Genomic DNA, 54,745 nt, shown 5'->3' on the forward strand with positions numbered 1-54,745 from the left:
GGCAGCATTGGTTGAACGTCAAAATAAAAGAGTGTGTTAGCTTACACATATAACTCTGACACCCTAAAAGAGAAGAGTAGATGTCAATCCTCTTGGGACACCTGGTAGTCCCTATACAGGTTTTATCAAGGAAAGAGAACTCAGAAGAGGAAGTGGAGATGGGATGTCATTCACTTGACCAGCCAGTAGGTGGCATTGGTATGACCGGTAAGTTTTCTGCCCTGTGATCAGCAATTTTCTAATTGATTAGTGACTATTCTTTTCTTTCAGAGAACGAGGGTTGTGGGAATAATCTAACCTCCTGTAATGGTGAATCCACCTTTCTCCTTTGGTACAGCAAAAACTAGATTGAATGGATTTATTAAAAAAATCAACAAAACACTGGAAAGATATAAAGAGAATTGAGAAAAAGAATGCAAGATCTTAAAAAAGAACTTGAGTGTGTGTGTGCAACAGTGGCACAAAATTAAAGCTTTGAACATTTTTTAGCCTGAGCAACAGACACTCACCTATCTAGGAAGAGCTATTGAAGCCATAAGGTAAATACTGTTAAGGCCAGTTACAGCTCCAGCTTGGACTGGACACAATCTCTAAGTGGGAGAATGATGATTATTACAGTCCATTGGAATACACTGATGTCAAAACCACAGAAGGAAATACAAAATTACACATACAGAAATGGTTCAGAGACGTTACTGATGGGAACTCCCATGATATCTGGTTGTGGTTAGCAAAAAATGATTATACAGTACATAGATTTTTTAAATGGTTTATCTTACTGTATCACTCTCAAAAGGTTCAAACCAATTAATTGTTGCTGGCCATGTATTCTTTCCAGATCAAGGTGGTGGAAGATATAATGAGATACATGACAATGAAAGTTTATTACCTGACTTTTCCAACATAACATTCAGCTTTTTATAGCAATTAAAATGCAATGTTCTTAATTATATCATGATATTGCATACTGTACCAACATGAAGATACATGTACATTGTTCTTGATGAAAATCTTCTCTTTTTTCCCTTTTTTTAGATAAAAATGGTGCAGCTCAAGTACAAATTTACTCAGGAAGAATTCTCACTGTGGAATTGAGAAATCTAAATGTTTAAGTTAAATAAGAAACAAAACCGAGAAACAATAATAAATGAAACAGATGACTTGTCTGGTTTTAATTAAACACAGGGGTACATTACATAATGCAGTATACAGACAGGCTCCCCTCCCCAACATGAAAGAAAAATTTTTAAACACAAGTATATTCTAGTAATAGGGAGGGTAGGAGGATCTTTAAAATGCAGTTCAGATGTTTATGTTGTATACAGTAACTAATCAACCTATCTCTAAATTAAGTGTGTATGCAACGAAGGGGAACATTGACCTTTATTTAAGTAGAAAGAATTCAACATCCTAGTTACCATTGGGTAGCAATATTGTATAGGTCCTATATGAGCTGACAGAACAACAGAGGGAAGAGCTGGCAAAACATAACAATAACTTATAAGAAATCAACCAAAACCAGCAATCCAAGAAGTTCAACTTAAATATATCTGACTCTCCAAAAGAACTCAGTTCTGTACCAAAAAATACAGTCTCCAAACAATAAAAATAAAACAGACTTTCAAAACAACAATTCTGAAGAAAGATGGCAGGATCAATATAATCTCATAGAGTTATCATTTTATATAATAATATCAAAATAATATTAAATCTACTACGTGACACTCAGAAAAGAAGAAAGTCCTGAGTTTTCAAACTTGGTACCTAGTTTTAAAGTATACCAGTTCATTTCTCTAATGTTTCAGAACATAAATGTGTATTTTCTTATAGGCTGTACTCTGTGAGTTGCAGTGTTAGTGTGTAGTATGCTTTTTTCATTTTAAGATTTTGAAGGAAATATCTTCATAATGATTTACCAAGTTTTGAAAACTAGGCCTTTGCTGTGGTAGCTTGATGGAATACAAAGTGAGTATGTATCAGTTTTTTGTTCTTTCATTGAACTCTCTGATGGACTCTAACAAAATAAGCTTGCATCTTAATGCTCTAGGATTCCCCATCTGCCTATATGCAGATGAAAAGCAAAGAAAGAAAAAAAACTTAACTCTGTGACTGTGAAACTTGAGATGCTTAGCTTCACTTGAAAGCAAGTGCCTGTTCTTCATAATTGTCTGTCAAAGAATTAGTTCTAATGACTCTTGTGCTTTGTATCTGATAAAATAAGCCCATAATGCACAAAATCTTTGGTTTCTTTGATCGTTTGCTCTTTTAACATCATGATATTATAACTTTGAAAAACATCATGCCTTGGGTTTAATATGCATACTTTCCAATTCTCTGAGTCTGGGGGAAGTAATAGATGAAGTGGTCATTTTCTCCTGCTGCAGGAAAGCATCTCCAGTTGAAGACTTAAGTTTTTTTTTAAAATATCACATAAAATAAATAATTTACGAAAGAAAGGAATAGAAAAAAAAATGTAATCTTAGTGGAGCATTCATTTTGTTAGAGTAGTTTCAAACTTTTTTGTTTGTTTAACTAAATCCTATCCCTTCTTTCATCCAGCCACTTCTCAAGCTTGCTGCTCTTTTGTCTGACCCAAGCGCTTCCAGAAAAAGCTTGCGTGTCTGGGTGTTCGTTGGATCATTAAGCTTGAGCATGCATTTAAAGTCTTTTGATATGAGTTAGTATTCCATAAATAACTGCCCCCAAAGATCACACACACAAAAATTCCACAATTAAGCAGCGGCCTGTCCTTCAAAGTTGTTAGGTGGAATGGATTATGTTCACAATCTGTTCAGGTTCCATCTTTCTTTCATTTTCCTTTGGTCCAGATGCAGAATAAAATATTTGGCACAGAAAATGTTCAGTGTTTCCTCCTGTGCCAAATGCAATGATATAAGGGTTACGCAGTCTTGTTAACTTAATATATATATATTAATATATAGCACAACAAGCAATTTCTGCAGTCAAAGCAGTCAGGTTAGGCTATTTCTTGTCTTCAAATAGTGCCTTTTTTGCTGTCCATTTGCAAACTTTTCAGGTCCATCTTTTCTTCAGTGCAGTGATACCCTTTTTCCATCTCCCAGCTGCTACACCACGATGGGGAGAAAGTGTGTTGCAGTGTTTTTCCTTCGTGTTTTCTTTCCTCGCAGCGGTGTGCCGTTCGCACTAAGCCCCACAAACATTTGCTTCTTCTTGTGCTTCCACTCCGAAGAAGCATATGTGTTGTAACCGTTCTCCTCGATTCGCTCCTTCAGTTTGCAGTCAACGCCAAATTCACTCTAAAAGACAGACAGTGGAGAAATCAGACGTGAAAAATTTTGTTGTCATCTTTCTTTTGACAAAGATGCTCGAATAAACAATGGAAAGGTGAAGCTGATAATAACTCCTTGCAATTCCATGCAATTACTACATTTACAGGTACAGTAAGAAAACGTGGGCAGTGGCTCAAGGACACAACTGTTCAGTTGTCAGTCAGTCAGTTGTCAGCGTGAAAATATACTGTATTACTTGCTGAAGTCACAAGCTGTTTCCATACTTCACTAGTTCTGTGTGCCCATGAATGCTGTGCTGATATGACACATTATTCAAAAGACTTTGACATGGAAGACAGGCCTATGCTGAAGAACCACACATGGCTTAACAAGTAGCCTTTGGTAAAATCCAAGTGAAACATTTACTGTATTATTACCTCGACAAGATAAAGAACATACTGTGTTCGTCCAGTATTTATTTGCCTTTAAGACCTTAAGTTCTTGGTCATTAGCTCCATTGCATATTATTTCAACAGTGAGAATTAACATTTGCTCATTACTAATTAAAATTAATTGCAAAGGCTTAAGTAGTACTGTACATACTGTACTGTTAGATGGTAAAATAGCAAGATAGTAGCTATAATATATATAGCTATAGTAAGACCAGTCAATTTAACTTTTTTAGCAATAAACAGTCCAACTCAAAAAGTTCAAAAACAGCTCCAGTAGCATACTCAGTAACAGGATGTTTTAAAATTATGTCAGTCACTGTGTAAGATGTAGATTACATAAAAATGTACTACCACTTAACAGTATACCATCATCATATAGACCATCCAGTGTATATGATGGGTGTTAGAATAGTTTAATAAAATTAGGTGGAGTTTAACAGGAGAAATACTTTGAGTTTATGACTTTAATATTGAACTTTAACATTGATTTCGTCTATAAGGTCATAGAAATTAATATCATTACAGTCCCATTTTTGTGCTACAACAATTTTTCTCTATTAATTTACAGTAGCTACTTCTTAAATGAAAATCTATATGAATCTTAGAAAAGTAAGAACAAAGACATATTTAAAGACGTCCTGTTTTGATTTTATTTTTTCAGTTCGAAAAAAACTTCCAAACAAAAAAATATCTGACACATGTTTTTGAGATTATTTGAGCGAAAAGTGCCAATACTTTTCCCAAGAGCTTTTAGAACAAGACAGCAATATGTATAGTATTCCCTAATGCTGAAAGAGAGGAGAACCAACATGAGCTGGATATGGGAATGGTTCTTTTCTTCTTTGCCTACCGAAGGCATTCTTTTTAGTGCACACTAGCTGAAGACAGCGGCCTGTCGTTTGAAGCTCGTTTTGAGATGGTGGATTATCCAAGTGCAATGGGGTGGAACTGTTCGATATAACCTCACAGAGTTGTTTTATAAGGGCAGGAAAAAAATTGAAAAGGGGCTCATTCGCCAACCTGAAATGAGCCTACAGTTTCAGATCAGTGATCTACAGATTGGAACCAGAGCTGGCTTCAATCAAAGAACATTAACAGAACAAGAATAAGCAATATGCTGGCAAGCTAATTATATAGTAATAGTAATATTAATAATAATAATAGTTTAAAAGGGAAAATAGTGATCCAGATCAAAAGACTTTTAACTTTATAAAGAATATGCTAAAGAATAAGGACTGTGTTGCGAATTGCATTAGACATATTACAGGACATGTAGAGTGTTATATTGATGCACAATGACACACATTGCATTGCATACTTACAGCTCCATACACTTTTCCTTTCTTGCTTATTGCTAAGTAATAGTTGCTGTGCAATCCCCTGATTGCAACGATTCCAACTTCCACAGATTTTATCTCCAGTATATCTGAAAACAAAAGAAGCAAATATCCGATTAGTTACTACTGTTATGTTTTGAAGTAATTACCTTTTTAGGAGGGGATACACATATTTACCCTTCATAATAGGGCTCTTGGAAGTAAAAATACTCTAAGGAGATTTTTTTCAGGAAAACATCTAGAATTTAGGTGGGTATCTGTTTAGTAAATGTGTTTGTTCTTTCTTACTTCATGCACTCATAGAAAAATAACTGTGGTGAAACTCTGTCCAACAGATTGTTATAGAGAAAGACAGTGGTTTCTTGTTTCATGCCGTCTTGTAAAGCCTAAGAACACTAGATTATAGACTATCTCTGTGACAGAACGCAAGGTAATGTGATATCTGATTTTTTTCCTTTTTCTTTCACGTGTCTAAGATTTCCTTTCTTCGGGATGTCATATTTTCCCTTTGTCCAAAGCTTTAATTATTTAATCAAAGGCCTTATGTGCTACAATTGCATTATACTATGACATACTGAAAAATAAGCAATATTCAGCAGTATGCAAGTGATCAGATGATGACAAGTCGTACTGTTTGATATTTAAACCAAGAGCTCTGAGCTCTTTGTGATTTCTGACAAGGCGATCCCTGTACGCCTTGGGCAGTGAATTCCTAGATCTTCAAAAAGACAGCATTTGGTGAAAGTCATTGTAAGTGAACCATGGGAAATGACACAAACTCTGTAACAGTGGCTGTGATCACTTAATGTAGACTTCCTTGTTCTCTAGGGATTTTTGGATAAGCACAAAGTGAAACGCAATGTATTCTTGATTCAGTCCAAACGGCATCTCATTTGCTGACAGGTTCAGCTCTGCTGAATACCAATACTTTAATCCCCCTTGACTGCCAGCAGTATTAAGGTGTGCCAGGCCATTTGCTCCTCTTTGAATCAGAAAAAATCCATATGCAGCCCCCCTTTCCTGTGGTGAGTGTGGCAGAACTGTCAGCTTGCTGTTCGTAATGTGGGAAAACCACCACTGTGAGACCATCTCTTTCTCAGCTGCTGCAAGCCTGTGTGAAAGCTACTGGCGATCTTTTGGTTTGAAAGGATTGTTTGGTTTTTGGCACAGCAGAGGAACTGGCAGTGATATTTGCCCTCCTTATTATCTGAATGTATCTTGAACCAATTATGGCTTCAAGCAGCAGCTCACTGCTTTCACTTAATTACAATAACCCAATATCAAGGGTTGGTGTTAGGGAATTAGGAGATTAAGTAGGCCAAACAGAAGAGAAGGAAGTGGTGTGCTTGTATTCTCACTCAATGTGCTTGTTTATCTGCGGCCATTAAAGATATTGCCTTACAAACAACATGGTGGCCCGTGACTGCCCTCTGGGTTTATTGAATGCCATAGTGTTTATTCACTCCTTCACTGACGCATTTGGTCTCTGCTTTCTCACGCCTGGGCTGTACAGTTGCCACATCCTGCTGGCCAGTGTAATTTTATAGTCCTTAAGAAAGAGTGTTTGCTGGGGGATGGGGGCTGAGCGGATCTGGCACAATTCTTTGATCAGAGATTTCATTACTAAAGGTGTCTGCCTTTAACATGGTCACAGTTTCCTTGACTGATCGTCTTCATCTTCAGGGCTAAAGGCTCCAGGCTTTTCCTGGATAATATTCACAGCAATGTGTTTTACTGGGCTAAATAAAGTGTGAGTGTGTGTTTGGCATCAGGGGTGGGGGTGTGTAGTAGGGGGAGCTGGGAGAGAGTGGCAGCTGCTTCCTGCAAGAACATGTGGGTTACATTACTCTGCACACAAACTCTTGGCCTTCAACTTAGGCTTCTGGTAGGGTCAAAGCCTCTAGGTCCTATTCTCTAATTAAGACTGACTTCAAAATCACTGGAGTTTCACTAATCCATTTGGGAAACTGAGATCTGTTAGCTGTTGCACCTTTCACCTTGCCACACATCTTGTAAATAGAGCAATTTCATCTACAGTCCTGTGGGCCAAACAATCTATGGGAGACAATAAGCATATGTGTGTATATACAGAAAGAGTACATATGCATGCATATAACACACAGTTAAACAAACCATGAACCTAAGACTTTAAAGTGGAAATGTTAAGTTTAAATATGGGGCATTGACAAAGCAATTTTCCTCGTCAATGAAATTTCATGGGCAGTTTGAGAGCCAAAATTCTAACTTAGCTTTTTTGTTCTTATTTGGAACACTTGTAAAGCAGTGACACATACAATAAAGTAATATGCTTAAGTACAACATGACAGAGGATTAGCACCGGCTTTTTTCCAGGAACTGAGAGGGTTCCTTCCTAAGATATCAAGTTCCTTGTATCACTGGAGATGTAAGTCAATAACTCCCCCCCTCCCATGCCTGGGGTTCAAGAACAGGAGTAAATAAAAGCAGGAGAGTTGAAACGAGATGACTGAAAGATGGTGGGAGATTACAGAGTCCTTAATGATCAAAGATGCCAGGACTTGGGACAACAAAAGGATTGCATGAAAAGCACACAGAGGACCACCTGATTGGGATGAATGTGAGAACAGAACTCTTTCTCTAGAAAATATCAGAGACGAGCTGTTGTTGCTGAAGCCTGTGATTTGAAAATAAGATACGGTGCAGGGTCGCTAAAAGCACCTGTTCCACAAATTTGCTTTTGAAAGCTTTGATGTGGTATTTAAACCAACAGCAGTTCTTTCTCTCTCTCTCATATTCACTACTTCAGTACCGTTTCCCCGTCTGCTCCGGGAGTTGAAAGGCATTAATTGTAACAAAAGGCTTAAATTGCAACAAACTTCCATCTAACTGTGAAGTCGAACAAACATAATTCTGACACTTCATGGGCTGGGGCCACACATCTGAGAAGAGGATCTGTTGAGTAATGTCTGTTAGTTTTATTTTACAATACACACAAAAGGGGATATTTCTTTTGGCATGACATTTAACACTTTAATTTTGGTCTGCATGGCTGACTTTTAACTCTGCTAAGCCCGTTTAAAAGTTCTTCCTTTCAAAGAAAGAAAACAAAATGAATTCCTCAGGCCCACTTGACTCATTTTCACTGTAGATGTTAAAAATATGTGTGAATGCATGAGCTGTAGAGCCATCTCTTTCTTGTAATAGCAGCATGGTCACATTTCCTTCAACCTCAAACTGCTGATTGTCTTAAAGGAAGCAAGAGACATATATTCAACAGCAAACATCTTGCTCATGTTTTACCTGTGTTATTTGGTGGTAAAGCACCAAGATGTGCCTATAAGACATTGTAAACCTTATGCACTTATCTACAGTAGATACCTTAATGTACTGTAAATACAACTTAAATATAACCTAACGTAGAGTCCCATGCTCAGATCCTTTGAGAGTGCTCCTCAAGAATAAGTTATTCATACCAGAAAATCTGTTCTTGGATATAAAGCAAAATGAAAGAAAATGATTTTTTTTAAACTTCCAAACTCATTACTAGAATGATGCAGGTTCAAATCCCAGATGAGACTTCGCTGTTGTACCCTTGAGCAAGGTACTTCATATGAACTTCTCCAGTAAAATATCCATCCGTAGACTGTAAATTATTGCAAATACTGTACCAGTATCTTTGGATAAAAGCCTCAGCCAAATAAAAAATATCACCCTTAGACTTCACTGTTATTAAAATTCATATTGATAATTCAGCTCAAGAAGAATTTATGACTCCAGGGTCTCGTAAAATGTTGATGCAGCAACAGAAAACCCATCATATCTATTGACTGGCATTATTTAACACTGAATCCCCAGCCTGAACGTGATTAGGTCTCTTGGATGAGTTATTTAATGAAATGTGTGCTGGTGGTCTTTGTAGAGTTAATCTTGAAACAGTCTGCACTCCTCAATCCAAATTAACACTGCAAAACAGCTCTGTTGGTGGCCTTTCCATGGGTTGAAAATTAAGGTTATTTTCTTGGCAGGATGACAAAGCCCACATAAGCATATGTTTTGAGAATTAGAGACTAAGGTGACAAATCTGTTGATGCACACAACCTGCATCGTGGCTAAACCTGACTTTTACAAGCACGAGACAGTGGCAGGTTAATCATTTCCCTGATTCTTTAAGATGCTTAAAATGGTAAACAAGCAATATCTATCCTGAACTCTTAAGTGATACATTAATTTTTTTAAAGTCAGCAATACCAAGTACAGTATGTTTGACTTTGCCTTTGTTTAGTTTTTCCTGTTCCATATCATGAAAACCCGAGAGAATGAGAGTTCTTATTTAATGAGTTTTTTAACAAATTCTTAAGTAGATAGTTTAAAAGAGTTTTTATTATTGTTAATGAGAGTTTATAGATACATATTATTTTGTGAGGTGCTCTCCTTATGTGTCACACTTGATCAGTAAGTATTGTCCATTCCACTCACCATCATCAGTCCTTATTTTGAAGCATATTTATACTTAGTGTCAATAGGCCTGTCTGGTTTCAAATCATCCTGTCAAAAAGTGCTTGCTTCTCCTCCATAGTATGTAATTGGCCTGGGAACTGACATGAGACGCTCTTCTGGTTAAAAGGTATGGTCTTTTGATTGACATGCCTTTTCAATTACTTTACAGACTCAATAGTCATAAAATGAACAGATTACCTATTAAAAACTGTCATTTCTGTTGACCTGGCATTGGTTTTTTAATGACAGTGACTGGCACCTTTGATCTGGTCTCTGCTGGCCTCTTGCTGGAAGGCTTTTTGGTTTAAATGTTCAGTAGAAGCTCCACTCTGTTCTCTTCAGGAGCTATACTCATTATGTAGCATTCAAGGTCACTTTTAATTAACTCTTCAGCACCAACAAGTGAGTGATGTCTGTTAAAAGAATTTCTTACACTCGCATTGATTTTCTTTAAAGACCATGTTGTGACAATCTTTTACAATGACACAATATGATACATCTGTGCTGCTTACTTACATGTATAAAAATTCTAATGGGATTCACAAAACAACATGAACTTTGAGAGAAAACCTGGCAGATTTGTATAATGCATTGCAGGAATCCTAAAATGATTTTGTGTGAGTGACCCCAACATAGGACAGCTAATAACATTACTGTATATTCAATAATAATGAAAAAAAAAGACTCTATGCACTCTTTCTCCTGTACATAATTATTGAAAATAATTTTAAACATAACATTATTACATGTCCATAGGATATATCTAATCCTAAATGTGTCTAAACAGTATTTCCAGGATATGCTACTTAGATGACTGAAAATACAACAGCCTGCATCTTGTTGGAAAAAAGCATAACAGGCATGAAGGATGTGGAGGAGTGCTTCCCAGTCTTGTGGGCATCAAAAGAGTAGATTGGCCTCCAATCCCAAGTTTCAAACCCCCGTCTTGGTGACAGCTGTTTGTTTGCTCGATGCCCTCTGGCCAACAAAAAGTTGCCATCAATCGAGACGTTTGAAAATTGCTGTTCACAGGAGGATTAAAGTTTTGACTTAATCCATGACTAAATCTAGGAGATACTGGTTGGCTAACGAAGAAAGAAGCCATAAGGCACACAAAAAAGTTTTTTGCCTTTTTCCTGCACCATGATTAATCTATGCAGAGATCTGATTTTCTTTGTTTCGAGAAAAGCAATGTGTTGTTTTCAACACTATGGATTTTGAATGATCAGAAGTGTAATGACAAGATAAACTACGTTAGGACCCACAACACTGCCCAAAACAGACAGGTAAGTTCCCAGAGTTTTGCAATTTTCTAAGGCTTGATTGTGCATGTCCAAAAGTTAGTGGATGTTCTGCAGGATTCAACTGCTTCCTCTAAACAGACTTTTCTCATAAAGGCACTGATCATTGAAGACTAGCAGAGACTCAAACAAAATGACCTGAAGAAAATTCAGTGAATTAAGAACAATGTTTCATACACTTTTGCACCTCAAAATATCAAGAAATATTTTCCAGATCTATTGTGTTGAACTATGGAAAATAGTAGTCTTTTTTCCCAAACCCTGCTACCAATACTGAACTATTCGGCAGGCTTTTCTGATTTCTGAAATACATAGTTTCATTTACAGGTAACAATATACGTACTATGTTTCTGTGGGTCATGTCCACAGTTAATTTATCATTATAATATTGTGCCTAAACTAAATACTATTATACTGTACATCATATACTGTAATCTAGCTTTTAGAATTTAACATACTGTATTCACTACTTAGTAATTTTTAAGTATTGACATAGATGTGTTAAATAACATATTGACACTCTCTCTATCTATACAGTATATACATGAACAGTACGTTGCTGGAGCACATTTGAAGCTTTTGTTCTCAGGCCTGGCAAAAATTAAGAGCCACATGTTTCACTAAGGAGGCGTTTTGTTTCTGCTGAGTAATCGTGCTGTAACAAGGTGTAATACGGCTGGGGAATTAATAACGGACTTCAGAGACTTGCATTTTCTTATAGTAGTTAAAATAATTTCCTTTTTTAAAATTTCATCAAAGTCTGGTTGGTTTTAAGTTTCTGTACTTTTTTTTTCTGCTGGACAGAAACACAGCGCTAACCTCCCTTTTTATTTGGTAGTCATGTTTTCCATCATGCGTGTACAGTACACATTTAACTTTTTTTCCCTCAGATCATAAGATCTGATTCAGAATTGCTTATTTGAGAAGAAGGGGCTCCAATTTCTGGCACTATATATTCCCAAAATGAGCAATGAGGAATTAAAAAAAGAATCAAATTATTTTGTATTCACTTGGCTGTTGACTCTGAAACCTCTGTAGAACAGGCTTCACTGCCTCTGTTCTTACATCATTTAGGAATGATTTATGATATTTGGGAGTCCAAGTATGTTTTTCTTACTTAAATTCGTTTCTTAGATTCTGTTCTTGAAATGCTACTACAAAAATTCTTTTTCAGCCTTTCTGGAAAACCTTACAGTTTTACTGACATGTCAAAAATCTCCTTTTCTTACATAAGGGATGATTCAAGCTCTCAAAAAAAGAAGTGGCATTTGCTGTATAACAGGCAAATAACAACAGACCTTTTTGAGACTAAAAGGGCTTTCTAGTAAATCTTTGAGTATTTTAAACGCACCCATACAGAAGCCTTTTAATGCTTAAAAACCTTTTTTTACAGTTTGGGATAAGTTAAATGTATAACTCCTTGTTTTGAAGTATAAGCCACTTAGGATATATAGGCCTTCCATATATTAACAAGTAATAGGTTTATTCCATGCTGAAAAAAAGAAGAAAGAGAACACAACGTTTCGGCCGTGGAGCCTTCTTCAGGTGTGACCTGAAGAAGGCTCCACGGCCGAAACGTTGTGTTCTCTTTCTTCTTTTTTTCAGCATGGAATAAACCTATTACTTGTTCCTTTGCAGCCTACGCATGCTGACGCAGCTACCCACCTGAACTACTTCCATATATTAACCTATCATGGCTTTCAAGAGGATAACTGGACAAGCAAGAGTAAGATTTATCCTGTCATAAAATATCCTAACTTGAAAAGCAAAAATAAAGCAACAAATATTGCAACATATGTTAGTTTAAATAAAATGATTTATATTTAGCTTAAATTGATGTGGTGCAGCTTAACATCCACAGTGTCACACACAAAAAATAATTTTGATTAACCATTTCCAAGATTATGATATTGTAGTGCTCTCGGGTTCAAGTGGGTACGCGCCCTCGCCACTGCCACCTCAGGTTGACCCCCCACCGCTAGGGATTCAAACCCGGGCCTCCAGCATCACTCAACAGGGACCCAGCCACTTGAGCTAAAGGGAAACCTCCCCTCAGCCCGACAGCTGAGGTCCCTGCTATCCACAGGGAAGGGCGGTGACGTCACTGCGCTGGTAAGACAGCTTGCACAACCTGTAATGTCGGCCGTATGCGTTACAATATATTATGAAGTCTGGCATTGTTTTAAATGCCATGCAACAAAGGAAATACCTGTTAGAAGTGTCCACTCACTGCCATCCCTTTCTGGTTGTTTCTGATCTTTGATTAAATGTCAACCATGTTTTGTGTAACATTTTTCCTGACACCCCTTCCCCAACCTGATCTTCATGTAAACACCAAAATCCAAAAATCAAATAGTAAACTTTCAAAAGGAGCCCACTAAAAATATCAACAATAAGTTAGCATATGGTCAATGTTTAAGTCTGGATATGGTTTTATTAGGACAGTGTGTTTTCTGTGGAGAACAGCATTGATTACAATCAAAATAAAAAGACCTGATTCTTTAGCTGTTCTCAGATGTTAAGTACTATGATAACAACCTGAGCCAGAAGTCTGCTTTAGTGCCCACGAGCCAGCACTCTGCTAGATAGTTGCTAGACAGTCCCAGCCCCCCAACATAGTGGGGAACCACTGCAGGGCTGATGAGCTGGGAGGAGGACAGACTAAGAAAGACAAACAGGAAGGAGACTAGTTTCCAATTTACAACAGGGGCTTTACTGCTACTCACAGCGGATGGGTGGAGCTTTGCTTCAATTAATTAATGCCTTTTATTTTAACATAGAAAAGGGTAACTGAATAGCATAACACTCAAAAATGGATAAAATATAAATATTAAACCATCCATGGGCTAAGCGTTCAAAAGAGCCTTGGTAGTTACAGTAGTTGGGGAGGAATGACCATTGTTCAGTATTTCAAAACCTCTTTTTTAGGCATCTTGGTAAACTGCTTATTCTAGAATAAATTATTTCCATAGTAATGTATATAAAGTACATAATACTTTTGTATGTATAAATACACTTTGGCTGTGACACACTCATTCAATGATGTCCATTTAAACAAAAAAGAAGAATGCAAGTAGTTTTTCAGTCCAAAATGCAGTTGTTTCTGTATACTTACACAAAGATAACAGCCTTGACCCTTTCAATAGAACTTCAAAAGCAGCACCAATGTTTTTTTCTGGTCTATATCATTGAGAGATAAGATTTACTGATATCAACTGTTTCCTATTGATAAGGCCACTGATTTGCAAAGTTTAATGGTTACACAGTTGTCTCCAGATCAGATTTTCTTAGGTTTTAATTTTCTACCATCATATCTCCTACTTATGCTCTAGGATTTTGATTTTTTGCCCATAGAAAGGGACACATATTGTGCACTATTGTACATAACCTTAAATTAGAAACTTTACAGTGGAATGAATTTTTTGGCACTACACAATCAAAGCAGAAAACATTCATTTGCGATTTCTGCTCTTCATTTTACAAATATATCCTGAATTTTGAGATAAAGACTAAAAACATCACAGTCCTCTGGGTCAGAAAAAAACATGTAATGGAAATTGAGCCCTGTACTTTACGGTTCTAGAAGAAAACAATAAGAAACGAATTATATTAGACAACAAATGCAACAATTCTTCACTGGCCTTTGGCTTCACTCTTCCAGTCTTTCTTGCTTTCCTGTTGAATTTTCATCACAGCAAAGGCTGGGCAGAAGTGTTCTGGACAAGGAGAACAATTCAAATGCACCGCAAGAAGCGACTGCTCTTCTTGAGGTAATGAGAAACTGTAAAGATGCTTCATTGGAAGCTGCTGCTTATTAATTAACTAATGGGTGCTCCTCAGGTGATGAGATTATGCAATGTGAAGAATGGTGTGAACATGATTCAGTGTGTTACATTAAAAGGGTTGAAATGAGCTCTCGGCCTGAACCTTACCTTTTCCTGGTGTTTGAAAACTCGAACACCTGACAGCCATACCCAAGGCCAGGCATCAGTATCTCTAACCTGGGCTACCTTTTAGGTGTTAAATCTCAGAGTAAGAGCTATACCACTTTTTTCCATTATATACCAGAGAAAGTGACATTCCACTATTTCACTTTTCCATTAACGCCTAGGGAAAGTACCCAGTATTAGATTGTGTGTCTAAATTGTTTGACCTGCAAATTGCCTCTAAATTTTCATTATTCTCTGGACAGTCTGATCTATAGAATAGAAATACAGAATGCATATTTATTTTTCAAGAAAGCTAAAAATTGACACTGGACATAATGCCATTTTTTTCTACACTTGTTTGATCTGTTTTTTCTCGCTTTTTTCAAATGCTGTGTGATTGTCTTTGTAAAACCCTCTCTTTATATACGTTTATTTTAAGGTTGTAGTAAAGCCCAGGGGAAAGAGTTATACTGCTTTTTCCCAGACCTTCACCCACTTGACCCCTGTAATTTCTGGTTTTCATTGAGGCTGAACTCTCAGTGACTTAATTGAACCCTTAATTCAACTAATAATTAGTGAATTGGAGCTTTTTAATTGTTGTCAGCTTTGAAGCAGCTAGGGATCTCCAGCAAGGAAAAAAATCATATATAATAAATCCCACTTCAGTAGATGAGGAAACAATTTTTTTTTTCTAATGATCGAGTTGGTTGTTAAGGGAAGGGTTTGATTGAGAAAATGAGAGTTGGAAGAAAAACCATCAGGCACCTGGGTCAGGAGTATTGCAGTAAGCTGTGTAAACTTTACAAAAATCACTTTAATGTTATCAGATAAGAACAGCATTATATCAGTGCAACTCTGTGACAAACAATAGAAACTCACACTGGAACAGAAGACGATATGAATGATAACATTGCATTTTCAAAAAGCACAACAGGGTTGAAGGCACATGTTTGCAATTGAATTCGATACCATTCAAATATCACCAAACAACTTATGAGATTTTAAAGCTGGCAGCTACTGTATATAAAATACAAATTACCTCTGAAGCAACATGTATCAAGAATAACTCACTGGCTTACTTTTACATTACAATTCAAAGCATGTGGCACTTAATATATTAATTTACCAAACATTGTTATTAAGTCATATTCAACCCACAGCTATGCATTCTCGTTAGTTTGCTCTCTGTGCTGCTGTATATTTTGCGTATCCTCCATGTGAACCTGTTGTATCACCTTTTTTGTTAGGTTTCACAGTTACCAAGTCTCTGAAATCCACAGCAGAACTGAAGCCATCCTGGCATTATGACTTTGATTGTCTAACGGAAAAACACTGACACATGATAAAAGATTTTTTAAAAATAAACAAGGTTAAAAATAAAAACTATAACTTAAAAGACTACATTTAATCTTCTAATCATAATAATAGTCCTGCTCAAGGGAGTTTTTGAAGGATTACTGCCTTGTGGCACATAAGCTCCTCTAATGCCGTAAAACCACTGGGTAATCAGTGATAAAGCCTGATGGGCTAAGTACTATCGTTTAAACATACAATGTCTATTAACTGAATGTCCTTTGATGTAACTGAGAAAGTACCTTGTACAGCAATATGGGAGATTGTTTTTGTGCAAAAGTTATGGTCTAGAACTGTAGCATTAATTGAAATAAATACAAAGAAACTAAAGCATTTTGTCAAAGTTGTTCCTACTGCTCTTTCCTCCAATACACAGAAATCCAAATGTTTACATACTTACGCTGTACATTACCCTTAGTACTGTATACTATATGTGTCAATGACTATACATACCCAGAGGCATTAAAAATATAACAAATGTTACTGCTACCTGGAAAAAGGCCGCAGACCATCATCGATGTGCTGCATGAAAGACTGAGAATAAGAACAAACCGAAAGCTCTGGAATCAGCTATTGGTGGAAGAGAGCAGACCCTTACAAGAGGGAAAAAGCTCTGAAAGAGTGCAAGGATGATGGAGCTGAAGAAGAGAAAGCAGAGCAAGTTAACGAGTGTTGGAAAAGGACTGACGCCAGGTTAATGAACAGGGTGTTAAGGACTGGATCTTGCTACAGGGATTTGTGATTTGAATTTTGGCTGTTTGCTGTTTTTGTTTGTGGCCTTTTAGCAGCTCAGGTGCTCAGAACAGACCTAGGTTTTTATTTTCCAACAAGTGCTGTTTTTCACTGTATTGCTGCTTCTGTGTGTCTGTCTATTAAGAGCCAGCCTACGAACACGCTGAATCCACTGAAAATAAGGGTGCTACCACTACAATTGCTGCCGCTAATATTAAAATAGAGAAAGACAGCAGGAGAAAATGGACTTAGCCTCCCCGTAAATGTCAAAGCCAGCACTCAACAATGTGGACGGTCATCTAGACTAAAGGGTCTGACATGGGAACGTGTTGCATTAGAAAAGCATAAAACAGTGGGAGGCAGAAAGCAGGATCTGCGATGGATAATATCCAGGGCTACTGGATAAGCCACTGCCTGCCTCAAGTCACACCATCTCTCCTGATCAACACGTGCAATGTATTAACAGTACTATAATTAGTACACATTCCTGCCAGCTCCTTAATTTTTTTTCTCTCCCAGATGCAGCTTTTGGTCTGATCTTGTTTTTATTACCTTTGATGATTCACTGCACTTTGTTTTACCAGTCCCTTGTTTCTGTTCATTAGACTTACCAGCAGTGAGTCTGGGAATGGCCTGAAGTCACATTTCCAGCAGAAATACCCCTGCCTCATCTGGTCCAGTGCTATAAATTTTCATGAGCGTTTCTTAAGCACACAAGCTTGTTCTTTCTCTCTCTCTCACACACACACATGTACACACAGTGAATGCAGGAAGAACAAGGGGAGCTCCCAAGCAAAAGAGGCAACACAGTGCATAACGTTTTGAAGCTCAACAACAATGTAGTGAATGAATGATTTTCATGCCTTTATTTTTAATAAATTGCAATTCCTGCTTTTGGTTTTGATTGCAATGCCTATTTCATGCACAATTTGCTGAAGTAAAGAATAGGATATCAACAGCTGCACAGCACATTTCTGCAGTGCCTGCTAATTGTTCTGAAGCTCTGAAAGCACAGGTTTCACTTCAAATCTGAGCAACAAAAGCCTAAAAATAATAATGCCGGCAGCCAACACAGCTTGGGACATGAGGCTGTTTGACTGTGACAAAGATCAAGGTCAGAGATTAAATATCTCATACTTTATGTTAACATACGGGGTGCTCCCTGATCATTTAGAAAATATATATATATTCTTTTGCTGAACCTTCTCTGGTAAATGTTTTGTATAATAATCTTATCATCCATATTTACTGTGATATTTGCAACATTTTGTCTCGAAGCTCACATTTCAATATCACACAAAGAGCAAAACTTCTTATGGAGAAACAAACTAGATGACAGCCTTACATGCGGCATAATACTGGTGAAACCAGCCCATCAGTCTCTGAGCCTCTTTTTTTTTAATAAAAAAAATAGATTCTACTCCGCTGTGTGTAAACTGTTGTTAAGACATAAAGAAACAAACTTTGTTGGACACTGCATGATTTTGAATTAGCTGCATGCTTTTATTCAGCATGCTGCATCAAATTAGCAATGGTTTACTCATTTTCAAAGGTAATACGTTATTATTTGTTTTTTTTCTCAATGCATGCCTGAGATCACTACATAACACATAATCTGATCTCCAATGAAGTACATTACCATAGAAATCACATGAAGCTTTCTTTTTAGGTAGCTCTAATTCTTTGCTTTAATCTAGTCCTTAAGACAGGTCTTGATCCCTGCCTTAAAACACAGGTGCTGCAGTCAGCCATGATGGCATTTTGATATCTGGTTACTCATGGAAACTTTTAAGTGGACATATCAACAGTCTGATAATTGTACCTATTTAATACCATCAGTAGTTAGAAACAGAGAAACTGAAAGGCAAAACAAAAAAACTGTCTGGTAGAAGGACACTGATTAATCTGCAATTCGAATAAACAGGCAGTAGAGTAATTTTGGCAGATACATCCTAATGAATGGGATGGAGGGACAAATGTATTTGAGGTTATTTGGAGAAACCTGCCCAGCTGAGACCAAAGCTGCTTAGCAGCCTGTCTGAACCCCACTCACGTTTGTGAGGAATGAGCCAGGGAGCTGCTGCAAGGGTATAGATGGGGTGGCAGGAGGGGTGTGAGAATAATAAACAAAGGGAAGTCCAGAAGGAGTTATGGCTCTAGATGACTGTGAGTATAAATTTTGAATAGAGGGCTGCTGCTGCACTCTTCTGCAAAGTGTTTCACTCAAACTGACCCAGTAAATGCCCCAATGCACAGTACAAATGAATCTCCAGGTCATTATTGTAAATGAGGGTTTGTTCTCAATAATCTACAGTATGTGGTTAAATTAAGTATTAAGAACACCAATTGAATTATACAGTATCTATCTTTTCCATATATACTTGCTAAATATGGATATTGTGAGAAAACAATTAAAATATCTAAATCTCAAAGATCTGTTATGCACATGCTATACTAAATAATCATCCCTGCCAATGTAAGGGTTATGTAAGGGATAAAAAATGTGAAAGTGGTGAATCTGTCAAAAGCTTCCCTTAGGGCACAAGAACATTAGGCATGAGAAACAATTGATTGAGTTATCCTACTTAAAACATCTCTTCCTAATTGCTACTTGTTGAATAATAAGATTCATCTGGTTCTTATAGGAACAATGGTCCCAGTCTGTCCAAGTCAGGGGTTTCCCAGGCTCCACCCTCAGCCAGCCTCCTGTGCTGGTGTTCCAGTTGGAGCCTACAGTATCTGTTGTGTGGTACAGTATGGGTTTTTGGCTTGTCAGTCCTGGTCCGGGCCAATGTATCTCCAGGATTTCATTTTTGCATATCTTGTAATGAACTAAGCCAGCTGGTTACTGGCTCAACTGGATCAGTTTTAATGCAGATCATGCAATGTATTTTATTTCTAATGAAGGGGTTAGATTGTATGAGCTGAGGCCATTTATAAGTTACACCCATTGATTTACTGAGTAGATCTGTGTTTTTGTTGCCCATCAGTGAAATCAGTTTCACATGTGGAAAATTGAGTCAATATCATTGAGTAATTAACTGTTTGTTAAGTTAATTAAAGTTAAACTTTTTTTGGCCGATACTCATTTAATACTTAGATACTGACACTTAAATTACTTACAATTAGGAATTTTTGCTTGTTCTATAGGCTTCACCTTCAGTCTCAGTTCTGCTGTTTCAAGACTTCAAGACAACAGTTGTGCATTTTATCCAAGTTAGTGTATTCTGCTAAATGCATAGATTTTTTTTTATTTTTTAAATGATTTAGCTATTGTTTTTAATGTGTTCCCTCAGTGCATTTGGTAAACAGCACTGTGCCTTTGCTTCTTTGTAATGTGTCAGTAAGAATGTCACATGTGGAGAATTTAATACTATCATTAAGTAATTATGTAATTGTTACTTATACAAATGGTGTTTGCATTTTGATGAATTGACATATCTGTAGTTAAAACTGTTTTTGCAGGACCTGGATTAATAGATATCAAGGGGTCATTGGTTTGATTTTGATTATTTCTGTACATACTCTGTGAAGGTTTGTGGCAAGGGCTACAGTATATAATCAGCTCAGTTGTGTTCATCCTTGTTTTCATTCTTAATTGATATAATATGTTGTTCTAACTAGCTGAATGGTTCCTGTTTTTGGTCCTCCTCTGAGGTAGCGAGGAGACTAACAACTACTGACCACTCAGCTGTTTCGGGAACCTGCTGTGAAACATTGGACAATTTTAGTTTGTAAAAGTAATCGTCGTTCATGTACTAAAATGTTTGTACCTTTATTTGAAATGCTTCCAACAGAACAAACAAAATAGATTTCACAAAAGATACATGGCTAATTGGACAATTAAGCACTCTAATACAGTAAAGGGCTTGTATAGGAGTGATTGCATTACATACAGAACAGTGAGCTCAGTGAGGTAAAAAACTACATTTTGTTCATTAAATAGTATTCAGATGCCCCTATTTCCAATTTTCCAAGTTGTAGTCAGAGAGAAAAACTATGTTATGTTATATATTTGGAATACAGTCCCAGAAGTATAAATATGCTCAAAACTTTCTTTTCAGTTTGCTTCAGGGCATGAAATATCCTTGTCTTGAATTTATAGATATTTGGAATCTTCTTAAATTTCAATGCATTAAACCTAGTTAAAAAAAACAGGTTTGCACAATATACTGTATGTGCACATAAATGTATGCACATTCATATAATTACTTTTGATTTTAATTTCTTAAAACTTTCATTTCTTAAAATTTTGGTTTACTGTACATCCTCCTTGCAGTTTTGATGTATCTGCTGTGAAATCTACAGATCTGTAAATGACTTTGTTTGAATTGTTGGAGAAAAATGTGGGAAGAATTCAAGCTGGGTAGCAAGTAAAATACAATAGGAGGCTTCAGAACCATAAAGACAATTAGAGCAAGAACCTTCAGGGTATGTGGCCCAGTCAGCTTTTCTGCTGTCTTAATGACAGTGTTGTTTTCCGGATTGGTTGTTGAGTGTGCTGCACCTCTTGATGTGGACAGCTCTGGCATCTCTTATTCTAATTAAGGACGGTACCCAGTTTTTCAATGATTCATCATAAAACCACATTAACATGTTCCCTTGGCAGTGAAAGACCTACACATTACATTAAACTGTCATTGATAAAAACCAGACTAAGCTATTAAGCCGTTGTGACAACAACCATCATAGAGTGTTTACTTAAACAGTTTTTTTAACAATATAGCAGCTTACCATCTGTGATTTACAAGTATTAGAAAAACTTAGATCCAAAGTAAACTGCCGATTAATAACACAACCAGACTTTGTGATCCATGGTATCTGACCGTATAAACTGTTATTGATAATCTCAGAAAATTCCCAAAGCACACCAGTTATTGATTGCCTATTTTTTTCATGGTCTTAATACTCCACATGTGGAATTCATTTAAAATAGTAAGAGAAAAGGGGTACCAAGCCACAGCAAATGTGCAGGACATTTTTGATGTCTGGTTTTGGTCATCTTCACAAAATAGATGAAATAATGGTTGGGAATAAGTACCAGTTTTCCAATCAATTACATTACTCCATCTGGGAAAAAAATGATTGGGTAGAAGCTTGTGTTCCAAGAAGATAACTTCCAAGAAATGTCACACTGGTTTTAGAGCTTTAAATTAGTTTAATCTAAGACGGGTTTGCAGAATTTCCTAAGTAATTAATGTATTACATTCACTTCTATGTTTATTTCCTCATGCTAAACCTGAATTAGAGATTAGTCTGGCTTGCCAATTTGAATTTCTTGTATAGTTTTTCAGTTCCTTTTTTTAGCTTTTTAAATATAATGGAATATAAACCTGTCAGTGTCTAAACACAGGGTTAAAAAAACCTCAGAATCCTAATCTGTTTATAATCATAACCTCTTAGCAATATATATTCTAGGGAAAATGTGATGCAGGGTAACTATTACCAGAAACATACCTGTGGGGTTTGGTGTGTGGCTGCTGCAAAACCCAAAATCGGTTTGACAGGAAACGCATATCACATAAGGTAATTTTTATTGCGTCCTATAAATTCACACAACAGTAAAGAAATCACAAGTTCATAATTGCCAATTACAGGGACATATTACTTTAAGAATGTGCTATAATGTGCAGTATATGTTGTTCACATAACACACAGCAAAATGTCTGTAGCTGTCAGAACTGGAGAAAAAAGTTGTTAAACTGATACAAATCATTTGCCAGGAGGTAAATTAAAATGTGTGTTCAATCTCTGTATTGTATAATGTTGAAAATTTCCTATAGGACAGAGAATAAATAACATCCAGTTTTTCCTTATTCATACTGACTTACAAAGAAATATTCTATTTTTATTCTCTTTCATACAACAGGAAATATAATTTATCTCACAGACAAAAATCCACCCACTTGCGTTTATCAACAGAATTATTTTAAATTAAGGCATTGACTGTATTTTTTAGTGACTATGAAAGAGCTTCAAATTCATTAGAAGTCAAATTCATGATGAATGAATTCCACATGAATTAATTCCACATGAATTGAAGATATTTGGCTTCATTCATGTTTGCTTTTAATTTATACTCCTTTTTTGGTTTTCAAAAAGCCATGATAAATGTAGATGAATTCAGACATCTTGTTTTTTGTCTTCTGATGAGTTAATTGCTTTCTGATGTCGTTGGCACTTATTACTCTTTTAAAGGCATACAATTTTATGAATGACTTTACTTCACCACTTTCACAGAAATTCAGATTAACTAATGAAAGGCCTATACTCAGTTCTTTTCAGTGACCGACTCATGTATATTGGTAATATACATGTATATTTTAATAGTTTTAAATGTAATATTGCGTGTACAGAACTAGCCATAGCCATACATACGTAGCTATACACAGTGAAAAGAAATGAGAAAAACAGCTGCTGGTTGGGTGAAAGGAGAAGAAATTCTTGCATATGGTAAGTTTTAGAGCTGATAACCCAGTCCAAGAAAGTGTGGATACATTAGTGACTGACACTGTACTAAATTGATTTGTCAATATCTCGGCTGCTTCCTTTCTTCTTGTGGTAAAAGTCTGTATGGTGCTAGTACAATCACAGAAAAAGAATTCTGAAATGCTGGTACCCCTGATGTTTCTGGTGACCATGGTTAAGCCAACAATGCAAAACAAACTAAATAAGAGGTCTTCTATATATTTTTGACTCACACAACAGGAAATGCAAAACAGTGTTTCTATGGAATCCATCTTTGCCGACATATAAAACTAAGATTTAAGTGATCAGTCGAGTGACAGGTGTGAAATGTTAAACACATAAAGAATTATTTACACCACGTGAGTAGAAGTACTGAGGAAAATGTTCATGTTATTGGGGAGCTCATTTTAATATGATAAGGCTATTTAATTTTCCTATGAAAATAAGTGCCGTGTTTGAAAAATATTAGATGATCTACGAAGTGCCTGTGAATATTTTATGGGGGTAAGATTCAACTAGTGCAATAGTTAAGATTAATACATTATGTGCCTAATACTGTATATTGATTCTCTTGCCTGTTCTTTTAATAAACGCTTAATAAATTTATGCAGATCAATGGGGTTTCTTAGTGTCGCTAAAAAAATCTTAAAACTATTTTTGTTTGCAGTTATAATTGCTATTGCGTATAACATAAAGGTTATAACTACTGTAACACACAGTATAACATGTTATAATTACAGCAGCTATAACTACCCTGAATGCTGTGCGGATCAGGAAAAATAAATAAACAAGGAAAAAAACTGCCAGACCAAGTCAATTTTTCCTTGTTCCAAATTGTCTAAAACACAAGCCAATTAAAATAACGAGGGCAAAAGGTTAGATGTACATCTGGTCTCTCAAACTTCTGAAACCCGGTTTGAACTTTTAAACTTAGGAGACAAGAGCAGAAATAATAATGAGAATGCTGCATACAGGAACTTAAAGAGTTGCCTGAATTTCTTCCTGCAGCGGTGCCGCACCAGGACTCATTCGTCGCTGGCTGTTTAACGCTAAGAGGCGTGGAAAAAAGGCAGGACCTGGTTAAAAAGGTCGGCCTTCTAAAGCTCTCCAGCTGCTATTGAGCCTGGCTTTCATTACTTTTCAGAAGATTAGACTGTTTCCTTCGTAGACAGGGGATAATAACAATTGAACTCCAGGCCTGCTGTGGCACTCTGACATTTTTAGTGCCTTGTGACATACGAGCTGTAGGTGCCAGCTCTTCTTCAAAAGGAGAACAGGGTCTGGTGGGGGGGGGGGGGGAGGAATAAAAAAACATTCTCTGAGGTCAATGCGAAGGGTGGCAGAATCAATACAGCGAGGTGGGGGGGGGCAATGTTTATTCACCTCCGCTGGCAGCACATCAGGAGCGCTGAAAAGGAAGATCTTTTCGAGTGACAAGAGGCAAAGCATGTCAAAGGACAAACTCCTCAGAAAAACAGAAGGCTCTCCACTTAGGAATCGACCTTCCCTTGTGACGCTTAAGTGCTGCAGATATGTCAACCTGAAGGGAAGAAAACAAGAAGCAATGCAGTCCAACACTTGCATTCCCAACCTCAGAAGGCTTTGAGTAAAGTCCAGAGTGATGACATTGTACTGGAATGGCAGGATAACTAGCGCTTAGATATAACGTTTAAGGTCTGTGTAGGAAACCAGCCAAATGTATTTCATTTAGCAAAAGGAAATTATTTTGTTTTTATTCTTCATTTATATAATTAAAACTTTTTGGATTGTTTATCTATTGTTGAATGAATGAAAGATGAATGTATGGAATGATATGCATTTCTGGTGTAATAATACCAGTTATGATTTAAGGTTCTAGTTTTTTAAGGTATGATTTACCTTGGATTATTACACTTTTCATATTAATTTATGACAGTAGATCGTAAATATGCTTCTGTTAAATTCCTATTTTGAAATCTTGATTTTAGCAAGGAGTATGCATGTGCATCTTTTCCGTCACATCAGGGTGGTGGCATCAAATTCTTGAAATTTAGTCCTAGGTTTTAACCTAGGTTGAGTGGAAATCAAACTCCATCAAATGTTGTGTCTGTTAAAAAATATTTGTTGACTCTGCCATGGCCAATTAATCAAAGAATCAAATTATATGGATAAAAAAAGAAACAGTACTACTTGGACAAGAGAAAATTCTCAGAATAAGTCACTGCTAAAAGCCACCACTCCTAAAGCCACCACTCCTATTTAAATGTAAAAAATAAAAAATGAAACAATAGCTTGTCACAAGCACAAAATTAAATTTATACTCTAGGCTACTGGCATTAAAAAAATCCCAGATGTCCAATTTAATGCAAAAGTGTTTTCAGTTTCTCTTAGTAAATCTTTGAACAGAAAGAGCCCATAAAGACATTGTGGCCAAACTGTAAAGGAAGAATATTCATGTCAACCTTTTCTTTTAGTTAGAGCTCTTCATATGTCTCTTTTATTGTATGTGTGGTTACAAATTCCCACAAGAACCATAAAAGAAACTATGAAAAAAGCAAAAAGGGAAGAAGGTCAATGAAAACACAATTACAGCAGATGCTGTGTATGAACCCAGACACTTCCAGTTTCAGCTTTAAGTCAGACATCCACCACTAAAATATTTAACCCGTTTAGTTTCATTGAAACAAAATAGTTTCAATGACACACAATTAAATAGCCTGGGGAGTTTGGGGGGGGGGGGTGATTTGTGGATGAACTAACACAAACAATGATCCAAATAAAACACATTTCACCGTGAAACAAAAGAGAAAAAAAGTGAACCAAATAAAATTAAACCATTAAAACAGAGAGGAATCTGTGCAGAAGTTTACACAACGTGAAGGCTGCCACATTTGACCATATGGCCTCGATTGCATGAGCTGTATTTGGACTAAAAGAGGCAGACAGGGAAGTTGTGAATGGAGGAGCACCTTCCTGAGACACACAGACACTACAGACAAGAAGCAGCTGTGAGATGGAGGAAGAGAAGCGAGAAGTGAAAACCAAAGGAAAGAGCAGGAATTGACCAGGTGGTGAGTTAACACGAGAGGTCCGTTCTCACCCTATAGCCTTCCCACTACGTCATTCCATTACTGTACTGGACTATCGCCCACTCCTGATTATTACAAACCAAAGATGAGTTTGTTCTTATACTGCTTCTTCTCAACACACACTGAATTAAGCTAAAAACTATTTTTTCCCTTGCTGTACCTATGAAGCCATGCTTTAACATAGATTGAGATGTTTCTAAGAATGGCAGAATTGCATGTAGCTTTTCCAACAGTGCCCCCTGTGAGAGTGACACATTGTGCTTGAGTGAGGAATGGGTCATCAGATTGTTGCTAATCCTGACACTGCAGGCTAAGAGTAACGCAGGTGAGTGGTTCTCACAGCACACAGCCAGGAGGAGCTCACTGATTTGAAGGTTGAGGCTGTGAGCCTGGCTGCTCAGTTTGCCAGTTCCATGAAGGAGAAATAAGAGAAAGATTGTTGGATCTTTTTTTTTTTCATTTCCATCTGTCCAGTGGAAATCTATGCTAGTTTGCCTTCCATCACAGCTCACTCTGATGGAATTCCCTGGGGGAAGGAGAAAGGATAGGTGCTTTTTCAGACCTGCACATTCTCCCATCACAGTCATGCTGCAAAGTCTGAAATGCTTGGTAGAAGAGTTGTCACCAACCAAAAGATATCCTCCCACTGACGTAACTGAAAGTCTGGTGACTAGCAAGGAGTTACAGGACAAGTGGAGAGTCCTGCACATACAACCCTAAAGATACCCTGCACCACAATTAAAATAACTTTGCATTAGACTCTGTCGTTCACCCTCCCTTTACTGTTGTGTGCAGTTAAAAAATAAAATGCAACACGATGCCTCTAAGAACACTAGGTCTGGATAAACCAAATCCATTTAGCATAGCATAGCATTTTCTACCCATGGAGAAAGGTTATTGGGTTTAGTCTGGCTTCTGTCTTGTTTCCAGCACTGGTTTAATGCTCACTGATGGAGCGCAAGAGTGCTGTGTCATCCCCATTGCCTCTTAGGTGCTGCTGTCAAGCCATCTAGTAAATGGGAAAATGTCAGGAGCTGTAATAGTTTTGTCAATTTCTCTGGGCTTTAAAGGATTAGTTACTTGTTGCCCATCCTGTTATTTCTGTTCCGCAAGTTCTGCTTCAGCTGTTGTCTGCTCAGCACAGTGTTTATCAAGCTGGCAAACTCCCCCCTTGTGAAATCAGCTACTAAGGACTCTTACAGCTTGTTATCCAGGGTGACAAAGGGCAAGGAGGAGTCCATTGTAGAGAATGTAGATCCTTTGCTGGTTATCACCTTCCCCTTATAAATACAGTGCTTCAAAATCTCAGTTGGAAGACGCTATAGAGCAAAAACAGAAAACTGCAGTCACACAATATTGCAAGATACGGAAAGAGAGGGGACATGTAAACAATATACATGTATTTCTTTTTGGGTGCATGAATTGCGTTAGAAGAAAGATGTAGCTGCCATTTTAAATTTAGAATGTCTAATTGTTTGTTTTTGTTTTTTTTTCTTCTGTTTTTTTGCAACCCCCCATAAGGATGGCGACCTTTATGTTGCTTTTCAGCATTTGTCATTGTGGGGGCAGCCAGAAACATAAAATATATTGCTATTAAAGACAAGACAAAAACTGTGAAGAAGAGTTTTATACAGTATATATTTCTAATTACATATTTAGATCTGGCACTCCATTATAGATATAAGGAAATTTATCTGAGATCTCTTTGAAGTCAGAAATGTAGAATTTGCATCATTTTGACACATCAAATCCAAAACCGAAACTTGCTGACCCGTTTTTAGTGCAAAGAAAATTCAGGATCTGCCAGTTATTTTCCTTATACAGTACTTTGTAGGAAACAGCAGATACTGCTGCTTCCAAACAGCAATAGGCAAAAGAATGACAATTGCCACCCTGTTCCTCTCCATGGTGTGACCAGGTTGCTTACTTTGTTTCACACTGCAAACTAGAATACTGTAGGTATGTTTAGGACTTAATGGTGAACCAGATCTCAGGCCACTCTTCCAGTTATTAATAGCTCACAGCCCTACAGGCTCTCATCTGCTCTAGACAGGGGGGCTAAACCATGCATTCAAAATCCTCAAAGGCATTGACAAAGTCAAGCTAAGGAACTTAAAACTGGGTACAGGAGTTGCTTCCCCACAACAAGAGATTGAAACAACTTACACAGCCATGCTGTTGAAGCTGATTCCCTGACTTCTTTCAGAAAACCGATGGATTGGATCCTGGGATCAATTATCTACTTGCAGCAGAATAAACTACATGGGCTGAAAAAGCCTCCTCTCGCCTAATCTTATGTTAGTTCTCGCTGGGACAGTTACACGGGCTGGATTCAAATCAGCAATCTCCACATTGTGCAGCTCATCCTATAGCTTTCTGTTTATTTGTAAAATCAGATTGAAAGATTGAACCAAATAGATTGCAAAAGCTCTTATTGTGCTCTCTTAATCTTTAATCAAAAATTGTTTTAAGTTTTATGTCCTGTGTCAACAAGAATAGAAAATCCTAGGTTTGTGGTTGTTTAAAACAACAGATAATTTACCAGGTACATCAACTCAGAAATAATGTCCTGGAGACCCACTTAAGCAGCAGGATATGTGTGGGAACAATTTGAGTGGAGGACCTTGCTCAAAACTACAACAGCAGCATCAAACCCAGGATTTGTGTCATGAACAACCCCCCTGTTCTGATCCTGAAACCCAGAGTCCCACCTTAGGTATTACTCCACACTGCTGGCAAAGATGTACATGGAAAAACAAAAACAAGCTGGAATGGAAGCCTATATCAAATAATTTATATTAAATCACTCACAACCTAATGTGTAATTTAACATGGAGCAGAGATAAAATAATTTAAGTCATAAACTGAAGACGGTATTGCCTCCTGGACATCTTTATCTCACTTTTCTTTTTTTACAGTAGTACTTGATTCAGCTGCTAACAGTAATTCTTTTTCTGACAATCGCACACATTTTTTCAATTGAGTGCTTTTCTTTAGTATCTGTTTCAGTAACCCATCTTTCAGTGTGCAAACCAAGAAAGGGAGACACATTAAATATATTACTGATCCATAAAACCAACTCAAAAGAGAAAACATTTTCTTGGACTCCCTTTTGTTGTAATGTCAAAAAGTTCTGAACAATTGTAAATCCCGATGACTTGGTAAATGTGTTTCCCTTAAAAAGGAAAACAACGTAGCCATCAGAAGCATTTGACAGACGCAACATTTTCCTTACTGTTTTAAAAAGGGGAGATTGTGGGAAACTTTCGATAAGATTTAAAAGCAATGACACAACGTTCAGAAGATATGTTTTCAAAATTGTAACACAGAAAGCCTTGATTCTCCATCATAGAGAACATAAGGATATTCTGCCAGTTTTCACCATGTGAGGGAATGTGTATTTAGTTTAGGAACTTGTTGTAATTTTCCTTAATTAACAATAATGTGTTCTGAATAACAAAATAACAATGTGGCCTTTAGTAAATACTTATAATACAATTTAACAACTCTTTTTCATCATTAAGTATTGCAATCTTAAATTGCAGAGGTTATTTTCACATTTGTCCCTGACACTTCGTGAAAGGAAGCTTATTAAAGAGATCTGATAGTGGGTGAGAGAGGAAAAGGTAGCAATAGCTATTACCCCTTTTAATGTGCAGAACGTGAATTTGACAACATGATTGTGAGCCTTCTGAACTCTGACCCTTTCATCTAGCAAACAATTGAACCCTGAACCCATGAAAGTGTTCTGCTAAATACTTTCAGTCAAATGTGTATGACACCATTAAGGCCTTTTACGATTCTCTTATACAGTACCTCTTCTTACCTTTGCAGAAGATGAAAGACATTTCATGTTATCTGCAGTACACAATCATAATGATTAGGAACTTGTTATATTCATCCTGGTTTTTGTATGTTTTCTCTGTGGTATGTGTGATTTTCAACATCTCTTTTGGTAAATGCATTTAATTATGTAATTATGGGAAATTTTAATTATTGTAAGTGTGTGTGAAAATCATTTTACAATCTCACCACAATAGGCTTTACCTTCAAAATATATATTTTTGGTTAACTTTTCTTTATGGAATTAACTTTTAACTGTTTGTTAAAAAAAAACAAATAAATATGAAATTGCTAGAAGTTTTTACGTCTAGCATTTGAGATGTGCAAACACATACCAAAAATTTCTATATTGAAGCAAACGTTCACCATTTTTTTATTTTCATACTTTGAATTACTCATAATTATGACTTACACTCATCATCATTCTAATTATTATTAAAGTATATTAAGTCCTAAGATACTTTTCCATTTTAACCATGTTCAACCTCATAGAGCTACAGTGCTGAGCACAGAAAACCTTCCCCTTGTATTTGTGGTGACATCTGAAATATTTTGCTGAAGTTTGGAGGTCAGAATTCCACTGTAAACATTTTTCACACAGAGTCTTGTGTGAAGCAGACAAACGGTAAGCTTTTGAAAACAACATGACAAAGGCAACCATGATCTTGTGCAGATGGGACCTCAAAAGGAATGAGACAAAGTGAGGAGTATTAGGTTTCAGACAGCATGTAGAAGGCTCTTTCACATATTCAGACACCCCACCAGATAGAAAGACTGAAATGTAAAAAAGAGGCTGAACTCTGAAGAAAACCAGACAATGCACCAATTTCTTTGGTCTGTTTTTTTTACCTGGGAGCACTAACAGTCAGGTGTTTTCAGATGATTCCCCTCATTTACTGTATTGAGGTTTTCTGCACAGCAAACTTGCTTTTGCATTGATTGGGGGTAATTGTCTCAGTAGATGAAAAGGTTGTTTTTACTTAGACTTTAAGTGGTGCTGGAACAATAATATTACTCCTTAGAGTAATCCAATTCAGTTAAAGGCTACAATGGAAAAAAGTTTCATAAAACAGACCATTTCATTGTTGGTACTGTACATACAGTATACATATACACTTCATTACAAATGCTTTGGATAGTTTGACAGATGCATTTACTTATTTCACTCAATCAGTCTACCAAATGATTACATTTGGGGGAATTAGATTCAACGCATGACAATATAGAGGTAACCGAAAATAGCACTTATATTTCTGTGGTTATATTTAATTTGATTTGTCCCAAATGCTTACTGCAGAAAAAATCTATATTTTCTGTAAAGACACATTTTAATTTGCATTTAACTTCTGGTTCTTTTGTTATGGTCTTTTCCAAGGGATTATGTCTTAATTGTGAATTATTAGACTGCTTAAAATTTAAGGGTTATTTTTGCTAGGGATGTTAAGCATAGCAGGTCAATCATTAATCAGAACAATTTCAAGTCAGAACCTTAATCCCCAAATTTATACTGCAGGCTTTACTGGACCTGTGATATGTCTAAACCTCATTAACATCTGCAGCACTAAAAGCATACAAGTGTATCATTCATTTTGAACACTTTGAAAGGGCCATTCTGTGTGTTTTAAGAATGATAATGGAAACAATAAAAATCATGCCTCTAAAATTTTCACCTAAAGTGTGTTAATCAAGAAATCTTGACAGCACTGTGCACAAGAGATACTTCAGTTCAATTTTGTATGGCTTCATCAAAGGTTTTAAAGTGCATAATCACATAAAAAGTGTAAAAATAATCTAGCCTCCCATCGGTTAGTTTGTTTAGCAGTTAGTACTGTAGGTAACACTTCCAAGAATCTCATCTAGCCATTACTTGAAAGAAGCAAGCGTATCAGCTTCAACAGCAAGGCTCAGCACCTTGTTCTGTACACTGAAGTATAAGTCGAATGAGAATATAACTTGATGTCAGAAGAAACGGTACTGTATATGTGAGACAATGTGCTCTGGAAAAAGAGTAGGTGAAATACAATAATGACGACATGATGGCAATGAGCCATGCGAACAGCATGTACAGTGTTTAGGTTTGGGAATGTCAAGTCTGATTCAATGATTAGTTCATGATAATAAGAATAAACACAGCATTCATCATATTTCACCTACAACAATGTTATTTTTCATCTGTATAGTACATCTCCACTGTCACCATCTGCTAATCTTAGACTTCCTGATTCCATTCCACGTTGTGGAAATTGACGTTCCACATTTCCAATCTTTTTTTAGAAAAATTAAATATGGGCATGTCTGGATACATTGCAATTTACCAAGCATTGTGCTTACTATAGATAAAAGGAAACAAATAAATTGAATAACTAAGAAAAACAAGTATAATATTGTAATAGTAGCAATATTCAGGAGAGGAAAGAATGTAATGTTTTATTGTCAAGAGCAGAGCATGGCCAAAGACCATACAATTCAAGCTTGAAGTTTACAAAGCAATTGAGAAAAACTAAACATTTTGTAAACAATGTTGATCTGAATTCTGCTTTTGTATGTGGCCTTGGAATTTATTAATCAAAAAAAAAATTGCTAGCATCCAGCATTGGCCAAGGAGTAATAAACAAGAAAACTACTTTTGCTTTCTGGGCCTGTACATCCCTATTGGGTTCTTTCCCCCCTGCCCAGAGCACAGGATGTGCCTCATAACTTTGGAATCATTAGTTTGGACTCCAGCCGGGCATCTTCAGCAGCAGTACTATATAGGGACAGGATGGGGTGCAGCTGTCCAGAGGGATTTGCCAATGCAACAGCACCTCCTGGGGCCTAATGAGCCCCAAGGGCTTAAAACGGAGGTGGTTTGTGTGTGTTGGTGGTGGAGGTCTGGGTTATCAGTGCGTCTCACAGTGCAGGCCACAAAAGGTATGGGGGGTAGCGTAGTTCCATTCTTCAGAAACCAGTCACCATGTCACATTCTACACTGGCTATAGTTTATTTTCAATTTTCATCGGCCTTCAGCTTAAATAAGAATTTTCTTTTATTAAGCCAAACCAGTTTGATTAAATACCCCTTTGATTAGCAATTGGCTATCAGATTTCCTCCACCTACCCATGCACTCCCACCCGAAACATATTGCTCCCATACAGAGGTATTACAGAGGTTCAGAGGTTAAAGACCATAATAGTCTACAATTTGGTGGGCAGGCTACCCTGTGGCCATTATAGTGGCTTTTTCCCATGTAATTGCATAGCATTAAGACAATATCTTAATGACCCCACATATGAGGCCTATGTTAACTTCCAGGCTGTTTTCTGATTACAAACACACACAGACTCTTGAAAGTCTTAGTAAAGCACTTACTCCCCCCTTGCAAATGTTTTAAGAAAGAAAAGAAAAGATGGGAAAAAAGAGGATTTAATCATTGCTGAGAAGTGAATGTTGTCTTAGAATTGATTGGAACAACCATCTCTTTTTCTGAATTGTAAGAAGAATTACTAGCTATAGACCCAACTGAGTTAATGTCTTAATAATGCTTAACAAGAGGTTTAACGTGAAATATAATAAAAGGTTCTGAAAATAATCTCTTGTCCTATATATATGTACATCCAGCATCCAGATTATTATTTTTATTCTGAGGGGATTTTCCTCTCACTGGATTCTCTACTGTTTTTGTACTGTAGCAAGAGTTCACCTATTCGTTTGGATTCTATTCGGTGTACTAGCTGTTTTTTAACCTCAGGCTCTCCTCCATATAAACCTTAACCAAACTGGAATCAGAGCTGAACATGACCAGTGAGAGATGAGGTTGACTGCCAGTGAAATACCACTGCTGACTGTTTAACATTCCTTTCAGTCTTGCAGCAGAGTTAGAGTGCTCTGAAATGAAGTGGCACTTACATTGTCAGAACATAGCCTACTAGAGGTTTACTGCACCAACGAAGCTCACAAAAAACCTCAACTTGCATGCTAGAAATGTCTTTTCAGGCATTGTGTATGTAAAGTGTTAGTGATAGTAAATAGTAATTTTTCTCACAAATTGCACACACAATCTGTAAGCTTTTAAACTGTTTGTGGCAGACAAACTGCTTAAAATGAATGCTTGAATGACTTTAGCATCAATAGCATGGCTACCGATGTTTAGATGTTAGATCAGCAGAAATGTTCTTTTTTTACTTGTAAAATACTGTTCGTTTAAAACTCTCTTGTTCCAGTCAGATACAGAGATGCTGTTTCCTTCTTTTGTTTTCACCAGATTGGATTGGACTGTAAAGCACTGCTTGCTGGTGTCTCTAAAATTACCATCGACAGGCATAAGTATGTTCAACAATTAGAATTTTAACCATACCTAAGTTATACAAACACCTAAGTCCTGTTAGGATTCCAATATGGCATCCTCCCTGTGTCTCTTTTTAGGGTACATATTATAATCCTTCTCCACATTTATTATACTTCTGGACTATTCCACTTCACCCCAACAGGTCAGCTCCTTAGATTCTTGTTTGGTAAACCTTAAAGCATAAGAAACCGTATACTGAGTGACAAGGCTTTTAACAGTTTTAGAAAAAGCATTCCTTATTTTTAATACTGTACAACTGCAGCTAATTTTTTATTTCTATGTTAATCTTTGCTTTGAGATGTCTTTCTATGAAAGTCGCTATAGAAATCACCATTATCATCATCATCATTACCTAGTAGAAAGTATTTTGAGAGACAACAAAAGTTCATTTAAGGCACGTACTGTAGAAACAAAAAATTATAGCACCAAAAAATGGCAGTTTAAATAATACTCATGGAGACCTGCTGAAAGATTTTGCCAGAAATCAGATCTTCTGAATTAAGTTTGTTGATTTATGATTATTTAATGGGATCCAGTGCCTCTTGACAGCATAATTGGAAAAATTGTCCCATTTAATGAAAGAGAGTAATACTTTGGTTAGTTTCCCCTCTAACATGACTTGGGTGGTGGTTGTGGTGCATATTGGGGGCAAGAGTATTCAAGTCACAGAATTTAACTCTGAAATCCTAAAACTCCAACTGAGAATCTATTTAACCTTTCATGCAAGTCTCGGGATTAAGGCTGTCCTTATTTATTTAACAATGGGTTTCTACAACAGATGGGGTTTTCAGAATAGTGGGCACAATGCAAAAATGTTTTTTTTTTATTAGAGGTTTAAATGACTGTACATGAAATGTTCTTTTGCCATCAAGATTCCTCATAAACATGGCTCAAGGTACCATATTCTACTACCTTAAAAGTGAATAGGAAATAAGTGGTCTCTTTACATTTGGTTAGGAACACTAAGTGTGGGTATTCTAAATTGAAACAGATGTGGCTGGCACAAATATGCGAACTTGTATAGCAGTGCAGTTCATTACACTAGATAATCTGGATGTGTAAAGGAAAAACGCCAATGTTGCAAAACAAAGGCATGCAAGTTAAAACACATTAAAAGCTTGATATGCAAACTGTAAATAAAGTAAAACCCTAGGACACATAAATATTTATTCCTGCATTCCTTTAGGAAAAGAGATTGTGAATGCATTGGTGTAAAACTAGATATTTGTTCCACAAAGAAGCTTTAGATGTTCCGCATTCACTTCCTCTTTGCCTCCCCCATCTTCAGCTCCTGTTATCTGAACTCTTCGCTTCTGTCAGTTTTAATAATTGCGAGATGAATATCGGCGAACTTCCCATGCCTGATTCTGTTGGATCCAAAATGTCAGCTTTGCAATGTAATGTTTTCAAAAAGAAGACAGCTAGCCTTAAATAGTTGCTAAAATCATTTTGGACCTGCCATGTTAAGTAGTTTTATTTGGAAATGCTCTTACTAACATACACATGTGCTGTATTTGCAGTGGAGAGATATTTGGGTAGCTAACAGACAGAATTCTCATGAAAATACTTTGCATATTTTCAGAAGAGGCAGTTTGGTCTCTCCCATCATCCAAAGTACTCTGGTTAATGGAAAGGAAGATTGAGGAGCAATAGTTATCAGGTATTTCTCAGTCTGTGCTTCTACATCTGCAATTCAGAATATTTCACCAGAACATAGCCTATGGTATAGGCGGTGTTCACATATTATTGCAATAAGTTGAAATACAAATAAAGTTATTCCTACTGTATGTATTGGATAAAATTAAGGTGTAAAAATAGTGTGATTTCACCAGAGATATCCGTTGCAGACAGTGGGACTATGATTAATTTGATGAGTTTGTCTTCAGGTCATTATAATGGGTAGTTATAGTGGTATTTCGTTGCAGAATTGGTGCAAAAGGATGTCAAGGTGCTGTTAAAGCCTTTTTTGTTACATTACTATCTAAAAGGCTGCTGGTGCCAGTAAATACTGTTCACCTTAAAGCCTGGCAGTAGGTAAAAAACCTTTACATATCTCCATCAAATGTGAGACCAGGGTATCAGTACGTTGTCACAGAAAAATACCTTAAGTTATATGTAGAAAAATACAAATGGACACCATCTAGCGTTCACTACATGAACAGAGCAGCATGTGACCATTGTACCAACCTGCACTAAGATCTATGGTTTTACACTCTTGCTCCTACAGATACCATAAACATAAGAGGGATTATCTGTTCTGCACGGAATGCATCTGTTACAAGGCTATTATGTCAGATAAAAACTCATTTGCCTAACATACTGTATGCCCCTGAGCAAGTCAAAGTCTACTGAAGGAGACCTTCCTGCTTACTTGCGTTTTTGCCAATTTAATTTTATCAGATTTAATATACTGGATGAAATGTATTATTTCATATTATTTAGTATGCATCTTAACCCTTTAGTTGCCTCTCACAGAAACAAAATTTATTACCACCAATTTATTCAGTACATAATGCAAATCATTCATCTTTAGTCTATATAGAGAAAGTAGAAAACAAGTAGATAGAAAAATAAGTTGATAATTTTGCACGTTTACAACAAATTACAAACAAGGATATTTTTTCATATGCACACTTTATCATAAAATGTGATGACATCCTTTGATTAATTCAGAATTGGGGCACACAACATTTTATATTTTTCGTGGAGAACTCATTTTGTATTTAAATTATAAACTTCAGAAGAATAGCCATTTCAATCTGAAAGCTCAAATTTAATATAAAGATTACTGTGAATGATATTTACTTTTTATTCTTGCTATATTATGTAACACACTATAAATAAGAAAACACTTCTTTGTTGCACATTCTAAAAAACACACTATTTAGAATGTATCAACCATTGCCTGAGCACTTCTAAAGTTTAAGTGCACTTTTCATTTTATAGACAAGGGTAATTTAAGAGGACTGCAAATCCACTTACGTAAACGAATTAACCTAATCAATTTTGATTACTTTTTGCTTAACATTACAAAACAAAGAAAGAGAAGATACAAGTCCTTCTTCAAGCTTCTTAAATCCATATCCAGTACAGCTAAACAACATTTCAATACTTCCCTATTGAAGTACAATTTCTACCACGTGTAGCTCACAAGATAGTTTTTAATTAACGAGCAGAAATGTGTGCATGAGGTGTAACCAAAGTCTTGATGGAAGAAGAACAGTGGCCAGGTGGGTCTCAAGTTGAGAAATGTTTATTCTACAGAGAATGTTGTACTCTGCTGTAACGCAACAGTACTCTGCTGTAAAAGAGCAGTACTCTGGTATAAGACACCAGTACTCTGGCATAAAAGAGCAGCACTCTGGTATAACAGAATAATACCCTGGTATAAAAGAGCGGTACTCGGATATAATGGAACAGTACTCTGTTATAAAAGAGCTGTATTCTGGTATAATGGAACACTACTCTGGTATAAAAGATCGGTGCATTTATATAAAAGAGCAGCGCTCTGATTTCAAATAGCAGTATTCTGGTATAACAGAGCACTCCTCTGGTTTAGAAGATCAGTACACTAATATTAAAGAGCACCACTCTGGTGTAAAAGAGCTGATCTCTGGTACAAAAGAGCAACACTGATTTCAAAGAGCAGTACCCTGGTACGAGGGAGCAGTACTTTGGTATGATGGGGAGTCTATTTTTTAGCAGCAGAACTAATAGTAAAAACCATTAGAAAACACCATGTGTGCTACGGGCAGCATGAACACTAATATACAGTTACAGTGGGGAAGGGAAAATGAAGACAAATAGTGGTCATGGTGCATTACAGCCTAGCTTCTTCAGACTCTCTGATCATTTCAAACCAGCATGAAGTGCAGAAATAAATAATATCTGAACCACAAGAGACCCTCTTCTCTTCTAAAGAAATTAATGTTTAAAGTTTTTAGAAAAACCACTGAAATGGCACAGCATAATTGTTTTCAGATTCCGTCTTTCATACGTGAACAGCCACTGATTAAAACATGCAAATGTAAAAAAAATATCACAAAGGCACTCTATTGATGAGAGCACAGAAAAACTACAAGGCTTTTTCTACATTTTCAGAGCTTACTGCTGTAATAGAAAATGGAAGAGACAGAACGGCAAATTCACAAGCTCTCCAGCTTCCGTTGTGATAAATTATTTCACTGTCTTTTCTATCGCAAATGAGGGACACCAAACATAAGAGGTAACAGGGTATTATCTACAGTTGTAAATAGTTTCTTGCAGTGTTAAAACATTACATTAATCATTTTTCAGGACATCTGAGTGGAAATATTTAGTCTCATTCTCTCACCTACATCTGGAAGAGATTTGTTAGGATAAGTTACTTACTGTAGGGATCATCCTTGCTCTTCGTCCCATTAACTTTGCCATTTTTATCAATCCTGAGAAAGAACTTCTGGAAGGAAAAGAGCTTCCTCTTGCGAACGTCTCCTTGGAGGTGATTGTAGCTGCGCACATGTCTCCCAACAACCACAGAAGAGTTGGTGACCCCTGCTGAATGCATGTCTTTGCCGATGTCATTGCAGGTGATAGACACAGTGTAGATCAAGACAAGCAGGGAGACACAGGACAGGTGTGAAAAGGCTAAGGCACCCTTTGTCAGTATCCATTTCCACATTGTACTGAAGCTCTTGGGACTGGAAAAAGTCTCACAGAAAGAAACATACTGGAATACTGGGGAGAAGTGGAAGGAGGCAAGTGGAGGTCCCGTCGCTTGTTATCCCCTCTCTAGCTCCTCTTTCTGTCGAACGGAGTGCACCAACATCCATAACTCAAACCACCTCCAGCGTGCAGCCTGAATTCCCCCCCCTTGAAGGCTCCTTCCTTGAAACAGAAAGTTTTCACAATAAATTTTCTCTTGGACCCAAAAAAATAAATAAAAGGAAAGCAAAGAAAAATCCGTAAGTGTAATCCCTCTGAAGTCTGTGGGTTTTATATTGTCGGGAGTTCCCTCTGTGAATGACGCTTCTCCCCCCCCCCACAGCTGAAGCACTTAGGGGTTTCTTGAACACAGCCGATCTCCTCTCCGAAGTGTCTGATTCGTGTCACTCTTTTCACCTTATTTATTCAGCACAGGGACCAGATGTAATCTCTTTAGCTAATTGGCAGTCTATGAAAAACAGTTGGCTTTGAAGATGTGTGTGTGTGTTGAGTGAGCGTGTTTTTTCTCTCTCTCTCCCCCCCACCCACCCCCCCCACACACACACACACCAACCACCACCAACTTGCTTAGCAGTAAACAGGTCAGAGACTGGTGAATAATGTCAGTGATTATTCTGCCGAGGTGGGATGTGCCTACAGAGGTAGTTGGAGGTGGTAGTCAGTCGGTCCCTTGGGTCAGAGCAAAAGAAGACATCTGAAACCAGGCAGCAGAGTTGCAAAATTCCTTAAGGGAGGGGGGTGGGGTTGGAGCGGGTGGTGGGGGGGAGGTAGGAGGGGAGGGGAAGTTCAGAAGATTCCCAACTGCTACCCCTTTTTGAGGCAGACTTTCAGCCCTGGCTAATTGCTCTCAGTTTTTCTTTTTTTTTCCTCCACTAAAGGCTGGCCAACAGAATGGGCTGTGTACTCATGGCTTTGCTAATCTCTCTGTCTCTCGCACCGCATCCAGCTCCCTCTAGGGAGCCTCTTTGTTGGACAGACTTCCCAGTGGCCACTTTTTTGGCATTGAACTGTTTTTAGAGCCACCTTGAGCACATTGCTTTGTGTCCTTACTTAGTGGCTCCTTCCACCCTCTTCGGTTTTTAATCCTCTGTTTTCATCTCTTCTGCCTTTTCGATATGGAGAGAGAGGGTTCCTTTATTTACGCCCTCTGTGCACGGAATGCAGTATCGTACAGCAGGCTAGCCGGACCAGATAAATTACTGTCTGTAAAACAAAAAAAAAATATATATTTTCTTTCTTTTCCTAATTAGCGAGAATTTGAAAGCTAAAGTTAGCCACTACCAACAGCCTCACATCCCATCTCCTAATATACATATATTTACTTTCTGTTTCCACAACAGTATCCAAGCCCCCAGACCCACCAATAACATCCTCTACCACTCCCCTCCCCCCCAGATTTCTAGAAAGAAAACAGACATACACAAACAATTTGCAAATGCTAACGAGCTATTTGCCAAATAATGCTTTAACATGAGAGCGAAAAGGGACCTTTCCGTGTTTTGAAAGATCTCATCATAAAATCTTGGTCTTAGAATCCAGTGTCTGAATTGTTTAATTTCCTTTTCACATTTTATTCTCAACCCATATCTCCACTGCTTCTCTCACAACCTGTTTCTAAACAGCTTTTCATTTTTTTTTTGCAGACAAATAAATATTTTTTGTGTTTTGACTGATTCTCTGCCAGAGCTGTGGGTTATATTTCATGGCATGAAAACAGCTTCTCCTAGTCCTGTAAATCAGACCATTGCTAGTTTTTAAATGACAGTCCACCCAGGTATAGTATGAAGTCAGATTTTTTCTCTAACAAAATCATCATCTACTGACATTTTTGTATTTATTTCATGTTATCCTAAACCCTAGAATGACCTTAATAATGCTAAAAGCAGGTGAAGATTGTCAATATAACCGCATGAAAACAGACTCAAAATATTGCATTTATTTACTGCCAGTTCATCCTCCAGATAAACCAGACTGGAAAGGGAGTAGAATTCATATGGGTGAAAAAATGGGGTTGAAAAGTTTATGATCCTTCTGTTACAGTAACATAATTCCCTCTCTCAAACCCCAGCCAAATTAATATAAAATATATCGTTTTTAAGACACCACACAAAGTGAAACCCAGGGAAAGAATATTCAAAAGTTTACAAATTTTGATGAAACAGAGTAAGAAGCAAACAAGAAAATACATCTACTATATTTTAAATATAAACCATGACGCAAACAATGATTAATGACTATGTATATAACAGATAATGCTAAAAGAACCAAATGGACTACTCACTTGGGAAATTAAAAGTGATTATTCTGTTTCACTTTTTTTGTGCCAGAATGCACCACAACAGTATGTTAACTGTCGGCAAGTGCCTAAAATAGATTCCACTAAATCACTAGATTACCAGTAACTGAGACAAATATTAATCAGAAATTGATCCTTAAGTTATTCTTTCTTCTTAAACTACGGCAAGTATTGTTGCATTAAGTTTCAATCATTCTTCTTTGATCTTCTTCAGAGAGATACATCTGGTGTTGATTCTGTAATATCCAACAACTAACAACCATCAATGTAAACTATGATGGCTGGAATGTTTATGGCTGGAACTATATACTGTATGTAACTAGACTAACTAAGAGTTCTAACAGTTCCTCAGAAGGCAGATGCAACAATGAGCGAGCTTAAAAAAATCAACCAACAGTAGAAATTGATGGAAAAGAAGAAAAGTCAGCATCTGTTTAAGCCATGTCCCTGGTAGCTTAACTGACCCTGAGAGACAGTTATTATGAACCACAGAGAAACTGGAAACAATACTGACTTCATTATGTTGCACAGATGCACTTAAAAGCCACACAAGTTTTCAAATGAAAAATGTAAGAAAATTCAGTTCTATGATTTCTTATTAAACATATTTAGTAGATTACTTTCTGAAGCTGAATGCACGTACAGTATGGATATGATTTGATTTAGGAATTACACATGTGAAAACTGACTTTCACAAACTTAATTTAACTCTAATTACGATAAATAGATCATTTATTGACAAGATATCTAATTTAAAGTTAAGTTTAGTATTCCACGTATGCAACTTATTTAAAATAATAGGAGACAACAAACCCATAGTCACAAACAATAAATTGTTGGGACTTTTTCTTCAGAAGTTTGATGCTGGTTATCTTTATTAATTAAAAAGACTGGTAGTAGTACGATAACATTTCTACTATGTGGTCTAAGAAAAGAATTAAGCATAACCTTTTCTTCTGAGCAAATAATGACCCTTAGCACACTTTGAAGAAGAGTGAAGTCATTATTTTAGATTTGAATCACTTAATGTAACATTAGTTTAAAAAATTAATGAGTTTTACAAGAATTTCTGTTTTATGTGTGTACATTTTCAATAAATGAATCTTGCATTTTCCTAAACCTGTATGCTCCTATACATGAGGTAATTGTTTTTGTTTCTCTTTGGATAATGAAGAGAAGGTTACTACCTCCGGAGAATTGTGTTAGCTTGATAATAAAATATGAAACAGCTTCTAGCCACAGTAACAATGCCAAAACTGTGCCATGCAGTGAAACATATATCTTAGAAGATTGGATTAAGTCAGTGTTAAATGTCTGAAAAGGTCATAAGCTTTTCACTTTTATAAAATACTCTGCCTCAGGAGAAATACTGTACAGGGTTGAAGACTGAAGCACTTAGAAACTTCACTAGGTCCCCCTAGTGTGGTAAATGTTTATAACAGGGTCATGAAATTTATCTTGGAGATAAATGAGACCTCATTCTTCTTTAGATGAATCCTATCTTACGTAACATGTTCTAGGCCCGTCTTCTATTTACAGTTAAAATGCACTTCTTTTTTTCAGCTGTCAGCCTCTCTCCTGCCTATCTGTCTTCTCTCCACCCATGGCTCTCAGGTCTAGCCTGCTCTGTTGGCTTAGTGTCTAATCTTCTGCTTCAGGAAAGGAATGATGTTATCATTAGCTTCCTTTTGTTGTGTTTGCCTGCCCACTGCAGTAAAAGCGATTTGGCAGGAGCAAGAAAGTGCACAAAAAATAGGGTCAATTGATCCACGCTGAAGCAGTTGATTACCTTAGGTTTTTGTTTCTTTGAAAAATCGTTTTGAATAATTTTTAGGGCTTGTGCTTTTTGGTCTGTTCACATGCACTATTGCAGTGCACCCACAAAAAAGACAACCTGCTATTCAATTTTGCAGATTTCACTTAGTATTTGTAAAAGCTTTATTTATTTTTTTCAGTAATCCTAATGAAGTTCAGATGTTGGAAAGAAAACCTTAACTAAAGTAGTTTTCATCACACAAGAAAACAATTTGCTGGACATCTTAATGCCTTAGCTATCTTGTTACTCAGCACTACAACTTGGAAAACCAATATTTTGTTTCGATGGGCCATTGCAATACAGTGTCTGTCATCAAAACCGGGCCAGTCCATACCTCCCCCTTCTTCAGTGCAGGCTGGGACACAATGTTGAGTAACCTCTGCCAATGTTCTGTGTTTCAACCAAATACTGTGCCTCTTAGTGCCTCTCTGCACTTTTGCTCAGAGTGAATGGTCATTCAAGCTCTCCGAGTTAATGCATCTTTCTCACCTATATAAATTCAAGACACACCAACAGAGCACAAAACAAACCGCATACAACTGTTGAAAATAGAGAAGAGTTTCTATGAAAACTATATCAGAAAAACTATGATTACAGTATGTAAGATATGGAGACAATGTTTCACCGTTAGGAACTGTAGGTGACAAAAAGTATTGTTTTACTCATGAGGCCACAAGATAAGGCCAAGTAGGGGTAGCAGGACAGTAAATTATGTTACAAGGTTTTAAATGTCAATGTTTTGGGCTAAATGATTGGACAAGAAAAATGCAAGGTACATAATATTTGATAATTAAAAGAAAGATATTTTAAGGTACAGTACAAATCAGTATATCAGTATATCTTGGTAACTTTAATGATCCATAGCGTCAGGATATGACTTCAGAAAACTGGGTAACACTTGCTAGAACTGGCCAATTGTTCTTGTTCAGAAGAGTCTGCAACAATTCACAGACCTAGAAATCAGTCACTATGATATCTTTAGATTGCCAAGAAGACTCTTCTCAAAGACTAATAAGTCCTTGTGCAAGATAGACCCCTAAGATTTCAGTGAGCTTTGGATTCTTTGAAGGAATATACAGTATAGTCTTCAATAAGGTACTGCTCACAAGGACATCATTAACATTTTAATATAATCTCTACCTGCTTTTGACTCTCCCTGAACATCTATAGACCTTTCAACATTCTATAAGGTTGCTACAATGCAAGTATCTTATTGTTATTTTTTCATGTAAGATGTTTATTGTGTGCAAGAATCCTTTATCCTTCACTCGGCTTGATGCCTGTCCTTTCTTTATAAGCTTTAGTTTTCAGCCAAAGCCAGACTCAGAATGTCCTCCAGTGATTCTCATTGTTCACTCACCTACTGGCCGAACCTGAGAAACATCTCCCTAGCAAAGAAGCACTATTTAGCGGAATTCAATCTGTCCCAATAGATTTGAATCACTAACATGCGTGTATGAATGTAGATTTTATCTCAGTAATGAGGGCTGAATCATTTTCTGTTACTTCAAAGGGGGTGAAATTCTACCTGGCTTTTTAGTAGCAATAATCAGAGCTTAATAGACTCCTTTATTAGTTGTTCCACTGTTCAGGTTGAAAAGAATTGTTTCAGGCTAAGAATTCAGACCGGAGGTTTCCATTTTTTTCCCTCTCTTTGTCATTCTCAAGCGTTTTTCACAGGATTAACTGAATTGTGATTTACAAGTTTAAAACTGCAAAGGAAATTAGCCTTTAAAAATAAGGAATCCCCCTCACCAAAGAAACATACAGAATGAGACTGGACTTTCTTAAAGGTCTAATGAGATCAAAGCTACCTTATGTAAATATATAAGGCATGAAATGACAAATTAGAAAAGTTTGCAATCATTGTTTGAAATTAAAGCATTCTTCACCTGCAAAAACATAATAAAAATGTAAAACTGTATTTTTGATTTGTTGCTGCTTTGCATCAAAATGTGTAATATTCTTCCAAGATTTTAACCTCTCCTCACTCCCTCCTCAGCACGTATTATTGTCAGACATATATATACATATTTGCTTAGCCAAGCACCTATTTTATTCAAACTGGTGACATAAAAGCATTAGCTTTTGTAAGCCCATCAGATTAATATGAATGAAATCACAAGCCACATTTTGATTTCTGTAAATTATGACTTTATCGTTTAGTGGTGAAATTAGACAAAAATAATACATTTCCAACTACTTACGTTTTAACTTTACACCATTTTTTTATGGAAAGGTCTCTACTAGGACTACCTAATTCAGTTCTTCAAGACCTCAGGGTCCACGTGATTTTGTTCAAATGGTGATTTGCTTGAATTCCAAATTTAATGACTAATTTACTAAATTTTCCTTTGTGAATTGTCTTTAATGTGAGAACTGCATCTTTTTATTAGTATGAATAATTAAAAAGGTCACATTAATGAAATCATCAGTTTGATTAAGGATATTCAACATATTCAGTTAATATGCTGAAAGTCCAATAACAGAGCCTTTTGAGTAATTTCCTGATCATGTTAAGGGCCAGTGGAGTTTAGCAAGGAAACCAAGGGTGTTGCAGTAGCTCTGTGGCTAAGGATCTATGCCTGTGGCTGGAAGGTTGCCGGTTTGTATCCTGCTATTGGCTCCTCTGTTGGGCCCCTGAGCAAGGCCCTTAACCCCAGCTGCTCCAGGGATGCTGTGTAAATGGCTGACACTGTGCTCTGACCCCAGGCTTCTCTCCCTGTGAGTGTGTGTCTCATGGAGAGCAAGTTGGGGTATGTGAAAAGACAAATTCCTAATACAAGAAATTGTATATGGTCAATAAAGTGATCTTAATGCACCCAGGGCTTCAGGATCTGAACATCTCATTAGAAAGACAGCACCTCTTAAGGCACTGTGTCCCCACTCTCAATAGAGTTCATTCTGTTCCAGAGGGAAGAGCACCACCTACTGGTCCACTTACAACACTGGCCTGATTTTATTTTCAGGTCTTTCATCCCAGGTGAATTTATTTCTTGCAAGTGGCATTCCTACTGTAATATGTCTTAAAATATTCAAATGTGGGGTACAGTGCACCTGAGAAAAATAAAAAAAGCTTTTTGCAAAAAGAATGTGCAATGTAAGTCTTGGTTGCAGGCCAAGATGGTTGACTCACTGAAAGCAACTAAAGATTTTGATCTTTTTTCAATTAAATATCATGGCCTTTTGATTAAGAGCATTTTTGTCTCATGAACTTTGATGTTTATTTCTTCTTATTTCTGTTGTTGTTTCCATCTTGAATGAGGCTTAGTTAATGTAGAGAACAGCTTACTACTACTAACTGAAACACTATATACAACTTCAGAGCAAAGCTTAATGTTAAACCTGAAGAAAAGTTTTTAAATGTATAGTTTTTGTGCAGAAAATCATTCACAAATTGGTTATTGTACTGTAAAGGACAAGTTGGAGCAGAACTTGGCAACATTGTAAGGAATCCTATTAACATACTGTACACCAAACATCATTTCACTAATGTTTTTTTTTACTCTGAAAATATTCATTGTTTTGCAGAAGTGACTTTAGACCACCTCCTTGAATGTACCACTTGTCTTCTGAGCAAGATTTTTAAAGCTTAGCTTGCCTGATCAGCTGCAATGTTGTTGTAGGTGCTGGTGTGCTGTAAATCCTTCTTGAATAGTGTCATGAAAGCTGGGGAGACAGGGGTATATGTACAGTAAAAATACAGTGGGACTGATTGCTATACTGTACAGTAAGTAGCTTAGAAAATGCCTCCCTCTCCTTCATTGAATGCATTCATTTATTTCTTGTCAAGTAAGTGCTAGTTTCCACATACAGTACATATGGTACAAGCATGCACATACTGCACAGTACATGCATACTTTGAGAATCCTGGAGTTTCCTGCTATGACATTCACTTTGCTTGGTTGCATGCTCAGTCCTAGCTAATACTGTGATATACAGTACAAAATAAGCACACAGAATAGGCAAAGACACTGGACAGCTGCCTACCAAACATGTCCGCGCATGCCTTCTAAGAGATATTTGCTGCAACAAGGGATGAGAAAGGAAAGAATTCTGTTCATGAGTGGCCCTGGGAGCATGATGCAGAATTGTTTGATTGAACATTTATTGTGTATAATGTGGATGGGTGTATCCTAATGTTTTATTGAAGAGCAGTGAAAAGATAAGAACCATGTTTTAATGCATGACTTTTAATTATTTCCTCTGTGATACCAACAAACAATGGTAATAGTACTCTGACATACTGTATGCAGACTTTTGTAAAAGTAGGAGCTCCTTAATTGCAAACAACAGTTATTACGTCTTGCTTACAGACAGGTTCTGTAAATCTTCCCACCAAGTGACTGAAATGACAAGGGGGTTGAATACTGCTTCTGCTCCCAAGTAGAATGGCACATTTATCTGGTTGTCAAATGTATAATGCTTCAGACAGTTTTCGATTGTTTCCTTATGTGTTGCCAATGTTTCTCATAGTATCAGCTTACTTGGTTAGAGATTGTACCTCCTTCAATTTTTCAGGTACCGCCAAGTTTAATTATTATAAACATTTAAGATGTACTCATTGATAAATTTGTCAGCTGTGATAGATGATGCTTATGTTGAGAAACCTAAGTTCTGGATAGAGAAAGCAGGCTTTGACTTTTCCTGAAGAAGAAAGACCTTTTGTATCTGTCTGAAACCACTGTTTTTTTCTGTTTAAAAGTTAATTTACAGTATACGTCACATAGTATAATATCTGCACTCAGTAAGGTGGTAAAAAGCAAGTGTAGTAAATGACAATACAAAATATAAAATGTAATTCAGAATGCTGCTTTTTGAAGACTGTAATTAGCTTACTTGTCTAACTGCCATGTTTCAAGCTGAGTCTACTTTTGTCACAAAAATATGTTTATTATTTTAGTTGCTATTATTGTTGTTGCAATCTTGATTAGTTTTTATTGCTTAAATTTACCAACTGCTAAATACTGTACAACTTCAGAGTAAAGGTAAAAGATGTTACAATACAGTCTATTAGGTAAATGTTTAACCTTATAGTAGTCCCCAAATGTATTCATACCCTTAATCAGTAGTTTTCAGTCCTAGTCCTTAGGGACCCCTGTATCTTTTGGTTTTTGTTCCAATCAGACCTTTAATCTCCAGTAATAATTGGGGTAGGGCAGTGGCTCTGTGACTAAGGATCTGCACGTGTGGCTAGAAGGTTGCTGGTTCAAGTTCTGTGGATGGCAGAGAAAACCTACTCCGTTGGGCCCCTGAATAAGGCCCCTACCCCCAGCTGCTCCAGGGGTGCTGCACAATGGCTGACCCTGCGCTCCACCCTAAGCTTCTTTCTGTCTGTGTGTCTATATCTCATGGAGAGCAAGCTGGGGTGTGTGAAAAAGACAAATTCCTAATGCAAGAAATTGTATATGGCTAATAAAGTGATTTTATCTTAATTAGTGCCTATAGCTGATCTGCCTGCTGGTTTAAACTGTTTTCTGCACTTAGGCCTTCTTTTCAGAATAGCCTAGTTAAAAGTATATTATTTTCAACAATGTCAGTATTCTTTCATGCAGTATCTCTTACTAATTTTATGTCCTGTTTTGGACAAAAAAGCTTTTAAGTGGTGACCAGTTCATGATGAACAGACACAGCTTGGAATGATGCTGTATCATACCCTCCCACAGTAAGTGATGGTTTTTCCTTTTACTTATAAGAAATTGGTCACATTTTTGCTGGCTCCCCTAAATTAGTTAGCAGAGTTTGTACCAGTAACATACTCCGTTCAAATTCTTTACCGTTAAAAGCTCATTTAAAATAGGCCTGTAATAGAGAATTGAAACAATTTAGGCTGTGATTATAAACTTTGTAGTAGCAAAAACTAGAGAACACAGGGATCCCACAGAGCCAGGACTTAAAATAAGTGACTGACGAGCTGTAATTAAAAGGTGAATTAGTAAATGCATATACAATATACTGTAGAAGATGCAATAAACTAAGAGGACTTTACATTAAGACAATTAGAACTGCATCTGTATCACCTTAAGAGGTTCATAATAAAGACTTGAATTGACCAAAGCTGTCCTGAAACATCAAACTCAAGCTAATGCAGCCAAATCATAGTGTAGCAATAGTAATCGTACTCAAGTTATTGTTGTATTTGTTGACTTTTCAATCTATTGTGCAATTGTGCCATTGTTGAGCTACAATCACATTGTCAGCTTTAAATGCATTTAATTTAGAAGAATTTACAAATGACACATTGTTGGATGCCAAATTGCTCATATTAAACTAAATGTAGTAAATGTTTTTAATAAATCATATTTCAGGCACAGCTCCATCTCTCTATTCAGCTATCACTGTGTGCTATAATTAATTTCAACAATGTGTTATTAAAAATTCATTGCTAAATGCATCAGTACCTTACAAGGGAATGATGATTTACAGTAGGGTTACCTACCTAGATTTACTGGGTTGGGGCTGAACCAGGTGTGGACACCTCTTGTTTAAAGAGACAACATCCTGCACAGGTACTGTAAATGTTTCCCTAGTCAAAAAGGCTATAACAGTTCATTCACAATGTTCTTCCATAAGGGAACACTCAAATAAGCAAAGTGTGTAGCCCCGTACTGAACCACAGGAAGAATTTAAAACTGATTCTTTAAATCAAGTCAACTTCAAAAGAGTATAGCATGAGGACAAGGGACAGAAAGCAGATTATTGGAGGGTGAAAGGTACTTTTGTCATACTGTGAGTGACATATGACATCTTGTGTTTGTCCAAAATTACAGAACATTGCAGCTCCACAAAATATTGAAAATTGTCCTCAAAAACTGCCTTATAACATTTCTGTAAATATCTTTCCAAATTATTTATTATCAGTGTAGAAGACAACTAACACCTTCCTTTCTAATATTATCTGATAAACTGTATAATAGCTTTATACTGTATACTGTAGCATTAGTATGGACTTCATGTTGTGGCAAAGCTGAACTTGTGCACTCATACTCTTTTCAAGCCCATTCAATAAAGCTAAGCGATCTAAACATTTATAACAAAAACACTGACTATCCTGCTGTGAATTATTGAATGAGGAAGTGTGCCATATTAGTTAATAATGTATGTCTGGATTCGTTTGCATTTCAGAGAAAGCTGAGTGAATAAATTAATGATAATGCCAGATATTTATTATTAATTCCCAGTACTTCAGGTGTGTAATGTATATGCTTTTTAACACTATTTTAATTATCATGCACATAATCAACCTATTTTGACATTGAACTAATTTCAATGAAAACATCACATTTTCTGATATTGTTGTTAAAACAATATTCTTTTTATCCAGCAGTTGTGGTTGAGATGATTATTTTTGTGTTTTTAAAATTTTGAGGTTTTGATCATTGTAATTTCACATGTTCAACCAAATAATGTGAGACTTTCTCTGAAATATCCACGGAATTTGGTGTTTTCCACATGGGAGACTGCGGCATTCTTTTTCAGAAGACAGCGATTTCTGCAGATCTCTGATAATAGCATACTGTGGTCAATTTGTAAACAAGTAAAGGGAAATGATTCATTTCTCATAAAGCAGATATGAAAGCAATGTCAGAAGAGCACGCTGTACTCATGAAACACACATTTTAAACTGGATTTAGGCAAAAGACTGCTACAAATATTTTCTTTGTATTCCCCTCCTAAGACAATTTAGTAGCAAAATTTGAGATCCATCTAAAAGAAACACGGACTCTTCTGTTCCTTTTGGGGTTACTCCCCCTTATTATTCTTTGCTATGACCTTTTTAGTTTAAATTCATGCAAAAATACATGCCTAACCCCCAGAATATGCCAAAAGCATACTTACACAGTGCACATTTGTTCAAAAGGAGTTTAGCTCTGATGTCTTGTGAGAGAAAAGTATTTGCCTTGCTTTCTGAAGCAGATGTGTAAAGACATCTGTGTAACATATTTCAGAAAGAAGAAAACCTGAACATACTGTAGATTGCATTGCAAGCTAACATTGACATAATAAATTGGGTGTCATAAGGTAATGCTTTAGTATTATAATGCTACTGATATTATCTGCTTCAGCCATTGATTTGCACTGTACAGTATATGCAGCCATTTGCGATGTGATTGTTCATAAATTAGTTGTGAATTCCTTGTTGACTGGGCATAAGCAAAACTAGCTGGAGCAGCTTTTTAGCTTTGTGCTCTAAATTGCATTTAGAGAATAAGCCCCGAATATTTAGGGATAAAACAGGTGTAATGGTGACTACAGATAAGTTTGGGTTTTGCACAACTCCTTAGAATGTTTAAAATGAAAGTATTTAAAAGCCAAACATTAATAGTCCTTCAGGAGCTTTCTTATCCTTGTCTTCCAAGTTATTATGGCAGAGTGGGGCCTCAAATCAGCTAAAACCGTTATCATTTTTTCTTTTATTTTCTGCCTAGCTACTTTGTGTAGACATTCACTCTGTTTTATCAGAATGTAAAGGAGGCCTATTCTACTGTTAAAGATATGAAGTGTGAGAAATGAAAGTGTCTGCAGAAAATGCAGGTGGCACTGAGTGAGGAGAGATTGGAGGTGTTTGCAGAAGCTGTCTCTGGCCCAGTGGAGAGGGATTTCTGGCAGGTTAAATAGCGCAGTACAGTACATCCAGGTGTCTTTTGGAAACAGCTTGTATTTTGACAGATATCCAGAGACAACAGGGTTGTTTCTTTAGCGCCATCACTATAATAAGTTACATTAAAAGACATCCAGGGGTTCAAAGACTTATAAAACTTATACAAAAAAATTTCACAGAAAAAAAATTTCTGCACAATCAAAAGTACATTGTTGCTACAAGCACTAAGGCTCAGACATTATATTGAAATATTTTTACTCTGGTGCAGATATCTGCTCGAAGGCTGTTTTTTCACAGATTGTAATGTCTTTGAATCTTTGATGATGTTAAGTATGACTTAAAGCATGCAAATAATATACAAATCTTGCACCAGTAATAAGGGCTGCTCTAGCTGACGTTGCTTATGAAATGTAAGTATTAAGGTTCTTGTCAAATTAGTTGTTTGCTCTTCTATTTTACTGATTTATACAGTAGAATGTTCAATGTTTTCCAAAACATATGTTTCAGTGTTGTTAATGGTGTCAAAGAGAGTATTATTCACAGCTGTGGAAGGCTACTGTGACAGCTATGCAAAAATGTTACAAGTCTTTATGCATCGTAGCAATATGTCCAAAACTAATAAATATAAAGTGTTCATGTGCAGAACAAGCAGCATTAGGGCTATCCTTCCTAAGTAGATATTTATAGTTTAGGTTGGGGACTCCCATTTTCCGTTTTGTGCTGCACTTTTCATGTATATTTATATACTGTATATATTCATGTACTGTATATAATACATTAGGCATTTCTTCCCTTCCCTAGTTTAGAGAATGGAGGCAAAACATCCCTTGAGACTAGGTGGCCTCTTATACTCTTTTTTGCTTTACTTGTGTTGCTACATATCCTGGGCAAGCAGCCTGCTCTGTCATCACCTTTCTAGTATTGCGGCCTACCTGCTGTTAAGAAGACTCCATCAAAACAGTTTTAGTGTGTCTGGAAGGGCATGTCCGTACCCCTGTTAGTTTATTAGCATCCGATACCTCTAAAGCAAACAAAAGGATACCAAGGTCATTCTCAGTAGTGTCACCTCTTAACCTCTGAGATCAGGTTTCCAGAATGAATCCCTCAGTAGTTTGTTTGAATTTGTTTTGTATCTTTGTGGTCTTTTTTTTTTCCTCAGCCTAAACAGCTTACATTACTTTGAGGGGGAAAAGAGATAAAAGTTCGTAAATATTTAAAGAAGGGCATGTTTTTTTTTCCTCCACTTATTTACTTTATATTTTCAATCTGTCTGTCCAATGCAGCTTTAGGTCTGCCTCCTTCAATTAAAACCACAGACAGATACAATAGTATTAATGTGTTACCTCTCATTTTCAGGCTTAAATATCTTTACTTCACATTTGTGGGCAGCTGAATAGACAGGTACATGTTTTATGGTTTGTATTTGATAAGTAAAGGAACCAATGGACCTGCTTATTTATTTATGGACCTGCTTCTTTAACATATAAGCTGTTGCCTCATGGAACTTGGTCGCATTACTTACTTTTCCCTGGTTGTCACTTCTGTGCAATCTAATAAATAAAGAGATGCAAAGCTCAATAAATAAAATATACTGTATAAGCTTTTGTCTACAGATATTGAGTCTCACAAATCCTTCCATCCTTATCTGTAACTTAAATATAAATTAAAGTAGCTTGTTTAATAAGAAGACGCACATGAGTCAGATTTATGCTTTGAAATTTTCCAGGGAATATCAAGAAAAAGTGATGAATTAATTTACTAGAAAATACATCAAACAGGTACTAATAAGTCATTTAGTGCGTGACTACACTCTTTATGGGAAAAACTATCATTCCCCACCTCCTCCCCATCCACACAGAAATAAAACACTGTGAAATTAGATAAACTGCTGCCATCTTCCAAAGTTGCAGCCTCACTCATTACTGTCTACCATCTGAAACCACCAACCTCTGTTCTTTTACAGGGCTCTCACACAAAGGAACTAAATTACAGGGATCAAATTTAATCATGGCCAATTCAACATAGATGCCTGAAAGCTTCCTGGAGGCTATACTTCAGCAATAGCAAATCATCGTACAAATAAAAAATTCAGGGCATGCTGGCAGCAATCCCAATTTACAGAAAATATATTAAGTTAAATTGGAAAATGAACTGCAATAGTAGGTACTGTATGTACTTGCTCTCTATTTAGTACTGTAATTGGATTGAAATGCCAAATTGGGATTTGGAAGGGATGAACAAGGGATGAACAGGTTGACTTTCAACCACGTCTGCTTCCTTTTTCTAGAATTATTTGCAAAAGCTTGAAGATACTAGTCTGGTCAACGACGACATGGGTAGTAATATGGAAAATATTTGGCTTTTGACTTGTAACTATAGCAGACATCAAAAGCAACATACCACTTACAGCTGCAACAAATTCTCAAATATTATTATCAGGAGAGTGACAAAATCATTTTTCTAGCAGGTGCTCTGATTTTTCATTGAACAGACATAATACACGTACTGTAAATGCACTATGCTGATTAGCATTTGTCATCAACAGGATTGATCAATAGGGGGTCTAATGTGAAAATCACAGGCTGGTAGTGTGATCATGGTCAAAAGAAATACAAGCTGTACATCTGCGCCATGTGCTTTGCTGCAGGTGGTGTCTTGTGTGTTTTCTGTCCCATTATTCTTGTAGAACCTGTACAGGCATGTGCATGTTTACTGGTCTCTGAGCCCTAGATTTGATACAGTATGTCATCTCATCTCATTCTGCAGATGTTCAATGGGGCTCAAATCGGGTTG

General features: G+C 36.7%; 1 protein-coding gene across 1 annotated transcript; it reads right to left on the reverse strand.

The window, feature by feature from the left end:
• Positions 1 to 1,144: 1,144 nt before the first annotated feature.
• fgf10a (fibroblast growth factor 10a) lies at positions 1,145 to 39,737 on the reverse strand. The gene is made up of 3 exons (XM_006627235.3): positions 38,906 to 39,737; positions 5,026 to 5,129; positions 1,145 to 3,278 (listed from the first exon to the last, which is right to left on the reverse strand). Exons 1-3 carry the CDS (start codon positions 39,192 to 39,194, stop codon positions 3,087 to 3,089), a joined length of 585 nt encoding a protein of 194 aa, XP_006627298.1. The 5' UTR covers positions 39,195 to 39,737; the 3' UTR covers positions 1,145 to 3,086.
• Between the last annotated feature and the right edge of the window lie 15,008 nt (positions 39,738 to 54,745).

The sequence above is a fragment of the Lepisosteus oculatus genome, chromosome 3, assembly GCF_040954835.1.
Source record: "Lepisosteus oculatus isolate fLepOcu1 chromosome 3, fLepOcu1.hap2, whole genome shotgun sequence".
Lineage (NCBI taxonomy): Eukaryota > Metazoa > Chordata > Actinopteri > Semionotiformes > Lepisosteidae > Lepisosteus > Lepisosteus oculatus.

What these genes read in the sequence shown, in the direction of transcription:
- fgf10a (XM_006627235.3), bottom strand. Translation starts at nt 39,194, where the DNA reads ATGTGGAAATGGATACTGACAAAGGGTGCCTTAGCCTTTTCACACCTG. An exon ending in GAGCAAGGATGATCCCTACA is followed by an intron (nt 5,130 to 38,905) that starts GTAAGTAACTTA and finishes TTTTGTTTTCAG; the next exon opens with ATATACTGGAGATAAAATCT. An exon ending in AAGGAAAAGTGTATGGAGCT is followed by an intron (nt 3,279 to 5,025) that starts GTAAGTATGCAA and finishes TCTGTCTTTTAG; the next exon opens with AGTGAATTTGGCGTTGACTG.